This window comes from Aplidium turbinatum, chromosome 3 (assembly GCF_918807975.1).
Source record: "Aplidium turbinatum chromosome 3, kaAplTurb1.1, whole genome shotgun sequence".
NCBI lineage: Eukaryota > Metazoa > Chordata > Ascidiacea > Aplousobranchia > Polyclinidae > Aplidium > Aplidium turbinatum.
Window position 1 is genome coordinate 2,030,046 of NC_137474.1, and position 52,666 is coordinate 2,082,711.

Here is a 52,666-nt window from a genome sequence, read left to right on the forward strand (position 1 = left end):
TGATAAGTTTTTTAGCCTACTTGGAACCTCTGACCAGAGCATTGGTCCCAATACCTGCATGGACTTCTTGCCAAATTCTGTGTTTGATCTGTTTATAAAATAATTGTTGCCTGTTTGATATCTTGTGTTATGCTGATGAATAGATGAAGCATTTGTAAATAAATCACAATACGTAGACGGATACTCATTCATATGAACTTTGTACATATGTTTTTTTATTTCAATGTTATGTATGTCTTTTAGTTTCAAGATGTTCATTTTGAAAAATAAAAAATTAGTGTGAGCATAGTAATTTTGTTTCGTAATTATTCTTATAACCTTTTTTTGTAATTTTATTAATGGATCCAGTGCACTGTCACAGGCCTTTCCCCAGCTTGAAATACAATATTGCAAATGACAGTAAATCAAAGCGTGATACACATCTTTTAAAGTGTCTGTGTTGACATAATTTCTGAGTTTAAGCAACGCCCATGAACCTTTTGCTACTTTTCCGCAAATTTTATCTATGTGATATTTCCATGTTAATTTGTTATCTATGTAAACGCCAAGGTATTTTATTTGATCTTTTTGTTGAATGCTTGTGTTACCAATGTTAATGTTAAAATTTTTTATGTGTTTTTTATTTGTTATTAGCATGTATTCAGTTTTTGATAAATTTAATGATAATCTATTAAGCTTCAACCAGTTGTAAACTTTTTGCATTTCGGCATTCACATTGTTCTGCAAATTTATTTCACATTTGTCGCTCATCGTAAGATTGGTGTCGTCAGCAAATAGTTTAACATTCATGTTTGTTGAATTTGGTAAGTCATTTATATACAGTAAGAAAAGAAGGGGTCCCAATGTCGATCCTTGGGGCACACCGCAGGTAACCTGTCTTGAGTTTGAAGAGATTCCATTGACGACCGTGTGCTGTAGACGATTGCTGATATAGCTTTTTAACAATTGTAATGGAAGGCCCCGAAAACCGTATGTTTGCAGTTTCTGTATGAGAATAGTGTGATCAACTGTGTCGAAGGCTTTAGCTAAATCAAGAAATACAGAGCAAGTTGTATTTTTATTATCTAGGTTAGTTAAGATGTTATCACAAACGTTTGACACAGCTAACGAAGTGGAATATTGTGGTCTAAATCCATACTGATGTGGTGTGATCAGGTCTTTTTTTGTTAGATAATTGTACATTTGTTCATACAGGCATTTTTCGAATATTTTGGTGAAGGGGGACAATAGTGATATGGGCCTATAGTTGGAACAATTTTTCCTGGAGCCACTTTTGAAGATTGGGGTAACTTGAGCGACCTTTAGTACATCAGGATATACACCTTTATCGTTACACTCATTGAATAAGTTGGTGAGGAAAGGGGCGATTATTGGTGAGGATAGTTTGACAAATCTTATAGGTATTCCATCATGTCCTGTACTTTTAGAGACAGAAAGATTATTAAGATGTTTTAATACTTCTTCTTGATTGACGGGTTTTAGGAAAAAGGAGAATGGGACACTTTGCAATTTCAATAATGAGCCAGGAGACGGTAGAGGGATTTTAGATGCCATGGAAGGACCAATTTCTGTGAAATAATCATTAAAACAGTTACTTATTTGTGCAGGGTCAGAGATTTTTTCATTGTCAGTGCTAATTATTTCTTCTGGTATGTGAGCTGTGTGCTTATGTTTGTACTTGATGATGTCATTTATGGTTTTCCATATTTTTCCAGTGTTGTGCTTGCTTTGCGTAATAAGAAAACTGTAATGCATTTTTTTTGCTTGCTCTTTGGTATGAGTAAGTACATTTCTGTACTTTTTGTATGTTGCTTGTGCAGAAGTGTTTGTTGGGTCTTTTATTTTTAAGTGATATAGTCTGTTTTTAGTTTTGATGGAGTTCAAAATTCCTTTTGTTAGCCATGGTTTGGTCTTGAGTTTTCTTTCTCTTCGAGACAACAATCGTAAAGGTGCATGCTTGTTTAAAGTGTCATTAAAAGTGTCGATGAAATGATTAAATTTGCTATGAACTGAATCATTCCTTTCTGTGTATTGGTTGGTCAAGCTATTTTCCAGATCACAAACGAATTCATCAGCAACAAAGTTTTTCATATTCCTTACTTTTTGTGTATATTTTTCTTGTTTTGGTTTTACAGAGTTTATCACAACTACAATAGGAAAGTGGTCAGAAACATCGTGAATAAGAACATGGCATTGAATTTTATTTGATTGGTCGTTGCTGTATACATGATCGATTAAAGTTGAACTTGTGGAAGTTACACGGGTTGGGGATTGTACTAATTGATTGCAGCCTAAAGAGAGAAACGCATCACAGTAATTTTTTACAGCAGAATTTTTTGTCTTTGCAAACATATCAATATTAAAATCACCACAAATGTAATATTGTTTTTTGAAATTATTTAACGAATCAATGCACTCACAGAATTTGGTTTGAAACTCAATTAACTTATTTTTGGGATGCCTGTATACTACACCAACTGTGCACTGTCTATTGTTTGATAAAGTAATATCCACCCAGAGATCTTCACATTCCTGTAAGTTTAGACTTAAATTATTAATTTGATTATACTTTATTGAACTGCTTACGTATAGCCCGACACCACCTGCTTGTATTTTAGCATCAGTTTGTTTGTTATTAAAGTGGACAAAATTATAGCCTTGCAAGCTAACAAAATGCAATCGATTTTCATTCAGCCAGGTTTCTGACACAGCAATAAGGTCCGGTGCTTTTTGCATTTCGACAAGCAGTGATTCTAATTTTTCAAAGTTGCCAACTAGGCTTCTCATGTTTACATGTAAAATCGATAGCTGGTTCCTATTAATATTGTTAGTTAAAGAGAAGGAGTTTTTTGAATAAAAATTTTTACAATCCGCAGACATTGCCACAAACAAAGTATGACCAACAGATGAATACAAAACCAATAACGCAGGACACGAAAGATTACAAAATGACTTTGCAACAAAACAGATTAAAAGCAAAATCACCAACACCTGCATTTATAACTTGTAGTCAGGATAATCAAAGAATTCACTTATGTGTGACGTGACGAAATAGGACGGTGACCAACAAGCACCGAAAAAGAACAAATAACAAGTCTGGTTTAAGTGGTGTAAGAAACACTTTAGAAAATAAACAAACACTATTATTGCGTTATGAAATATTTAATTTAGCAAGGATTTTGGAAATTGACTAAGTAATAATTTTAATTTGAAACTAAGAACTAAATTAAATTACGGTACTTTAGTTGATGAGAGGTAACTCAGGGCAAAATTCCGTCAAGCAGTGATATAGAATCAAATGAATTGTGTTAAAATGACCTGATTAAAATATGCAGCTTAAAAAGAGAATTAAGACTGGCGAGGATAATGGATATACTTACGTAGACGTAGCCTAAGTTAGTCGGTTTATGATATCGATCAATGTCGGAATACGAATTGTAAAATACAGTACGAGAAAAAAAAAAAAAAAAAAAAAAAAAAAAAAACGAGTTCGGAAGGTGAAGATTTCAAAAATATTATTATTACGTCACAAAGGATGAAACTTAGGAGAAAAATATTAGTCAGTCTTGACCTAGCTGAATCTGATTACTGTACTTCAAAATTGTGTAGAACTACAAATTAATAGAATAATAAACTAAAATTAAACAAAAAATGGAGTGGTAGCGTACAATAAACTGTCCAGATTTGATCTTTTTTTCTTCTGAAATTTGATTTGTTTCCAATAAATTAACCTCTTTGGTGTTGATGGTTGAGCTTGTGCTGAAATTGGTCTTGGTTGGGTTGAAGGTTATTAGTAACGGTTGGGTGAAAATAATGGCTGGGTTTAGAAAATGTAAGAAAGTCAAAAATGAGTCCTTTCAACTTACTTTGTCTTCTAAACTTGAGGATTTTACTGGCAGCTGTGATTATCTTCGTAAATGCAAAAAAAACAAACAAACAATGACTGCTGTAGAACCTTATAGAGAACCTTATATTTTACTGATCTCGGGGGCTGACGTAAACCTTAAAAGTCATGTCGACATATTTTTGATGCCCCCCTTATCGAAAATTGTTCTTTGTAATACCGCTTTGAAGGAGGATTACTACGACTATGAACAAAAGAATAAATTTTAAACTTCTTTTTGAATTGAAAAGACATGACGTAATGTCTTCCAACCTTAGTTATATATTTTTTCATTACGTAACGTCTTGTAGGAATAAATTGAAAATCAGTATGATCACTCAAAATGATAGCAATGGGACTACGAATCCTCACTAAACCACAATGGTCTTGTTGCACCGAAGATGACAACCTTATATTTTACTGATCTCCGGAGCTGACGTAAACCTTAAGGCATAGATCTGTTGACTCAATGCAAACCCTTTGAAGGTTGGGGGGGTGGCCTGTCAATTCAACTTTTTTGTATCAACAGTTGTAGCCTATTTCTAAAACCACTGAGGTTGCGCCTACAAGATTTCTTGACTTTTCCTAACTTTTATTCACCTCTATTGAGCTGAAATTTTGCGAATAAAGGTTATAAATTGAAAGATATAAGGCATTTCTCAGCACATCCTCTGAAATACTTCATATTCTATTGTGAAAGATTTTCCCATCAGCTAGATGAAAGCAGTGCCGGTCTTTGGGGTGTGCAAACCGTGCGATCGCACAGGGCCCGCAAATTAGGGGGCCCGCAATTTACTCAGAAAATGCAGTAATTTTTATCATTTCCAATGAAAAAATTCAACAAGTGAATTCAACGAAGGAATTATCAACAAGAAAACATGGAAAAACAACCTATTTTGTCCCCTGAACATTTCGTACCCTGAAAAGATTAAGAAAAAAAACAACTTTTAGCCGAAGTCGCTGATCGGAGCTGCCGCAAACATTTCAAAATTTCTCTCGATCTTTTCAGGGGACGAAATAGGCCGAAATTCAATTTTGTTGACAGCGGACAAACGTGTCCAGTCTGAGCAGCTATCTCGGCGGTCAAATTAAGTCTCACGACCAGGGTTGCCAGACTGAAATTTGTAAAAAAGGCCAAACTCACCAAGAAAAAAGGCCAACTTAAGGCCAAATAAGTAGAAAAAAGGCCAAAAATAAGCTAAACTCAAACAAGATAAAATAAGCATTGTAATCACGGTTGTAAGACTATGAAAAGGTTTTAATGCAAAAATAATACAAAAAAAGGCCAAAACAAGGAAAATATTAAATAAAAAAGGCCAAATGAATAGGGTATTTACCTGTTTATATTAAAAATAATGAAATTTACATAATTACATACATTTAACAAATTTACTTATCTTTTATTGGATTGTTGAAGAATTTCTTCTAAATAGTTGGTTTATTCATTTTCTGATGAAATATACAAATTCTCATTGTTGCAGGCCCGTAGCCAGCCGGAGGCCAGGGGGGCTTGACCCCCTTGAAAAAAATTTCCCCCCCCTGGCAAAATCCCAACGTTTTCGAGAAACAGCTAAAATTATAATGATTTTGCCGATCTTAACGGTTTTTTCTTTTTTCGGCCCCCCCTAAAAAAATGTTGGCCCCTCTTGCTCTGCGTTCTGGCTACGGCCCTGCACTATTGTGTAATTCAATCATATTTGGGGTGCACTTGAAGTCTTTGCAACACATTTTGTGGTCCAACAGGTGAGAACGAATTCTTATGACAACTTCCAATAGTTGAATTTGTGTTCTGTTTCTAGGCTTTGTTTTTACAGCAGTAACTAGTGAAAATATTACCATGATAATGATACTTCACCATATCACCAATGTGATTGAGCGAATAGATCCATGGCACGCTATGGTTAAACTTAGATCAATTTCTGCTATTTTTTCGGAACCAGTGACTTCATGGACAAATTTAGCGAGAGAACTTTAAGAGGAGTTTGGTATTTTATTTAGGTGTTTCTTGGTTTTTTCATCTGTAGAAATGTTGCTTAGCTTTGGCAATATATTCACCTTGCACATTACACAGTACTCGGTTGGCAAGCCGGCGGTTGTGTTAGACTACCGATCGATTGAAACGTGAGCACGTTACGTTTCTGTATAGGCTAGGCTACCTACTTTTGAGCGTTGACGTTATAATTCCAAAATAATATCTATAATATTCATATTTATCGATATTTTATGACTTGTACCGGATTTCAGTGATGACATCTGGCACCACTGGAGAGCTCAGTCTGACTCGGCGCCGGCGTCACATTACGACTATTAAACAAGCATAGAACATGTATTGAACAATGGTGAATACGGTTTCATCTGGTAAGGTTACGATATATGAGAAATATTGATTATTATGCATTTTGAAGAGTAAATTTTAAAAAAGGCCAAATTTAAGGCCAAATCTAAATAAAGGCCAAACGTATAATTTCTAAGGCCAACAGACTTTAAAAAAGGCCAATCTGGCCACCCTGCTCACGACAGACACACGAGATTTAACTTCGATCGTCATGCTTAATCACTTTATGTTGATAATTCTTCACTCTGAAAGGCCTTCATCAGACCAGATTATTGAAGAGTCAAAGCGCCCTGTAGCTGCCCAATACACAACATAACTGATTAACTTCCACCGAACGAGGTCGTGTGGCTTCTTGCATCTCAATGCTCTGGGCAGGAGTCGGAAAACTTCTGCACTAACGTTACTGTTTTCTGCTGTGCAAAGTTTCACTAGGCTTTTATATTTAGGTTTATTTTTGCATGTCATGTGAGCGAAAGTGATTGAGAGCAAGTACTGTAGGCTCATTGTATTCATTCTCACTTAGGTATAGAATTTTTCCTGGGCCTTTTCTTTCTTACTGTAATACCAAAACTTAGCCTACTCGTATAATTTAATTTTGTAACCAACCTTGTCTCATCAATATTACTTGGAGATCAAAGCCAAACATTGTGATATAACACTTGAACTAAATTGTGCTGATTAGTGTAGAAGTAGGTAGCCTATTCCCATCCATTCTTAGCGAAGAATTCGCCGTTATTATGCTGATTCAATGTCATCAAACGTTGAAGCAACCTAAATCCAAAGCTTTTCTGCTTAAATGGAAGCTAAGGGATACAGTACCGTATTAACATTTTCTAGATGCGCCCTAGAATGTGCTGGAAATTATATTTTCTCAACAATTGTTCGTGCTATGCAATCACGTCAGGGTTAGAAATGTTTAAGGATTCAACCTATTTCGTACCAGGGTTAGGGTACGAAATCGGGGTGCGAATTGTTCAGGGGACGAAATAAGTTGCATTCAGACTCAACATAGAGATATAGCTTTATTTCTAAAAAATGCTAAAGAAAACATGATCTTATCCTTTTGCTATGCCATCGGACAGCACCACTTAACAGTAATATTCATACCCAAATTTTTGTTGAACATGCTCTCAGAATGCCCCAAATTTAAGGTAATTTTTCAAAAATTTCTGGGGGAGGCCCTCCAGACCGTCCGCCGCTAAGTTTCGCCTTCGGAGAACACACTGCCAGGCTTTTCCTGCCGACCGTCAAACCACTCCCATCTCCTTTCAAAATACCTAGCTACGCTACTGAATTGGATCATTGTCATTGGGCTCGCAAAGCATATTCCGCAAGCATATTCCGCACAGGGCCCGAAATACCCTAAGACCGGCACTGATGAAAGTAATTAATTTGGCCCATGTCTTGTTAATCCTAACTGTTTCACAGCGTGAGGGGCATTGGCTGTATGTAAAATAATGTAAAAAAATTAATCACAACATTACTATGCACGTTCTTCATTACTCTACCAAAAAATAATGTGTAAACTCACACTACAAATTACACTCATAAGTGACCTCAACATTACAACGTATATGAGCAGTTCTAAAATTCACATAGTTTTAATTTTCGGATATGCTCAATCGCTCAGCGTGAATAATTTTACAAAGTGAATCCCAAATTTTGAAACCGTGCCAAAATAACAGAGATATCACTCCTAAAGCATAAGAAGAATCGACCGCCCCCTCCCCCAAACTGAGCAAGACTCCAGGAGCCCAACCTTCTAAGGGTTAAAAGTCATGTCGACTTATTCTTGATGCCCCCCTTATCGAAAATTGTTCTTTGTAATACGCTTTGAAGGTGGATTACGACTATGAACAAAAGAATAAATTTTAAACTTCAATTTGTATTGAAAATACATGACGTAATGTCTTCCAACTTTATCACATTTTTTTCATTACGTAATATTTACCACCACCAAACCACTTTTGACGATCGAATTTGTTAATTTGTTATTCGGTAAAATGTTTAGATGATGTCACGTCATAACGCCGATTTGAGATACGGCATAATTTCATTTATGACGTTGTATGGATGAAAAACTTTTAGAAGTTTTATACTCTGCTGAGATTAAAGAAGAAACATAAATGATAAATATTGGAGAAATTGACTCTTCTTTACAACTTAAGAATTGAACAACTCAAAACTGCTAAAACAAAACGTTTTGTTTAAGTGAAAGAATCACTGCAAGCAACCAATGCCAAAATGCGCGCGGAAGAAGTCATGGGAGTGTGAGGTATCAAAAATTCAACAGGTTGTTATTTTTCTACATCAATGTGACGTTAGTTAAAACTTTAAAATGTTTACATCTTTGCTTCTGTAGAAAATCTTTTTATCTACTGTACAATTTAGTCATCAAGGTTTTCCATACTTTTTTTTAAAGAGAGAGCTTTTACTCCCCCCCCTTGCAACTTGAGTTGACTTACTTGAGGTTGGGATCCAAATATTAAAAAATAATATTAATATGTATTAATAAAAAAAAAATATTAAAAAGATGATGCCCAAAACATTGGGGGGGCAGCTGCCCCGCCTGCCCCCCCCCCCTGCCGGCGCCACTGTTTATAGATGAAATAACCTAGGCTACGTTGAGTTGTCAACGTCTATGCCAGTTTGTATTTCGCCGTTTGAGCTAATTAACAATATTGCTCTGGTAAAATGACTGTTGGATACTTGCTATGAAAGTTTTTCACATGTAGAAAACAGCCTAGTTTCCGACTAGACGTTCAGAAATACAGATAAAAAAAGCCGCTATTTTTATGGAAAGGAACATTTTGAACACTGCGGGAAAATGCTTTGATCGAAGTTCTAACGCCTGGCATCAAATATTTCGCCACACACGTTTCATGCTATTCGACACAGTGGGTTTCTAACTTTCTTCGAAGTAGGCTACTTTTACTTGTCAACGTCTATGCAAGTTTGTATTTATGTCTGACTTATGCACTTGTTGTTCCAAGAATGGAGAACTTTTTGCAATGTGAATAAAGAATAGTAGACAGATAAACACGGTTGCAACTCGACTTCCTTCCACTAAAAGGGTTTCTGTGATTACGTATTGGGCGATTTTGCACTTGCATTCACAAAAGCACACAACCTAGCTAGCAAAACCCGTCGTTTTTACTTTGATTCAACGTCTGCAGACGTTGAATCGAAAAAACGAGAAGTGAAAAATATACTAGAGTAGTCTATCACGACCGCACTGTTTGATTTGTTGTGATGTAATAACCAAAAGTAGCGATACGCAGTACGCACGCTGTTACGTTAATTCACCTTAAATAACTCAGGGAGGAAAAGTAAGTTAATTTTGGGTTACCTTTAAAGTAAGTTAACAGCACAAATCGATTTAAATTTCCTGGAGGGTTATATTGCGTAGGCTACCCAGACAGCAAAATGCATCATTTTACATTGATTCAACGTCTACAGACGTGAAGTCAATGCAAAAATAACGAATTTTGATGCCTGTGTATCAATGCCCAAGAAGAAATTTACGTTTGTTTTACATTAATTTGACATCTGGCGTAGGGTTACCATATTTGAAAAAGCAAAATTCCGGACAGTGCATGACTATTTTCATGAGACCGAAATGCTAAAGCTGCAAGCGTTGTACGATACTCATGCTAAAGCGCCAGCTACCGAAATGAAAAGTATTGTCTTCTGCCACGAGCAGAATCTCACACCAGGCAGTGTTGCCAGATTTAAAAAAAAAAAAGAGCCCAAAAATGCGCCAAAGCAACTTAAAAGTAGCCCAATTTGCCGTCGCGTAGTCGACGGTTGAGCAACGAAGGCGCAGGCTTTCTAGGGGGGTTTTTGGGCATGCCCCCAAGAGTCATGGACAAAGCAACATCTTTGTCTATCATGCTGATTGTGTAGATACAAAATACATATTATACATTAATACAACATACAATAAGTACAATGTTCAATATTGAATCAAGCATTGTTCAATAGAAAAAAACTTAGACGAGCCAATGCTATACAGACTTCATACAAATTCTTATTTTCAAATTCAAGATACAAATGGTTCCATAGTAGATGCTAATGCATAGCATAAGCCCATCAACTCAGATGAACTACCAAGAACCAACACCCAACAAAATTCTATCATCAACTGCTGAAGCTTCATTTTCATATATAGAGCTGTCATGCTTCCGCATTGATGACCGGGGATCAAACAGCATTTTTCCAATTGTTGCAGCAAAGTTCTGATCCTCACAATCGCTGACAAAAGTTGAAGTCCAATACGATTTCGCAGTTTGGTTTTGATTGCAGAAACTCTCGAAAAGACTCGCTCAACTACCGTAATGCATTGCTGATTGGTATAGGCTACATTGTTAGTGCCAATTGAGCAACTTCTCTAAGTTTATACTCCCCTGCAGCATTTCTAAACTCGTACACCTTGGTACAAAAAATACAAGAATCTATCATTGTTTTTTAATCATACAAGGAAGACCAGTTTACATTCAGTAAGTTTCTCCACTGACATTCAATTTTTCCCACTTTAATTTATAGCTTAGACACCAATAAAAGCTTCAAAAATTATGGTACGGTACTAAACCAAGATCATAACTACCCTATAATTTCCGATATTCGATACAAGTGCAATTTCGCTGTCGCCACTCGCCAGTCAGTCCTTCCATTCTCCCGGATGACAATGAATACAGCATTGCTGTAACAACAGTCAAAGCTGCTAATGGTCAGCAGTAAAACCAATCTTCATGCCAAATCAAAAAAATAACGTCATTTTTTCCGTAATAAGCCGAAAGTTTAGCAACATTTTCAAAGGCTGGTGGGATTCTACCAATTATTCAGTTCTGCCAACTCAAAATTCACTGTCAAACAACTTAAAATTCTGCCAAATTTAAGCGCCGTCTCGCGCCAAATCAGAGACTAAAAGTAGCCCAAAAAAGCGCAAGTCGCAAACCAACATTTTTTCGCGCCAAGCCCAACTAAAAGTAGCCCAATTGCAGATAAATCGCCCAATCTGACAACACTGACACCAGGCAGGGTAAGCAGTAAGCACTTTCTAAATATAGCTACGGACCGTCACTGAAAAAAATCTCAACTTCAGAGTGAAAAATAATAATGAGAATTAGGTTGCGCCGAAAAAGGAAGAACAGCAATTACATGCTTAAAACAAATTAAAGACACGCTTGTAAGTCAAGTCACTACAAATTTACTCTTCTGACCATGTATATTTTTCTGAAGATCTAATTCTCTTCAATAGGGCCTTGTGTGATTTCAAAAATGAGAAAATTCACTACAGCACATATCTTTGAAATTATATTGAAGAGTCAATATGCCTTTCATAGTTGCAACGCTCAACTTGATAAAGCTTAGATGAAGCTAAAAAAAAAGACCAGAATAAACCAAATTGAAGCAGAAATACATTAAAAAATAAACCAACATACAATACTGATAAATCGCATTACGACACATGAAGCTAAACAAAAAAGACCAGAATAAGCTAAATTGAAGCAGAAATAAACCAAAAAATTTGTTCGAGTGAAATAATCACTGCAACGAACCAAATACCTGACGTAAAGTATGTTAAAAAAGCAAATTATGAACCAAAAAATAAAAAATAAAAAAAGTAAACCAAATCGAAAAATAATAAACGAAACGGTTGCAAAATAAACCAGATTTGGTTTTAAAAAGACTAAAATGGTAACACTGACTTCTAAGCGGTAACCATCATTGATAAGGAAAACGCTCTGTTACATCATAATTATGTACAACCTCGTAGTAAAAAAATGCACATGGTACGAAATAACAATGTTCTGGATTGGCAGTGTGCACAGTACGATTGCAGATGCAGTAAAATGAGCTGGCTGAGCGAATTTTCTAGGACACCCCTAATTTACAGGATTATTCCCGCAATTTTAATTCCCCTAAAACGCCCATCATAAAATTCCGGACATTTGAGCATTTTTTTAAATTCTTCCCGGACGCAAAATTTAACCCTCGTCGTCGCTCGTATGAAGCAGAAAGTTTGTGGTCAGCCGAATGGAAGGACTTGGAGCCAACTTTTCGTCAAGTCATCTAGTGTACGGAGGCCTGTTATTCCATTGGGAGGGGAATAGATGGGACACCCAAAGATGATGTGGTTAGCTGTTTGCTCCGTCGCACCGCACTGACAAGCAGCAGAGTCCCTTATGCCCCAGCGTGTCAAGCAAGCATTGAAGCGGCCAACTCCCGTTCTTATTCGGTTCAGTGTCACCCACTCCCTTCTCTGAAGCTCAGAACCAAGTGGGAGTGAAGAGGCAGGAGAGACATCGAATAGAACGAGGCGAGACTTTATTTTTGGCACAGTGCTCAATTCCTCGGACCAGGCATCTGACGTGCTGAAATCAGCGAGCTGGAGTTTTGCAGCATGCCTTACAAAAGGGCGCCGTGATGGTAGGCGTTGTATGATTGGGACATTGAGAGTGGATACGCAATCGTGTAGTATGTGGTTCGGATCAGCACAGGCTTTATTTACCAACGAAGACACCATCGCTTCTCTGCGTACATTAGCGGGTAGGATACCTGACAGCACTGGAAGGTATTGCTGTGGTGTTGGTTTTAAGTATCCAGTAATAATGCGCATAATTTAACCCTAAATTCCGGACATGTCCGGAATTTTCCGGACGGTATGGCAACTCTAATCTAGCGACGTTGAATTGAATTGTCATAAAATAACGTTAATTGTTCAACCAGGTACCGGACCGGTAACAAAATAATAGCTCACTGCGAGATAATTGCCTCAATTTACGTTTACACTAACATAATTTCGGCACAATTGGGATACTGCGAGCAAACACGAGTCTGTTTGATAAAGAACTAGCTGTCAGAATCGGAATTATCAGATGCTGTATCGGAGGATGAGGTTGTCGCGTCGTCACTAGAATACTTGAAGACGCAAAACTGCCCGTTTATGAACGCGCGATGCCATATGATCGGAAGCATTACTTTACTGCACAAGAACCATTTATCGAATTTCGTACTACTTTTTTAACTTGACCCCGTAGCTTTTCTAATTCCAATTTGTTTCCGTCATAAAGTTCTTTACAAATTTTGCAAAATACCACACTAACTTTTCCTTCTGTTTGATAATTTATAGCAGGTAAATTCTACTTTTTAACTGTATCTTCTTTCACCATAATTTATATTCGCAATGACATCGGTAAACAATAAGCATTCGATGAAAAAATAACTTTTGCGTAACAATAAGCCAGTATTTATAAGGTTGCAAACTTTTTACAGTTCACAAGAACATTGTCAGCGCATAAAATAGCTTGCGTGATGCTCTGGGCTACCGCCGTGTGACACGCGATGAAGAAACACATAAAATGTTGTTTGATTAAACATTAAAGCATACGGCAATTGCCGCCGTAATCCAAGGTTTGTTGATTTGGCGACGGCAATGTTTTTGCCGTCAAAGATACAAGCTAATTTCGAGGGCTGTATACATGTCCGGTAGGTATCGTACATAACTTAGCGCTTGATACTCCTTTGCAATCACTCAACCAGCGTGCGATTAAAAGCTTAAGTAAGTGACTCTGATACCACACAACTTGTGCGGTAACTCGCGGCCAAACGCTTATAATCTGACTCTTGTGACGTCATATTACTATTTGACAAACAAACGCAGAAATTTTGGTCGTTTGACAAGAAAGAAAAAATCGCAGCCCTGGTCGTGCACAACTACGTTCAAAACCCTGACACAAGATTTTGTGTCTTTTACAATTTGAGTAACTCTAGATTGCTGCAGTAGCTTAGCAGTCCAGAAGTGACTGTGAGGCCAGAAGAAACCAAGGATGCCTTGCACTAGCAATGGTAGCAATCAAACAACAACGATCTTTAAATTAGATTTTAAAAGTCCATTTTTTCAAAGCTGCATACACTTATTGCAAATTAATTTGTAAAATGTTGCTGCATTTTGTTGTGTCTTGGTTTGGTTTGCTTATGGCAAAACAGAGCAACCTCTCACTCAAAATTGTATTTATTTAAATTTCTAACCTGATAAATTTCATTAACATAGTGTTTGTAGAGCTCAGTTGAACAGGGAGATGTATAGGTGCCTGTTGGTTTGTCTTATTGTTTATGCAGTGGAAGGTTTTTATTTGCCAGGAATTGCCCCAATCAGTTATTGTGAAGTTGACGATGATCAATGCAAGGTATGTTTTCTTTTCTAAGTTGAACACTATCAGTAATAGATCTGTGCAAAAATTTCTTGGAATAATAACAATTATTATATTATCATGATTATATAGAAATTATTAGTATATTCATTACATTATGGACATATTTCAAAATTGTGTGACAGAGTAAGAAAAAATAAAATTGTAACGCAGTTAAGTCTGAGTAGGTTCAAATGTTAGGGTAAAGTCTCTACAGCAAATATTTAACTTTACTTTGTTTTTATCATTACAGACAAACTTTTTCTTAATTTCTGAAATCTCCACCTGCTTACAAGCAAATTTTCATTAAAATTTAGCTTAGAATGGTACAGGGTGTAAATGACTTTTGTTTTATTCTATTCGTCTAATTTCTATGTATCTGGAGAACTCATATATATATGAAACATTATAAAAAAATTAGCTCTGTGTTTGATGCATAGTTTAGAAAATAGGTATGCAAGTTTGGTAAGCCACACATGTCTGTCCGTTACCAAAAAATCTCAAAAAAGTTTTTTTTACAAACAACTATATGTTTTTTTAACTTCTAACATATATTGACTATCTCACATTTGGCAGCACATATCAACCCTATACAAATATTTTTCCTCCAATTTAAATCATTTGATTTATGGAAGTTTAATATTGTGTCTGTCCGTTACCATCTTTTTGATGAATTTGCATTGTAAATAGGGCTTGAAACTCCAAGACTATCAAAGATGACTGGGTATGTAGTCAGAAAGGGAAGGTGGAAAGTAGTCCTGGCGCATTAGACCCCCCTTTATAGATTAAAAAAAAATTTTTTGTTTTTTATTAAAAAAAATTTCCATTATATTTGTGATTCGTTAATGAAGATCATGTATGGAGTCTGGGAAATATCAAAGATGTTTGTAATAACAATTGTTGGTTACTTGCTGAAAATGTCATTGACAAGTTTTGGTTGCAAGGGAGGAGAGAGTAACTGTCAAATGTTATTCCAAAGCCAACATATCAGGATCAACGTGGAGATGGCCAAAGGATGAGGACTTCCATGACTACCCTATAAGGGATGTTGTGCAGGCTATAGCCACGTCACGCCTTATTCCTGGAGGAGAGAGAAATGTTTCTTTTTACATGCCAGAACTTCATCACATTTTGGGATACCATGACTCAAATTGTGTGAACTGACTTGAAAAAGTCGTAAATTTCCATGAATTAAAGATAATTTTAAGAATTTATATCCAATAAATAAACTGCTTTTATCTTCCACTAGTGAAAAGTGACCGCTATGATGATGCAAATATTGATAAGAATATAAAAATATAGTAAGGAATGAAAGAAGAAGGGTAGAAAAACACTTCAGCAGGGTTGAAAAAGCAGGGTAGCACCACTATTTGGAAATGCATGACAACAAATTCAGAAATGTATGTATATTATGTACAGGCCTCGAAATTCGTTTTTGTTGACGGCGGACAAACGTGTCCGGTCTGAGCAGCTATCTCGGCGGACAAATTAAGTCTCACGGCGGACACACCAGTTTTAACGTCGATCGTCATACTTAATCCCTTTATCTTGATAAATCTTCGCCATTTGAGAATCATAGCTACGGTTTAGGCTTTTTAAAATTTCAGCAAAGTTACTCTGAAAGGCTTTCATCAGACCAACAACGTGCGCTTGACGCCGTGTAGCTACTAAATATGATGATGATGATTGTTAAAAATTTGAATTCTATGGACTTTTTGTGTCTGATGCAAATAAATAATAAAAAAATAATACGCCGCATAACTGATTAACTTCCGCCGAACGAGGTCGTGTGGCTTCTTGCGTCACAATGCTCTGGGCACGAGTCGGAAAACTCTAACGCGTAACGCTACTATTTTCTGATGTGCAAAGTTTCACTATAGGCTTTTTTCTTTAGGTTTATTTTTACATGTTATGTGAGCGAAAGTGACGAAAAGAATAAACAAAACATTAGAAAAAGCACAATTATTTTTCCCCTCTCCATGATGCGGTCGCCTTTTCAAAATAGTATTAGTATTCCACGAGACCACGGCTGGCTCGGAGTTATAATCAGCGCAATCAAGGCCATCCAAACATATGCTTATGATGAGAGCTTCAATAGCATCGATCTTCAAAGACGTGCGCCAATCTCCACGAGATCAGTGCTTGTCGTTAAGATACGTGATACCGAGATCTATTCCGTGTCTTTTCTCCAGACCGGCTAGTTGAGGGAAAAACGTAAATGCGAGCTCTTCTTTAGCGATGAAATATGCGATTTCAAACAACCTCTTTTGATTTTTTTCGTTGTCACTCATATTGTTGATGGCCTTGATGATCGGAAATTGATGGCTTGGGGTAAACGATATGTTGTGATCTTGGACAAAGCTAATCCTTACATTCGTTGTTCATTTAATATATGCGTCTATCACCACTAAATTTCCTAGTAGTAGGTTCATCGCCCTCATTCTCACTTTCAGAATTTTCCCTGGGCCTTTTACCAAAACTTAAGTTTTGCTGCATCTTGCTGTAGTAGCCTACTCTTATAATCTAACTTTGTAACCAACCTTGCCTTATCAATATTACTCGGAGATCAAAGCCAGACATTGTGACGTGAGACTTGAACTAAGTTGCGCGTGATTAGTGTAGAAGTACCGGTACTCCCATCGATTCTTAGCAAAAAATTCACCTTTGTTACGCTGATTCAATGTCATCAATCGTTAAAGCAAAGTAAAATTCGAAAGTTTTTCTGCTTGAATGGAAGCTAAAAGATACAGTATTAACTTTTTCTAGATGCGCGCTTGGAATGCGATAATTTCGCATTCCCAGCGCAAATTATATTCTTGCAACAGTTGTTCGTGCTATGCAATGACGATTTGTATCGCTAGTTTCTGCGATATTTCTCGGCGGACAAATATGACCGATCTAGAGGGTACTTCCCGCGGACATCACATGCTGTGACGGCGGACATGTCCGCCGTGTCCGCCGTGAATTTCGAGGCCTGATGTATATAATTGTAATGGTAGCCTATGAGTATTAAAACAATTTTTTTGTAAAAAAACAAACTTTTTTTCAACCAAAATTGTCCGAAATTGCAATCCATAATTTTTCCTATTCGAAAATAAACATTTTTTCCATCACCTTGGTTCAGGGTAGCAAAAAACTTCAGAAATGAGACAGTGTCTGTCCGTTACTTTTTTTTAATGTCTGTCCGTTACTTTATATCAAGGTTTTAAACTAATTGTGCAAATACTGCATCAGGGATTCGCAAAAAATATTACTTTTAAGATGGTGGGTAGATCTCAAATTAAAAAAAACATTGATCTATTGGGTTTGGGAGCTGAATTTAGATAGAAAGTGCATGTGAAGGCTGACTAGTGATTTTTCCCAATTCTATCTATCTGTCTGTCCGTTACTTTATTTCAATAGTCCGTAAAATTGGTAATACTGAAACCAGACCCAAATTTTTTTTCCTACACAAACCATCATACTTAGTAGTTTTAACACGCTGAATATTGTGGAGCTGGGGCTCTTGTGGTCTTCAAATTTAAAGATTTTCGCATCAATGTCTGCTCGTTACCAAATTTTATTTTTGAAATATCGCATATCTTTCTGTATGTCAGAAATTTACACATGGTAGTTTGATGGTAGTTTTTGTTAGAAATAAAAATGTAAATGGTTGCTCTGATGATTAGAAACAAAACCAAACTAAATTGATAGTGTTAAGGGGCAAGCGCTACCAATCAATAACAGTAATACGCCACTCAGGCTAAAGTAGCTTGCACTACCGCTGCTTCTCCCATTACTTTTCTCCTAATGAACAAAACGCTTCGTGATTTCAAAATAACCTTGATAATAAACGATATCATTTGTTTACACTGCCATTTCAACGTTGCTATAAAAAACACATTGTAGGGAGAATTTATTGTTAAACATCTTTCAAAAATACAAGCATTTTAAAATGTGAGTTGCTGAGTGCTGTCCGCTTTGGCTCTGGCACATCTTTTCCAATGGACAAAAGTCTCTCCACTGCAGTAGGCTACTGGAAGAAATAGTGAATGGGGATGTTATATTTAATGAACAGACGCATTGGCAGACAAATCAATGGACAGACAAATTAATGAACAGACAAATTGGCCCTGGGAAAGCTCAAGGACTTGCTTCTGTTTGAAAAAAGGCTTCCACAATTGATGTTTTTTTTTTTATCTATTGACATGTCATGTGATGGACCAACACACCAAAAAATTTATTCTGAGAGTTGTGACTGGTGTTGGTGTCACTTTTGTCAGTTTTAACGCGGCTTGTTGTTTCCGCAATAATAGAAACACCAAGCCGCGTTACTACCTTGATTTTTTCACGCATTGTTGCCACAAAAATCTCCAAAATTGCGTCATTTTTTTGGCTTGAAATTCGAAAGTAGTGGCAGTACAACTGAAAAAAATGTAGCGGCTCTCTGCTACCGCTACATTGAAAAAAAAGTAGCGCCGTCACTCCAACTAAAATGTAGCGCTGCTCACCTCTGGAATGGGCATAATTTTATTTTTAGCCCCCAATGTTATAAATATGCAGTTTTAAAAATGTTATTTGGTATTACGGGTCTGCTACTATTCGGTGGGTCCGATTCGGTGAGTCCGGTTCGGTGAGTTCCTAACCTCTAACCCCAAACCCCTAACCCTGAAACGGCAATGATAATTAGGCTACGGTACCCGATAATTTGAAAAAAAAAAGAAAAAATCCCCCGTTAAGGGATCGGACTCACCGAATCGGACTCACCGAAACGGCCATTTCGTGGTACTACAGTAGTTGTAGATTGTATGAGGATAGTATTTTTTCATAAAAAATGACACTTTTGTATCTTACCTGCATTTGCTTTTTGCCATATATTCTCACAGTGCATGTGAAATCAAATGATCAATTCAAACAAATTTGATGTGGTTTTTGTTTTGAGCATTTGTTTGAGCATTTACTCACAAGTACTGATTTATCCAGTTGCCTGTGTTACTGTTAGTTTAGCACTGAAAGTTATCAATTAACCTTTATATACCTGGTACATGTTTGTTTAGCCAGTGTTGTACGGCAGCGGTGGAGTGAAAAAGACTTTTTTTTTTAATTTCAAAAAAAGGTAGTGCTTTTTTTGAAATTAAAAAAAAAGTCTTTTTCACTCCACCCTATAATGTACGCGTCAATGAAATAAATTGACGGCGTCAGCGCCTAAAAACTTTACGGCGTAAAGTACTGTGACAGCTCTTAGAGAAATTGACGACGTTAGCGCTATTCTAGCCAGGGTCTCACAAAACGGAAGTATTGTAACCAAGTTTAGGCATACAATGGCTATAAATAAAGAGCAGGTTTTATGTTTTGAGACTGTATTGTAATTAGCTGCTTAGCTTATTAGTTATTTACTTGTAGAAACACAATTAGCATTTCAAAACGTTTGTCTGACAATCTGCTGCGTTTGGGACGCATAATGTCCTTTTCAAGTGAAAACAGGCATTCCACAGCACCGCTGAATGGTATTGGAGTGCAGGGATGGATCCAGCCTCTAATTTTTAGGGGGGTGCTGCTGAAATCTATTTTCGTTCAAGGAGGTCTGCTGAGATCTATTTTCATTCAAGGAGGTCGTTCAACTCTTATGCTTTAACACTTACATCTATGACCTGCCTGACACCATCTCCAGGAAGTATGCTTATGCAGACGATCTGGCTCTCCTGCATCCAGCCGGAGATTGGCAGTCAATGGAGAGGAACCTAAGCCAGGACATGTCAACTATATCAACATATCTCCAGAAATGGAAGCTACAGCTCAGCAAGGCAAAGACAGTGTCGGCGGCCTTCCACCTAAACAACAAGGAAGCAAAACGTGAGATCAACATTACCACCGATGACGAACACCTCCCCTACTGCGCCGAACCCACCTACCTCGGCGTAACCCTGGACAGGTCACTCACGTACCGACGACACCTGGAGCCACTGCGCAAAAAACTATCTGCGCGCGTTGCACTTTTGAGGCGGCTGGCGGGTTCCGGTTGGGGAGCTGATGCGAAAACCCTTCGCACAGCTACCTTGGCCCTTGTCCATTCTACCGCTGAGTACTGCGCACCAGTGTGGTGCCGCAGCTCTCACACCCGCCACATTGACACCGCCATCAATGACGCACTACGCACTGTGACTGGATGCCTGCGTCCCACTCCAACGGACTGCCTTCCCATCCTTGCAGGCATCCAACCTGCTGAGCTTCGCCGTAAAGGAGCCATGATTTCCCTTGCTCGTCGCGCACTGGACCCCGACCACCTCCTCCACAGTACATTCCAGCGCCTACCTGGAGGACAGCAGCAACTGAAATCAAGACGCCCATTTGTGCCCGCCGCACGACAGCTTTTGAACAACGTTGAAGATCTTGGAATAAGTGCGGCACACTGGACGAACTACACATGGAACATGGAGTGGCAAAACAACACCTCCCGACTCCGTGATTTCCTACCCGACGTCGATCCCCACCCTCCGGGAATGTCCCTCGCAAGACTTGCGTGGGTCCGGCTTAACCGCCTACGAACCGGCGTCGGTCGCTTTCGTTCAGACATGTGCAAATGGGGCCTGGCTCCCTCACCGGAATGCGAGTGTGGCGCCACAGACCAGACAGTAGATCATGTCGTCCATGACTGCCCAATCCATCAACCACCACATGGAGCGCCTGGACTGAAAGCCCTGGATGACGAGACTGTCGAGTGGCTGATGACATCATGCCCAAACATATAGTCCAGAAGAACAGCTCATACGACGAAGAACTCTTATGCTAGAAAAGAACGCATTTCGTACCCAGTATTCAGCGTTACATGTTGTTAATACTTATCTTAGAATACCTCAGCAACAAAATTAAACGCTACTGCCAGGCCATGCTCCTTTAACAACATTTTTGACTTCTTTAACAATGCCTAATAAATGGGGTCTGCTACTATTCGGTGAGTCCTAACCCTAAAACGGGGGTCCACGTCTTTTAGGCGCAGACAGATAGGCGCCCACAGTCCACACTGTGGCATCTGGATATTTAGGTGCGGAGCACTGTGGCGCCCGTTCATTTAGGTGCTATTCCTAGTAAAGTCTGCAGATTGTATCAGCTTGGCAGGTAGGGCAATGCTTTTCACACAAAATGTTATATTGAACAGAAAAATATGTTGTTTTATCAATGCGCGTGTGGAGATGAGGTGCGAGAGAATGCTCTACTACTCTTGATATTAGCACATCTCCACAGGACATTTGCTATGCATCCTGAACACAGGTTGCAGCCAGATAGAACTTTACTTAATCTGTTATCTTTCGTAATTACTTCTACTCGGGATGGATTGGTCGTGTGGCGACTTCGTATGAGACAACGCTCTACTACATGAATTCATTTCTATTTGCATTTTGCAAGATGAACCCTGGCTACACGTTGCAAGCATAATGGTGCGACTTTGCTCCATTATTAAACCTAGTCTGGGTTTTGACGGAAAACTAAGTTACTCTTCACTCTAGCCTACCACCCGCTTGAATATAGGGTTATAGGCTACGGTATATTTTTTACTGATGTTTAGTGTAGTTATTATTTGACTCACTACAAGTGATCTCAGTCATGTTCAGAAACTGGAATAATTTATTGATAAATCTGGACTAACAAAAAATAAATGCCGAACACACGCATTACAATACAATGTATTTTTCTGTTCAATATAATTAAGCAGCTTCACTAACGGAAGCCATGACATATTTTTCTGTTCAATATAACATTTTGTGTGAAAAGCATTGCCCTACCTGCCAAGCTGATACAATCTGCAGACTTTACTAGGGATAGCACCTAAATGAACGGGCGCCACAGTGCTCCACACCTAAATATCTAGACGCCACAGTGTGCGCACCTATTTGACCGGCGCCTAACTGTCTGCGCCTAAAAGACTTGCTCCCTAAAATAGCAATGATAATTAGGCTACGATACCCAATAATTAAAAAAAAAAAATTCAAAAAATCACTTAATAGGGATCGGACTCACCAAATCGGACTCACCGAAACGGGCCATTTCGTAATAAACAAGGCCACTTGTTTTGCACACTTATAGCGAGGTGAGCGGTTTCGTCAGAATATTCATCGCCAAGCAAGAGTATGGTGTTGTCACTTTGCTTCACAAAAGATATCTTGCAATTAACAGTTTTAGTAAACAAGGAAATGCTTGACACATCGCAATACAGGCAACAATAGTAACCTGCAAACATATCAGCAAAAAATAGGCTCCAATAACAGGGAGAAACATACCAGGCGGCAGGCACCATGAAACAAATGCTTGTGGAAATCACCGAAAAAAACGTTTCTATCGTAACTCATAAACAGTGTTCCTTCTAAAAAAGCAATAAATTGGTATTTCATTCTTTTTTGTTAGAGTCTCTAAAACCGTCTTTATTTGATTAATTGTTAGACAACTGTCACTTGCGGTGCTTATCAGCATGACAAGAATTGTTGATTAACAATATTTTGCAGTACTTTGAAGCTAAATATTTTTGTATTATTACAACCAGAAAAAAGTCTTTAAATTTATATTTATTTATATATAATATTTTGCCAATTTATTATAAATTGAGTTGGCACACCGACCTATTTTGCCAACAAAAACTTACATAAAGGAAACACTGCTCATGAAACACAATAACGGTGAAATGCACAATAGTGTTTACATGAAATTTACAAACTTAAAAGAAGCAACCCTATGCTCACACACAATTTCGAAATTCAAAAACAAACGTTTTAATCAACCACTGGGACAGTGTGGTTGGACATCGCATTGGAATAACTTTAAGCGACCCTCACCTAGAACTACCATCTGATTGGTTGGTCGGTGGAATCGTATGCAAAGCAAAAATATGCTTTCCGGAAAGTATTTTTTGCCTTCATGCTCTTTAACTCCTCAAGAAAAGTATTTTTGGTTATACTTGTACGCTGATACCTTTTGCGGCCGCACATAACAGCGTGGCGGCCGCCAGTTGGTGACCCCTGAGCTAGAACTTTTGTGAAAACTGTGATACCGGCATATTTGATTCTGTTAATGACTGTTCTATTTTAAGGAAAGATTTGTTAGGTTTCACCAAATGTTTGGTAGATGAGAGCAGCTCCTTTAATCTATTATTATTGTTATTGTAACTGTCTCCGCCGCCAGTGTAGCCAAATCGTTTGGCATCCGCTGGCTTCGATCAGTCTTTCAACAAGGTTGATAGGATCTCCATTCTGTTTTGTCCTTTGCGATGTTTTGCAATCGATGGAGATGTGGTGTGCTGAGCAAGGATCCCAGGCCAGCTTTTCTGATGTCAGATCTCAGCAGTTGTAATAAATTGGTACGGTGACGTCCGGTTCGGCCTTGGTACTTTTTGCTGCCAATTATTGCAAATTCAAGGGCTTTCTGAGGAGGTGAGTCCTGGTGAAGTCTCAGAATGTGTCCAAACATGTTCCATCTCATGGTGGAGATCTTGCAAGACAATGGTTCACTGTTGCATATTTTGTAGAGATTTTTGTTCGAGATAAGACTGTTTGGCCAAGTATGACCAGTTATGACACGTAAATGTCTTCGATGACAGGCATCCAATCTTTCAAGACTTGCTTTGGTAACAGACCAGCTATTACAGTTGTAGATCATAATTGGGATGCAGTACGCGTTGTACAATCTTAGTCGCAACTGTAATGGGATTCTCGATCTCTTGCTCCATAGTTTCCAGTGTGATCTGAAAGCGACATTGCCTAAATTGCAGCGGGATTTGACATCGGCAGTGCTGCACAATAATGATCCCAAAAGTTTGTGTGTACGCCATTTTTCGTTTCCTCGAATCGGTAGGCTATCAGTATCAGTTTCATTTGTGTCTGCAAGAAATATGTGGGTGAATTCAGTTTTAGTCTCATTCATGAAAAGATTGTAGTTTTTCAGGTTCTTTGTAGCAATAGATTGTAGCATATCAAGTGGCTGTTTTTCCTCATCCAGAAACTCAACATCGTCTGCATACTCCATTTCCAAAGGCATGCATGTGTCAGATATAGGGGGGTTTGGTCTGGAGGACTGCTCTCGCACTGAGCTCAATGCTGCAGATAGGTAGCAGGTGAAGAGTATTGGGGAGAGGCTGTCTCCTTGAGGGGAACCGATGGTAGTCTCAAAGTTTGCGGATATTTCGTTGTTAATGCGCACATACAGTTTCGTGCCAGCTAGCAGGGCGCGGGTTAGTCGCAGTTCATCTTCATCACAGCCAGCTTGGTCTAAAATTTGAAGGATTTTTTTGCGTTTGATGGTGTCAAAGGCTTTGGACATATCTATTCCCATTTTGTGGAAGTCCCATTTTCTGCCATTACCACTGAAACGAGCATACGTTGTGCCCAGACAATGTCAGCACAGCTTCTGCCACGTTTGAAACCGCTTTGGAAGGGTCCAGTGAAGCTGTCAATTTTGTCTCTAATCCGATGCAAAATGATGATGGAGAGGATTTTTCTGATGCTATTGAGGAGCACAATGGGTCGAAGATTAGCTGGTGGTCCTTTTGGTTTCTTGGGTTTTGGTATAGCAATTAGTATGCCTTCGCCGATGGTGTCTACTGGTTTGTGTTGTTTGAAAGATTCATTAATAGTCTGTGATATTAAACCGGAGGTTATGTCTTTGGAGAATTTGAAGAGTTCGTTGTTGACGTTATCAGGGCCAGCAGCACGACGGTTTTTCAAAGAAGAAATTGCTGCAGACACTTCCTCAGTGGTTATTGGTGTTTGCAAGGGTCTTGCTTCTCCGGTGAATGGTTGTATTGGTTCATCATCTGAATCTGTAAATTGTTGCTGAAACCATTTTCTTACAATCTCTACTTTGCTTTTGTCTGAGAGCACAAAACTGCCATTGACATCTTGAATCATGATGGGGGTAGGAGGCTTTCTCGCTTTAAGTAGTTTTGCTGCTTGGAACATTTTACTGCTGTCTTCAGATGCGGATATTTCTTCTGCCAAAGAGTTGGCTTTTTCTATTGCAACCTCCTTTAATCTTTTAGATATGCTGTGTAGGATGTTTGTACGTTTCTTTCGGAGGTTAGAGCGTTCCATGTTGTTTGTGCTTTGATAAATTTGTAGCCTTAAGGCTTTTTGTTGTTTGGACAGATCTGCTACTTGTTGATCAAACGTATGTTGTGGTGGGTTGCTTCTTGTGATGCCGGCAGCTTTTATGGCTGAAACTTTCATGCAGTCAAGTAGATGGTTTATAGTTGTGTTTGGATCATCGTTGCGGTCTAATTCGCTCAACATATTCTTCAGAATTTTCCTATATGATTGCTGGGTCTTTCGATCATCTCTCAGACGATGGATGTTGATTCTCTGTTGCTTGGATTTCTTTGGATGGCGTTTGTGAATTAAATGAATTTTATCAATTCTTAGTTTCGTGGAAACAAGCTTGTGGTCAGAGTTTAGGTCCGTGCCTGCAAAAGACCTTGCGTTTTGTAGTAGAGGGCGTGCTTTCTGTTGACAGATGACGTAGTCAATTTGGTTGTAAATAGGCTTACTTAAGTTGGGGTTGTTTGGATCTTTAATAAATCCCGTCCAGGTAGTGCGGTGTCTGCTTGGGTGTTGAAAGGCAGTGTTGCTAGCAAAGTAACCATTGGCAGAAAGGAAATCCATGAGTGCATTACCGTTCAGATTGCGTTGGCCAGTGCCGTAACTGCCCAGGCATGCGTTTAGGCCCGTGTCAATGTCATCTTGGGTAAGCTTTCCGAGTTTGGAGTTCATGTCGCCACATATAAAAGTAAGCCAGTTAGCGGGGGTGGAGCTAGCAGTGTGAAGTTCTGCATAGAAATTTTCAAGATTTTCTGGTGTTTCTGCTGCTCTTTCAGAGGTTGGTCCATAGGCGTTGATCAGTCGCATTTTTGTTAGACTACCATTTCGAGTTGGAATAGCGAGGTCCATAGTTGCAATTCTGTCGCTAACGTACTTATAGTTCACAACGTGGTTGATCAGTCTTTGGCCAATAATAAATCCCAAGCCATAATGAACTGATTTGTTTTGTTGCAGCAGGACAAGTTTGTGCCCTGTTTGTAAGTTGACTTCTTGGTGGTCCTTGATTTTGGTTTCTTGAATGCATAAGAGGTCAATATTGTAGCTTTGGCAGTCTTTGCCCAGAGTTTGCTTTTTGGTTTCAGCATTAAGGCCTCGTACATTCCATGTGCCGATGGTGATTTCCCATGGTATAGTGTTGGGCCTTGAAGGTGCTTGTTGAAAGTTAGACATCTTTCCGAGGTTGGGCCGAGGGTTTATCCTTTTACCACCCACTCGGTGTTTATGCGGCTGTCAGCCCGCAAGCCTAGACGATGATTAGCTTCCTGAAAAATCAGTACTGACAGGGTGAACCGCGAGAAGGTTATCGTCTTTTCCCACCCCGTCTTTTCCTTTAATCTATGCAGTACATTAATGAGCTGCAACCACAGTGTTCAATATTGGATGTTCTGTAACTTCTTTGAAACGTCTAGTAGTTTCCCTAACATTGAGATATTTCACTCTCTGATAAAATATTGTGTTATCAAATGGCAAAATAGTGCTTTTTGTAAACAAGGCCCATTTAATGATGTTGATAGGCCTAATGAAAAGATGCAATATTGCAACATTATTGTTATCAGTATCACAATAATTACTGCAGTATATATTATTGAGCCTTGAATTGTATAAATATAAAAAGCATAAAAATGCCTGAAATGTGTTGATTCTAATCATGAAATTTTATTGTTTGCACTGTATAATGGTTGTTCATATTAAGGTCCATTTTCTTTGTAATGGTCGTACAATGCGATGTTATCAATAGGTGCAACGTATCATGATTTCCTGTCTATTTCTGTGAGAATTGTGGGATTTAGCTCAGGCTTGTGCGGCAGACAGCTTAATTGCAGATCAATAGTATTCATACAATTTGTGCATTTTAATCCCCCCGGTGGAGTCCAATTTCCCATTCTGCAAACAAATGCATATCTTAAAATATATGATGAATGTTTGTCAATTAGTTTTTTTGTTTTTGCTGTCAGTGGACTTTAATGCCTGTAGCTTTTAAAAATATATTTTCAATACATCCAGTCATCCACCCAGGTAGACATCCATCCAGTCTTGAAAATACCACCTAACAATAAACAACGTCTGTATTTGCAGTCGGATATTCCTATTTATGTGAATCGGTTAGTCTCACAAGAGTCTGTTATTCCGTACGAGTACAATGCTTTTGACTTTTGCGAACCAAAAGAAAAACTATCTTCTCCCACTGAAAACCTTGGCCAAGTGTTGTTTGGAGAGAGAATTCGGCCTTCGCCATACCAGGTTTGAATCTACAGTAGAGACATTTCCAAATATTGACTAGATTGTAGTATTGTCGTAGAAGTAATGTCTCATTGCTGGCGAATTTCATTAGCAGTTTGCGCTTTTCTAACCACCTGAACAAATGTAAACATCGTTTACCATAACCATTAACCAACATATGATGTACTTCTGTGCTTTCTTGTGTTGCCCGTTGCTATATTAGTAGTTGATGATAGGCATGCAGCTTGAAGCGATTTATACTTGCTCCCATCTAGAGAACATGTTATTGCCAGTAGCTATTCCATCCTCCAAGCTTTAGTTTAAACATAATCAGACATATATGGTTTAAAAAAGTTACCTCTCTACCCAAATTGTATTAGTTTAAACAGTCTACAAATGATTATTGTCATGTTACATCTAAGCTTAAACCATCATTTCCTGCTATTGGCATTTTAAATCATATTAATCATATTATTTGTGGTGTTTCGTGGATTAGTCACTCATCTCTGTTGTTACTGCTCCAGGTAAAATTCCTTGCTAATCAGGATTGCACCAAAGTTTGCACCAAAACATACGAAAAAGACAGCGATTCACTGAAGTTTTTAAAACATGGAATGCACTACAGCTATGAAAATAGATGGTGAGTGAAGCAACCCAGACGTTTGGAAGTATGATACACTGTTTAACAATGCCGATAATATGATTGTTTGTGACGTTTGTCACAAATGGCTGGAAGAGCACACCCACAAGGTCATTAATTGGTCGTGGTCATGTGAGAACCACGTTTCACCTAAATTGGCATGTCTGATCATGTGCTCATTATTTGAACCTTTTTTACCGTTCAAGTAGATGTGGTTTGCTATGTGCTCCCACCGGCACAGTGGAGTACGAGACAGATTGAGAAGGGATTGTAGTGTCCATGTAGATTCATGGCCAAGTGATGAGAGAAACTGTCCTACGTTCAAATGGGTACTGGTTCAATACGGTACCTGTCAAGGGCAAGAGGTTATGTGTCGGCAAGATGCGACAAGATTGGCATAGTTTTCCCCCACATTCCAGAATTCTTCATTCACCAAGCATTACTCTTCATAGAGCAAACGGGCATGTCTACTGACATTGACGTTACTGATCAGCAACATTATCTCTGCATTCGCTATAGTTACTGAATGCACTGGCGCCGACTTACGGGGTTACGGGGTGGCCACGCCACCCCGTAACGGCTGTGGCGGGGTGGCAGCCACCCCGTTTAGATTACATTACTTACTGCAAATAAATGTAATTTGAACGGACGTTTAAATCTTTTTTTGGTCATTAGTTTTCGCTTCAAGTCAACGTAAAGCAAGAGGTGAACCAATACAGTATTGCGAAGAAAATGATTGTTTTTGTCACAAGCATGATACTCGCGTAACATCAAGCAAGCTACGTGAAGATTACGCAGCACGTGACTACGAGTTTTTTCCTTGTTGTTGTTGCGATCGTTTTATTTGTTACTTGTCATAAGTCATTGTTTACAATGAGATTTATTAATCAATAAAATACGATCTTTCCCTTGCCTCCCTCAAAAATCTTTTTTGAAAATTTTTAAACTGCTCGTAATATCGCTATAAATTATGCCAGCTATAAAATACTTGGAAATAAAATTATCTCGATGATTGATAGCTCCACCCCCTAAATGAATATCTATTTTCAAGTTTCATTAAAAAAATGCAATTTTTGAAACTTTTTGAGTTTTATTTAAAAAGTGCACTTAGTAAAGTATATAGCAGTTTTAACGTTCTGCAAATTTACACGTTTACATGATTCTATTCGGGGAAAGCTACACCCCCTGCCAATTCCCAATAATAAAAGCAACCTTTTTCAGTTACTCAAGATTTTGCATTTTGAATTATTTTCCGATTTCAGTTGGAGTGTACTGTACTGTGATATACTTCATGCAGTAATATTACGTGTCAATGCGTGACAAACTGTGAGGCGGGAATTTATTGGTCTGACATAGGAGTTGCTTGTTACATCATAGAAAAAATTACGAAAAGTCGTCCTATAAAAGTCTGAGGCGGGAATTTATTGGTCTGACATAGGAGTTGCTTGTTACATCACAGAAAAAATTACGAAAAGTCGTCCAGTAAAAGTTTTGCCGACATTCCAGTTTTATTCAGCTTAAAGATGCCACCGAAAAAGCGTTCAAAGTTGCAGCCCTCCATTGAGTCATTTTTTGTTGCGTCTAGTCAGGATTTCAGCCAGCATGAAAGTGATCAAACGCCTGAACGAAACGAAAGTGTGCCCGTGCCAAAAGGCAGCACGAGCAGGATAATCGCTGTTGAAGGGAGAAGCTATCAAAAATCATGGGAGAACGAATTCCCGTGGCTAGAATACGATAGATGCATACGATAGATTCTGTCAGTTCTGTCCAAATGTTAAGTGTCAGAGCAGCAACGTAACAATAAAATTCACGACATACCTTCTGTGCTTTGTTTTAAAGTTGCTTTGTAAATTATCGAGCTACAAATCAGGTGTGAAAAGACAATTTCATCTACGAAACACGCTTAGTAAAAATCAAACAAAAACATGCAGTTTGAAAGTTTTTAGGTTGCCATATTGTGCTATCCGCCACCCCGTGCAAAAATAAAAGTCGGCGCCTATGACTGAATGTATTGTATATTTTGTTGCTGGTATGTTCTTAACTTGTTGGCACGACACCCAACGACTACTTGTGACAGACATATACAGAAAAATGCATGTGTCAGCGTAACTAAACATTTTCTGCACATCAGAGGTTCTTGTATAAAACTGGATGTTTTAGAGCTTTGCTTGCTTGTACTTGTACAATAATTGTATGTATAATTGTATATATATCAAAGGGATACGCTTTGATGCAATACAGTGCAATAGTTGTAGCAATGTGACTGCGCATTTTGAGAGCGCATTGGATTTTTAGACTGATTTCATGATAAAAAAAGTATATACTCCATAGTCCATATCACATTCAGATTTTTAGTAAAATCACGTTTTACAGGCTGTTGCTGTCTTGCATTAGCCGACGTTATTGCAAAATGGAAGGCATGTGTCTTAAAGTTGAAAAAGTATAATCGTCAGTTGCCATTTAATACCTGGCTAGTTACTTTCGTTTTGAGTGAATCTACTGAAGTGGTTTGGGCACGTTTACTATCGAAGAGTATTTTCGCTAGCCGGTGTTGAACAAGAATGCCTGAGGCTAGCTGAACCTTGCCAGGCTTGTTTGTGGCGCAACTGCGCATGAACGTTGGAGATATCCGTTATAATAGTGCCACTACGGATGGTTGCATCTGCTATGCTACTGTGGTAATTATTAGACATTAGTGTTGCCAATGGAAGGGCGCTGTACTGCATGGAAGGAAGCAGATGTACGTCGCAATAATAAGCTTCAATCAGCTCCATCCATAGTATGTTGTCATCATGTCATTGTAACGTCAGCCCAAACCAGACTCATGTCCCAAACCTGGTAGTGAGGAAGCTTAACTTTTGTATTTGTATAAAACAGTAATACCTGTCGCGGTTCACACCATGCGGTGTAGTTCTCCAAAGCGCAGAACGATTAAAAATCATTTGGCTTGCTTTAAAAATCAAAACAAAACCGATTCAATTGGTGTGTGGCAGTGGCATTCCTGTTGCTTGCGGATGGCCTAGCTTGCTAAGCCTCGCATGGGCTGTCGTTAATTGGAAACACTGAATAAGAAAAAGGAAGACAAATACAGCATAGCCCAACTTTCTGGATGACATGTCGCTATTTGCCATTACTGGTTGATGAAATTCACAACAAATTGGCTGATAGATTGAGTAATTCCTGTGCAGTGTGGTTCTTGAGCAAAACGTCAAAACAAAATGCGACAGTACTTAGTAAGTAGTGGTTTTGCTAATTCAAAGATGGGGCGTTACTACATTGTGAATGTGCAATAGCCCGTGTCGATCGGAGAAGAAGCATTGGGCGTAAAAAAATTACAGTTTTAATGCTGTCAGTGATGTTTGTTACAGGATATCTACATTCTACATCGCTGTATAAAAACACAGTGGCTTCCTTTAAGAGATGGATTGAAGTAGGTCGTGAAAAATCATTATTGTCTTCAAGGTGAAACCGTAGCCTTTCATCACATCCCATTGCTAACCTTGAGTAAAGCACACTTTTATCATCATCCAAGCAGTTAGACATCAACATACTTTGTTGCGCATAAACTCAAACGAGCTTCATTTGCTTGGGATCAAATAACATTTCAACTTTCTTGTTACAGGATTATGGATAACATGCCGATTGCGTGGTGCTACGACACACAAAGCAACGACAGGTTTTGCAGTCCCGGCTTCCCGATAGGTTGCTACATGGACCCCGAAGGACAACCGCGCGACGCCTGCATCATCAGCGTGAGTTGCGCGGGCCGTCCATGACGTAATCATCGCCGCAATGATCTGCGCCAATCAGAAGGCTATATTAAGTGACTGCACATAAATAAACGCTTCAAAATTTGATGGTATAGATTGCCCCCAGACGTCTTTGAACAAAGTAGCATATCATAAGACTTGGTTACTTCCATCTACTTAGTTTCGTAGTTTCATTATGTGGTTTAGCGAGGTAGCTCAATTGTAAAGATCGCAACAAAAGAAGTGACGTATCTTCAGGATTCTTTTCCGTGGATTGGCATCAAATGGCGGAGAACCATCAACAGCAAAATTTGAATTAACGTGGTCCGACTGTTTCGGGAGCTTTTAGAACTTATTATCACTGACTATGTTTTAATTCGGCGTCGTTTTGTTGATGTCTTGTTTTATCTCATCTTGAGTGTCGGGTGTGTAGTCGAACGATGGCACTCGGAGTCGGAAGGGCGCCGGTTCGACACCGTTCAAGAGCATGCGGCATTGCGGCTGTTTTTTTGGCAAGACACTTAAAGGCACGTCAGAAGGTGGACATGAAAATAGGCCATCTTACCTTCCTGTCTACACAACATAAATCTTCAATTACGGAGTTCTATTTGAATAAGATACTGAAGAAGTTGCCTTTACGGTGACGAAAGCTTTATCAATAAATTATACAGTTTCCGCACCTGACTGATTTTGTTTACTTATTATTATTGCGGAGCTGGAACCTGGATATTTCCACTGTGAGTGTAAAATGCAACAACTATGTTGCAGAAACTATTCCAAGGGAAGGACAAATATTTTATCTTCAACCATGTTGATATAACCATCAAGTTCCATCGGAACAAAGATGGACCCGGGGTCCGCCTGGTGCAAGCTACTCTCGAGCCCAGAAGGTGAGAGCCATCTCTGTTGGGTTACTTCCCGACTTGCTGTCTTCACTATGTCTTCTCTTATTGTTTACAATATAGCTTGAAGGACTCTTTGTAGCGAAAAAATATTTCTCACCAAGTGTGGATAAATTGCTGCAAAGGTTTCAAAGTTTAAATTAAATATGCAGAGTTGCTGCCTAATATTATTGCACTGATTCCATGCAGAAATGAAATTTAATGGCGCTTTACTAATTCGTGTGAATTCAGTTAACTTTATACAACTGCAACGTTCCACATGTTTTAGCAAACCCTCCAGGTGCCGTGGAATCTACATCTGCATGTGTTGGAAACATACATTAGTGTCATAAACATCAGTGGTACAACGTATGAAGACGTTGAGTCTACGCAAAGAGTACTGATTTTCCGGCTGGGTAGTTGTAGCCGGTTGGCAGCAATAATATACAGAGTTAAGCAATAGATTGAGATTCGCTTTTAGCGGCATGATCGTTGCTTACTTCACAAGTGTAGATCTTAACGACCTGTTCTAGCCTGATGCTGCGGGTTCGCTGTGGTAATAGCGGTTTGCACTAGCTTTCGGAACACAGTTCCTTTGTCGTGCGCTATACGAATAGTGTTGGAGTCAATGTGTCTTTGTTTTATGCGATTCTTTTCTTCGGCTTGAGGCTGCTGTTTTGATGGCGGTCTGTTGAGTTTATGGGGTCTGTTACTATTCGGTGAATCCGATTCCGTGAGTCCGATTCGGTGAGTCCGATTCGGTTAGACCGATTCGGTGAGTTCCTAACCTCTAACCCCTAACCCTAATCCTTAACCCCTAACCCTAAAACGGCAATGATAATTAGGCTACGGTACACGATAATTCAAAAAAAAAATTGAAAAAATCCCCCGTTAAGGGGTCGGACTCACTGAATCGGACTCACCGAAACGGGCCATTCCGGAGTTTATGTGTTATCAGGCGTCATTGCACATGATCAGTGAACTGTGTTCTGAAAGCTCATTACAAACCGCTATTACCACAGCGAACCCGCAGCATCAGGCTGAAACAAGTCGTTGGTATCTACATTGTGAAGTAATACAGAGTTCATTTCATGCACACCACAACCATGCTTTATGTTTCACATTCTCTATATTTTTATTTACTTAGTTTGTCGAACGGTAACTGCAAAGACGATGCTCCTCTTGGCATTCCTGAAAAGTTCGACAAGAAAATCACCATAGACTACACTTACTCCGTCCATTTCGTGGTCAGTTCGATCGTTATTGATACTTATGATAATTTTATACTGTTGAAATAATCTTCTTCTTCTTGCTTATGAGGCCGCAGTTCAGGCAACATCTCCCAATTGTTGTAACAAGAGTAATGTCTCTGTTGAAATATTTATTGGCATCTACAACACGTTGGCATCACTTTGCCATTTTGAGAGAAGTTTGTACTTTATTAAACAGATGACTTTTGCGGTATCGCAGTGTATTTTATTTGTATTATTTTATTTATATTATTTAGTTGAATGGAAACCGTCACATTAACAAATAGATTTAATGTTTACACAGCAGTATGAAACACTCTTGCTAAAACGTCAGTCATAGCTAGACGGAGATGGCGAAAAAAAACATTCGTCTTTGACTTTGCCTTCCTTGTACCAGAGTTGGATCTATTACATAGTTTTCAGATCAATCATATTTCAATTACGTCATCAAAATTTGTACTTACATTATAATTCCACTGTTTTGAAATTTTCAAATTACAATTACTTTCAAGTATAATTTAATTTAACGTTTCAATTACAAAAATTAAACGTATCGATATTTATGTTTATCGATGGTTTCTTACAATTTGATTTTATCAAAACCAAGTAGAATATTGCACTGATAGAGATTAGGTTGCAATGTAGAAGTCCATTTTGTTCTCCAACTAGTGGCTCAACAAGGATATCATGCGTGCAACCTATCAAATGTAATTGTAATTTGGGCCAACATTTTTTGAAATTACAATTACACAACAAAAAGTCTCAGCTACATGAAAATGTATAATTAGTATTACATTACATTTACAACTCTGCTTCGTACGCACAGTCACGGTATTACAACAAGGTCATCATTCAAACCATCAGTTTATGCCAAAAAGTTTTGTTTTGCTGTTTTGATGGTCTACCGGTGTTCTCTGGACAAAAGAAACGCACACTGTTTGAGTAACAAAACAGCAACGAACAGACATTTATGGATTTCAGAGATAAAATGCAACAGTTGCAAGTAAAGTGCTCTATGCTGCAAGCCGGAATGGCCCGTTTCGGTGAGTCCGATTCGGTGAGTCCGATTCGGTTAGTCCGATTCGGTGAGTCCGATCCCTTAACGGGGGATTTTTTCAATTTTTTTTTTAAATTATCGGGTACCGTAGCCTAATTATCATTGCCGTTTTAGGGTTAGGGGTTTGGGGTTAAGGTTAGTGGTTAGAAGTTAGGAACTCACCGAATCAGACTCACCGAATCGGACTCACCGAATCGGACTCACCGAATAGTAGCAGACCCGCTGCAAGCAGTGCCAAACCGTTCACCTGTGGCGGCAAAAACTGACTCGGACGAGTCATGCGCTACTTAAGGTTTCACGTTACAGAAGATAACGATCTTCAGGTGCAAAACTTATTCAAATAAAATTTTATTCATATACAGCTTCTATTTGAATAAATTTTGCAACTGATGGTTGTTATTGTGGCATAACACCTTAGATAGCGCAGAAATTTGCCATGTTAGTTTTTGGTGTAGTATATACTTTACGGCAGCGGTGGGATGGCGCAGCGGATAAGGCGCTCGCTTTCCAATCATGCAACCTGATTCGACTTCCGGCTTAATCTGGTTGTTGAAAACACCACTCACTTCTACCCAGGGTGTAATAAACTGGGTGGGCGTAGTTGCTGAAGGAAAGGCGGCCGAGAGAAAGGAACTGGCCACCCTAGGGTACTCTCGTTAGTGGCGAAGGCTTAGTATAATGAGAACCTTATTTTCTCATCCCCCCGATGCTTGGATTCAAGTATGGGACTCTCCTTTACCTTTTATATATATACTTTACGACTTTATGTACGGCACATGTGTGCTGCGAATTCTAATTATCGAGTAACGGTCCACTTAATCTTCTGAACTCTGGGCTTAAGATTGGATGAGACAAAAGTCTTGGACATGTCGCCACGGTTTGTTTATTGTGTCCTCAGGAGGATCATGACATTGAGTGGGCGTCAAGATGGGATTACATCCTCGACTCTCTTCCTCACACTCGCATTCAATGGTTCTCCATCATGAACTCTCTGGTCATTGTTCTCTTCCTCTCTGGGATGGTGGCCATGATTACAGTGAGGAGTTTGCACAAGGACATCGCCAGATACAACCAGATAGACTCTGCGGTAAATCAAGTTTACTTTCATGTAATCGAAAAATATTAAAATCGACAAGAAAAGCAATTATTTATTTTCCAATTCATTCTCACCAATGTTTTTCTCCCATTGTGACGTAACAGGAAGAAGCTCAAGAGGAGTTTGGATGGAAGTTGGTCCATGGAGACGTGTTCCGGTCCCCGAAAGGTGCGATGTTGCTCTCTGTGTTCACTGGTGTGGGATCTCAGGTGGGTAATGACTTTTTGAATGTGAAATAGTTTTTAATCGCTCCCTGGGGTCTCTGCTTCTGTAGCAACAAGTAGCACCTCTGTAGCAATAGTGACCTTGTTCTTTTGCGAAAACATGCAATACAATGCAGTGTAACCACAAATGCAACGCAACAGGAAGCTGCAAAGGGACATATAGTCTTTAAGTTATCTTCTACTACTTTCGCTTACCATTAAGTGTCTTTGCCAAGACACAAGCCGCGTGCTCTGGAGCGGTGTCAAACCCACCGTGCAGACGTTCTCACCACTCGGCTATGCAGCCGAATGAGCATCCCTGCAAGCCGACTGGGGGTTACCTGTTCATGGCGTGATGCTGCACTGTAGTTTTTGTTTTATTGGGGTTGGAGGTGAATATTTTCAATCCGCCACCACAACCCGTCGATCAGTTGGCGGCAACACCAGATTCCAAAAATGGGTTCCATCTAACTGTGTTACATCACACTCGAAGGTCATCGCGATGACGTTTGCAACTCTCGCCTTTGCCTGCTTTGGGTTCCTCTCCCCAGCCAACCGAGGGGCGCTTGGAACAGCGGTCGTCGCCCTCTTCGTTTGTCTTGGTGTGGTGGCTGGATACTTTTCAGCTCGGCTCTACAAATGTGAGTGCTCTTCTGACGTCATAGAATAACCTAATCCACCCAATTCACATTTGTAGCATTCTTATCCATCTGTTGGCAATAACTTCAGTTTAAACCATGGAATTTGATTTTAAAAGCTGGAGAATATGATATCTCGTTTTTCTTATATGTCCCTTGCTATTTGGGTAAGAGCAAGATTCGTTTATAATTATCACTTTTCATGAATTGGTTCTGCTTAGAGCTAAGATTTCACCTCGAGGCTATTTCAATATGACGTCATTGGACCAACAGACGCTGCCCGCTCCAAACGCGCTTCAACGACAATCGAGCAATCTGCCCTGTGGCTTGGTTACTTTTGTTGTTCTGTTTGGAGCAGGTTATCGTTTTAACCGATGTTTGACCAAACTAGACGCTGAACAGACGATAAACAGTAGTTTTTCTTGCTCAGCTCTTGGAGGCGAAAAGTGGAAGACCAACGTCATCATGACGTCGTTCTTGATATCCGGGTAAGACCTCGTATAAATTGACAACTTGGATCTCGCTCTTGTTTGTTAGGCTGCAAATCAGTTCTTTTACATTGCTGCAACATCTGTAGACAGAGTAAAAATGTATATTGATAAGGTACTGGTGATGAAAAAAGTGTTAACAACCTAAAAAGGACGGATTTGCAAATTAGGCGTTGGCATTTATGTTGAAATGACAGCGTTAGTCGTTGCATTGATATCATAAAGCCACGGATTAATCCAACATACGTATCTAACACGTGGCAAGCCATCGGATACGCTTATGTTTCCTGCAGCAAACCTATTGTGCAAGCCTTAAAGCAGCCGGCGGCCAAGTAGTGCTTGAATGACCGCCAGTACTACTTCTTCAGTCGGCCAAATTGGCCGTCTGTTTCTTCTAGCCAATTATTTAATTTTGCAATAGAATGATGGTGGATTAACTGTCGAAAATATCTAGTATCACAGAGTGACGCAGAATTAGGTCAGCACGTCATAATCACCACTGTTGTGTTGTGCGGAACATTTGCTATTGTATGGAAAATATCCAGCTGCGATCACCAGCTATAAGTCTTGTTTGTAATTCCCGACGTTTATTTTAACCAAGTGTTAATCCAAAGTGCTAATTTACATCGGCTGGCAATATTGTCGTGTTTATGTAGATTCAATGTTGTCGGACATTGAATCATTGTTACAAAGGAGAACTACCCAGACAACAAAATTCGTCATTTTTACCCTAATTTATACACTGCAAACGTAGAATCAATGTAAAAATGAGGGATTTGTTGTCTAAGTAGGTTAGTTGACATCCGAGGGGAAAACACGTGTCTTCAGAGTTGAGAAATGTTTCTGTTCTGGGTTAGTGACTTCACAGTTCGCACCCTAAATGGTGACATTATAACAGTATAAATGGTCAGGTTTTATAAAAGGCGGTATGCAGTTGAAACAATTTACTGAGCAGCGAGCAGTTGAAACAATTTAGTGTCGTTAGATGGTCCCGCAATACCGGATTACAATCCCGATGAAGCAGTTATTGCGTGGTACAACGATTCTATAGCAGGACGTCGCCCAGACTTCAACAACGCAAAGTGATCATTTTAACATTGTTGCAAGTTTAATGCTATATACTTGTGCTATCGTTATTGTATTTTGGCCTCCAAGCACGCAGATTTGGCCGACGAGAAGGAGCTCTCGGTAGGCCATGATGGCTGCCGGAAACAAACACGAGTTTTAAGGCTTGTTGTGTATGCTCAATCCAGCCACAATGCTCTATGCGTCACCACTGTGAAGGAACAATAGCGCTTGTGCACATCATCTGATACCTATTTGTCTCGCTTGTTAGATGTTGCACAATCCCAACACTTCGCGTCGAATCTGGATTTATTAATATTCAATTGAACACTGAGAATATGTCCTTATAATGTTTGTAATGTATTGTATTGAGTTTAAATTTAACCGTTGTTATTGCGTTCATAAACGTAGTTGCACTGATGAGAATTTAATATTCGAAAACGCGTTCTGCAACACTGTTTTTTTTGCACTCTGCAATGCTTTGATGCAGATTTATCTGTAGATTTCCATCACGCATTGAAGCGGTGATCTGATAATGAAATTTTCTACGGTTTGAGAAAAAGTTTTCTCTGCCTATAAAACGTTGAATGGTAGTTTAATTAATTAAATCTAGTAGTCTTGATGCTTTTTAGCGCCATGAGTGTTGTTATTCTAACGTCATTATTGCATTGTTACATCATAGACTCGTGTTTGCCATTTTCTTTGTGATGAATCTCATCTTATGGGGGGAGGGAAGCTCAGCAGCCATCCCGTTCTCTACCCTGATTGCTATGCTGGCTCTCTGGTTCGGGATATCTGTCCCACTGACATTCCTCGGAGCATACTTCGGCTACAAACGACAAGTAGGTTTCCAGATTTTTGTTTGTGCGCGTTTGAGCTTGGAGACTGTGGGGGTTGGGCTAAAATCAGCCTGAATTTGTGATCCATTTTTTTTCAAGTTATGTTAAGTCGTAGGATTTGCGAAACGTTTTATTTTGTTTATATCGGTTTCCTGACTAATGGAGAAAGATATGTCTCACCGCATACCACCAATCATGCACCTGAGCTGTTTTCAACTTTAGTTTAAATACGAAATGGAAATTCTCTTTGTATTGAAAATCACATCAACGTGATCATCATCATCATCTATTTTGCCTCAAAGAAGTCTGGTCTTCATCCCAAAACATCGGGGTCGACCAGTTATTTAAATGTAATAAGCGAAATATTCCACTTCACTTTAAAAAAGTAATATATCAATGAATAAAATGAACTAAATAAATGTCTCTATTATGACGTATCCCGTTGTCTTTTTATTGTTTTCATTTTCTTGTGTCAAGCTTTCGTGGCTTCCGCAAGCCCCAGTTATGTGCAATGACGAATACATAGCACATAACTGGGAACATAACATACATAACACATAACTGTAAACTACTATTACCACAGTAAACCGCAGCATCAGGCTAAAACAGGTCGTTTGTGTTTATATTGTGAAGTAAACAATGATCATGCTGCTAAAAGCGAAACTCAATCTATTCATAACTTCGTTGTTCTTTCCAGCCTTTCCCATACCCAGTGCGTACCAACCAAATACCTCGGCAGATCCCGGAACAGATCTCCTACACGAAGCCATTCCCTTGCATAGTGATGGGAGGCATCTTACCATTCGGATGCATCTTCATCCAATTGTTCTTCATTCTCAACTCGATCTGGTAAGATCATGTTCTCAATTGAAACTATCTTTGGAAAGATTGGATCAAGAATTGTAAATCAAGTTCTTACTCAGAGGATCTTTTTTTACAATCTTTTTCAAAATCAACTGACAGTTGCCACAGTTTTTAGCAATTTACTAATTTCCATAGTTTCTTTTCCTGATTCCAATTTGTCTGTTGTTCTGAACAGAGTATCACGAAATTGCAACTAATTTATTTACCGTGACGTCATTGTCACGTTATTGGCTCCAGCATCTCACTATGAGTTAGGTAAGTTTCCATCAGATTAAAACGCTGCTTTCATATGTAAGACTATGTTGCGTTTGTTTTGGTCAATTGTAAGTCTTGTTGCCGAAGATCTAATTGCATGTTCTGTCGTAGGTTCATAGCTACTCCATGCTTCACCATTGCTCTTTATCTTGAACTCCCTGTCTTCCTCCAGGTCCCACCAGCTCTACTACATGTTCGGATTCATCTTCTTAGTGGCCGTCATCCTTGTGATCACTTGCAGTGAGACAACCATCCTCCTCTGTTACTTCCATCTCGCCTCCGAGGTTAGTGTCATTCATAGCTTGTCACGATAATTTTGTGACTTGAAAAAAACAGGCGCGTTTGATGGTCGTCGAACCCGCAGCCTTTGGATGGTCGGTCAGTTGCTCCCACAACTTGTCTGGCGAGTTGATTTTATGAGACTTAACCATTATTTTACTGGCAACAGGACTACCGGTGGTGGTGGCGCTCTTTCCTCACATCTGGCTTCACTGCCGTGTACTTCTTCATCTACGCCATCCACTTCTACTTCACCAAGTTATCGATGGATGGAATGGCATCGACCATGCTTTACTTCGGCTACACAGCCATCATGGCTCTGCTCATGTTCCTGTTCACAGGTTAGACTTGTCACAACTTTTCGTACAACCCAACCAGCGAAATTTGTCTTTACGCTAAAGCAATCTGTGCTGACGTTGAATCGATGTAAAAATGACTGGTTTTGCCAGCTGGACGCCTGCACTCAAAATTCTTTAGTCGCGCTAAGCTCCACGTTCAAACTTGCGGTCGGCAACTACATGTTTCAATAGTTGCCACTTCAAGTGAGTCTAAGTATACCCCAGATTATGACGTGTCATTATGATTATGACGTTAATAATCCAAGGTTATGACGTTTTATTTCCAGGCACTGTCGGATTCAATGCTTGCTTCTGGTTTGTCACCAAGATCTACAGCGTCGTCAAGGTTGATTGATTGTCAAGGTTGAGTGATCACAAAGGAAAGTGCACAACATTAGTTAAACACAATCTCTTTGTATTTAGTTAGTCAGAGATATTTTTTGGGGAAAAAAGAGTGTTTTTCTGCTCGATTTCAATTGGCCAAGTTCAAAACACCCTTAAGTCTAATCAAAAAATAAAGAGCCCAAAATGTAGATACCAAACTCATGTTCAGCAAACAAACGTTTCGAAAACTATACTATCTTCATCTTCAGTGGTATATAATATACCATATATACCACTGAATAATATAATATACCACTGAAGATGGAGACAGTATAGTTTTCGAAACGTTTGTTTGCTGAACATGAGTTTGGTCTCTACGTTTTGGGCTCTTTATTTTTTGATTAGATTAACCAGGCGTTCCAACCATTTTACCCTTAAGTCAGTTATTTCTTTTCTATTCCCTTATGCATAGCTGGTGCTTTTGTAGAGTAACCTCTTCATTCCAGTTACCACCGAGTTTTGGTGCCTTTGTTTTCAAGTGATCATATTTATTGGTAGCTCACTGAGTTACCTGATAGTTGTCGCCAGTCAGTTTCGCCTATATCGAAAAACCTGTTTATTTTGCCAATGTGAAAAGTTGTTTTTCTGAAGAAAAGAGTTTGATAACATTTTAACGTCACAAAGCTAATTGTTTCAACATAAAGTTTCCAACTGTAAGATTAAAAACACACTCGTGTAATTCTGTAATGTGTAAATTATAACCGTGCTCTGACACTAAGGGACAAGCTCTACTGGTGTAAAGGTTATTTCAATTTATTTAACCATCTGTGTCATTATTTATTAAAAAATAGAAGAAACGTTTACACTTTGATGGCGTCCATCCCAATGCTGTGTAGCGGATCCTGGGAGCAACTATCACCAGGCCAATGAGGTTTGGTGCTCTGTGGTTCGGAAATAATTTCACGTCGCTCACTTCTTGCTAAAGGGCTGCTCAAACATTGTTTGGCGGCCACGAGGTGGCGTTATAACCGTCCTGTTGTGTTGCTTCTGTTGGCGAGATGCCTCTTATATGACGTCACACTTGACGCGATACGAAGAGGGGAACAACCAAGAAACTTTCATCATATGATATTTGAGCCGCCTCGGATGCCATCTACCCTTCTCCAACTTGTAACTCATTTATTTCACGTTACCTTACGCTATTTAAACGTAATGGCAGCGATTTTCCCAGCGCCATCTTCCTCCAAATGTAAGCACCGTCCGGTATTTCAATCCGATGTATGGCCGAAAGAATCACTTCCCGCCGGAAGTTGAAATGTTAATGACAAGTGTCAATAGGCTTCATGCTTATCCCGCACATTGTGAGTTGTTACATTGATTTTCTGTGATTGTTGTTGATTTTATGTGGAGGTCTGTGCAGATTAGATTGGTGAAGATTACCACCTGAGATTGTTAATACCAGGGCTGTGGGGTCAGAAAGATCTCGGCGGAGTCCTTAAAAAAAATTTCCGACTCCGCCTTAATATAAAACGATGAACAATAAAATTTTTGTGTGCAATATTTTTTCAAAATATTGTTTCTTGTTTTCCGAATTGCGCTCTTAAACTTTTCCAGAAAGTAGAAATGTTTTTGTTAGTTTTTGGAAAAATCACCGTTTCAATTTCGATCGAAACTTAGTGAAGTTAAATATTAAAAAATACGACAAAAACCTAAAAAATCTGGCAACACTGGAGTCGTAGTCGTATAATTTTCGCCCGACTCCACAGCCCTGATTTGTCAAATTTTGCAGATTTTGATTATCGCTACTGCTAGTGTTTGACCGATATTTTCTGAGATGTTTTTACTTTTTGCTGTCTCTTAATGATATATAAGCTTTTTGTTGCTTTGGGGAAGCAGTAGCAAATGAGAAAAAATAAGTTGAAAAACGCTAAATCAGACTGTTATTGAAAAATTAACAGTCTGACTAAAATCTTCGAAATCAAATTGTCTTTGTTTTTCAACATCTGCGGATGTTAAAACCTATTGTGTCATCTGGGGAAAACAGTAAAGAAAGCGTAAAAATATAATTTTAAAAAAAATTTATTTAAACCTTCGCCCAAAGTTAGCGAAATTTGGAAATTTTTGCAAAATGTGACAAATCAGGCCGTATCTTTAGGTAGCCATAGAACCCCCCATGGAGCAGGGATGAATTTAGATAATAACATTAGTGGATATGGCGGTAATAATATTAAAAGCTAAATGTTTATTTTTGATCAGCGAAACACTAAAACGGCGTTGATACTGTAAGAAAGATAAGATGTAACAAGCATGCTTTCATCTGCTTAACCTTACAGGCTTTACAAATGCTCGGTCAATGAAATGACTTAAGATTTTTATCAGGGGCGATCCCTTTGTCCGCCTTTGCTCTTGTAAACTTATATCACCGAAAGCATTGTGAATCATAATTGCACGAAAACATGTGAAAACGCCAAAAGTTATTAAAATTTATTGTGAATTGTTTGTAGCCGCTGAAGCGTATCCGCCCACTTTATTTGACCATTGATTGGTCAAACAAACATTACGTGTTGTGTGCAGTGAAGTGTGTAGTTGAAACATTTAACAGAAGCGTTTATTGTGTTCTTTGAGGAAGCCAAGGTGTTCCAGTCCGCACCCCCTGCCACGTTCGGCTCGTGGAGCAGCCCCTGTCACCGTTATGATGCGTGGTGGCTTACTGGCCGTGTGGGTCCTGCGCATATGTGGTCTATGTCAGTATCACGTTGCGCATATGCAAAACTTTTACCTTGTTTCTACGTATCCCATTGGAAGTTCTCAACAGCTTGAGGTTGACTTCTTGCAGTTAAATTGTTCACTTCGAAAGGCGAGGGTGCTGCGGGTTAAACATGAAGTTTTTAACCTGCAACAGTGCTCGTGTAAATGTTCCTTTTAAAAGTTGTCTTCTAGTGTAAACCACTTTAGTTCGTACCCAGTCAGCTAGTCAGTCGTTTTTGACATGTGATATAATGTGATGATGTGATATACGACTGATTTGCTGACTGGGATGATTGATGATTGTATGAGGCGGCCTTGATGTACGAGCTTGTTACCAAACAACACAAGTTGCGCATTGTTATGTTGGCAACCCTGAGTAACAACCTGATCTTTGAACGAAGCTGATGGCCCAACATATGATGTGAAAGTTATGTTCATTGTTCTAGTGACAGTGTTCGAAACCCTCATGCGACATTTTTTTTCTAACTTCTCCAGACAGCAAAATCCGTCATATTTACATGGATGCATCGTCTGCAGACGTTGCATCAATGTAAAAATGACAAATTTTGCTGTTGAGTCATAACACTCTTTCTGTGAATTTTTGTATCCCCGAACGTTAGGTTGTTTGTTGGCTGTTTGTAATACACCTGGTACTGTGGTACGATACTTGCAAGCTTGTTGTCAGTGACGTGCTGTGCTGTGACCAGTTTTTTGGCTGTTCACGTTTTATATCATGCTTTAAACACACATTAGGTTTGCAGTTTGTTCAATGTACAACACTCACGTTTTGTCGCTTCTACCTTTCTATAAACCTCTGCTATGTTTGGCGTATAAATTGTTTTTCGTTGTGATGGTTAGAAATAAAAACAAACTGAACTAAGATTAAGAGCCACTGTGCAAATCAAACGTGTTTGAAACTTTCTAAAACAAAGTGAACACCCAAAAAAATAGTCACGGTGCTCCATTGCTTGTGGTGCCCCTACTTGGTGCTTCAGTCAAACTGATGTTGTAGCGTTGACAGTAAGTGTCTAGGGGATAGTTTTGGACCCGGGCCCTGGATGAGTTTAGGAGCCCCTAATCTTTTCGAGGGGCCCCTTAAACTTGAAGAAACCACCACATATTCTTTAGATATGGTGCATTTTTATTAGAAGTGTGTTGACTTGGGGCCCGAATCTCTCTTTGGTACCGGGCCCAAAATGTCCTCTCAGCGGCCCTGATGTGTGCCGCAAAATTTCACTGGGTATTCCATTGTCTGGGTGAGGCATTCCAAAGTCACGTTGGCGTCTGTAATATATCACGTCAGTAGGCTGCCTGTGTGGAAGCAATTTGTAGCCTCTCCAAATAGTAAAGTATTTAACGGATGTATTTATATGCTGTAAAGATTGTACATTGGTGCGAAATAAAGTTTGTTTCATGTTTCATTTCATAATTTGTGTGCTGTTGCGACCAAACTAAGTTTCGCTTTTGGCAGCACGATTGTTGTTTCGCACACATAGATACTAACGACCTGGTTTAGGCTGGTCAATGGTCATTTGTATCTTTTTGAATGGCAGGGCCACTTGGCCATTGGTCTGGCGAAGAAAGGGTGGGTTCAAAGAAAAATAATTATTTTACTTTATTTTGATTTATTCAAGAAAAACAAAGTAACCTTAGCGGGTTTAACATGCAGGAATGTATTACACGCAAAACATTGTCTATGGTTCAAAAAAGCAAACTCTCTACCAAAGCTTTAATTTATTCGTTGTCCAGTTTTGTCTGATCCTTCAAACGTGCAAGAGATCCGTTATATAATATGGGGCAGTTGCTGCGGCCACATTTCACTTGACCCATGCGAAAGCAATATAATGCGTTTTTACATAGTGCTGCATCCATCGCAGATATGCGATGCTCTTTAACCTTTCAAAAAGCAGTCAGTGCAGTCATATGAGGCGCAGCCGAGTAGGCCTATACAGTTTTATTACCTTGAGCACGTTACTTTGCTGGGTGCCACTCAGAGAAAAGGTTTAGTTCTAGTTAGCTCAGTGGTTGCGCGCCCGACTCAAGATCACGCTGCGCTGGTTTGACTCTCGGGGTGTGCACTTAAGCAACGCATTTCAGGACTGCTCTCCATTCAGCGGCACCTAATAAATGGAATAATTTCCCGGAAACTTCACTCTGCCAATCTCGGTAACCGGCCCTGCGTCAAAAGGTTCTACAAGTAGGCTATGCAAAACTACCAGGAATAACCTATCAAGGCGTTGTCAGTCCGAGGATAAAGATTAAAAACTAACTGATGATAAGGATAACGATGACGTCATCTTGATGTCCCATCAGCATCACTGTTCTAAATCTTGGCTGTCAAATGTTTCCACAAGTCTTCTGCTCTTTTATTTGATTCTCCGGTACTCAGAGAGTCACCTCGTTGGAATGCCCTAAACGCTGATGGTATTTTATCAACACCTTTTTCCTTCCAAGAGCTGTATGTAGCCTAACATCCATTTATTGAGTTTTAAAAAACTAAGAAACGAAGTACGCCTGCAAAACACAAACCATAAATATAAAGCAAACAAAGTAGATCTGTTAAGTAACAAAACGTCCCTATAACCGAACATTGTAAGAAAAGTTCTTATGAAAACTAGACTGAGTGAGCTGGGAACGCGAACTGAGAAAACAATCAACGTAAAGCGCTCCAAGCAAAGAAACCAGAACGTAGGAACATATCGAGGGCTAAATGACAGAACGAGCTAAGTCCATTTTTGCATTTTTTGTGTTTAGATACTGGAAAGTGTTTCTCAAGCCCCGTATTTTTACTGACAGAAAGAGCTAAGTTCTAGCCTGAACAGGTTTCTCAGAACTGACTGCTCATTTTAAACTAAGTCCAGAGGGCTATACGACACAATGAGCTATTGCTACATAGCTCATTGTGCCGCTTCTGCATCTATACCATCTCTATTGACAAAATGAGCTAATGTGACATAGCTCATTTTGTCATCATTGCCGACTTGCCGTCACAGGTCCAAAATATAGTCACACAGTAAAAAAGAGTGGTTTGACTTCAAATTTAAAATTAAAATTTTTAAATTTTAAAATGCCATTTTCTCAAAACTACTTTTGGGTGACTTGGCTCGTTCTGTCATTTAACCCTCGATATGTAGACTAAACGTAATTTTACAACATATTTTACAACACTGTATACGGCTGTCAAACATCTAAAATGTGGCAAAGCATAAGGACTTGATTCCCACCCCATCCCACCAGAGTTTTTAACACATTGCGGCCCTACATACCTTTTGTGGCTCAAGGACTTTTATTCAATTGTCTCAACAGCAATATAATATCTCAATGCTGTGCATCATCTCCTCAGGCTCTTCTTTTCTTCAATGTCTTTCCTTCCACCATACGGTACCCAAGATGCTTGACGCCAAGCTCATAACTAGAATTAGGTGAATAATATTTAAATGCATAACTGATAATAAACGAATCGACAAGACCCCGACCTGGAAACGAACCAGAGTCCATCAGAATCAGTGTTAAAAGCTAGAACCAGTCAGCCACTGTATAACGCTTTCAATTGATCTGAGTTCACTGCCAGGATAATGGTTTGAACATCTCGCGTTGTGTTCTTTCAATTGTTTTGATTGCAGGCGATCTCAGGCAGAACTCGCAAAAGATCTCTGACGTGCAGAAACAATCAGCGCTGCAAGAGAACGCGTCCGATCATCGAGGTATGTTTCTTATTCGGCCACACAAGGCAGTTAGTGACAAGTTGTTTGTATCATCTAAGTGCAAAGAAATCTATTTGGTTTATCAGATTGAGGTCAGGGCAAGCAGGGAAAATTATAGCAACTTTGAAGGAGAAAATAAGGTAAAATGAAGTTTATTTTTGTAAACTATTTGAACTACAAAGCAGAAATTTTGGCTATTGCTGGACCTAACCACCAGGGGTAGTTCAGTTTTGGAAATCTAATTGTAGAAATGAAACCTAATGGGCGAAACACGCGTCTATCGCAGTCAATTTTTGTTACTATACAATCGGTTCAGTTCAGTTGTTCTTATTTCTGACAATTACAGCAAAAAAGAACAGACGTTAACATAGCAGAGGTCTAAAAAAAAAGTAGAAGCGACGAAACGAAAACGTGCTTAAGACCACAATAAGCTATAGCCTAAGTTAAATTAATTGGCACGGCTGCAACGCCTTTAGAAAAATTTAAAATGAAAACATGACGAGAAACAAGGTTGGTTGGTTTGAATCTTTATCGTAGGACTGACAAAACCTTTAATAGGTTATTCCTGGTAGTTTTGCATACTTGGGAGCTTTGAACCACCGACATAGCGCCGGTTACCGAGATGGATAGAGTGAAGTTTGGAAGCTATTTCATCCGCTCGTCGTCGTCGTGTGAGCCTCTGGGACCGAGGGTCTATCCGCTTACTACCTGAGATTCACGATGTTCCCGGACTACATTGGATAGAGACTCTTCCATCCACTAGTTCCGCTGAATGGAGAGCAGTCCTAAAATGCGTTGCTCAAGCGCACACCTCGAGACATAGGTGTTTAACATGTAGGGGAGAGTGTCCAACAGTGCCCCGCTTTTTGGAAAATTGAGGTTTAGACAATTAGACATCAAAAAAAAAATTTTTTTCAATTTTTTTTTTTCTATTATGAAAATTCCTCCTTTTCTTTAGTATTTCCACATAAAAAAAAGTTTAAAAGTTTTACACAAACTTCATAATCAGGCGTTAAAAATCACCTGTCAAAGTGGGGCACTGTTGGATATGGTATCCAACAGTGCCCCGGGTAGGATCCAACAGTGCCCCTATCAAAGTAATTGGTGTCTTTAGTTGCAATGTTGAGCCACTCTTTTTGCAATGATTACCCTAGGTATGAAACTTGTGTTAGTACCGGTATTGTTTTACATGATGGATGTCACTGAGCTGGTCAGGTCAAGACAAAACCTAAGTGGTACATATGCTACACAATTATCACAGACACAAAATATAACAGCAACAATTATCATAACATGTAGGACACGCTATCTGCCCGTCGTGGTGACTGTGCTTAAACGAAATAATGCGAATAGGTTCCAAGGAACCATGCGAACACACTGAGCTGTAGTTTATAGAACAGCCCAAGTTGCTGTAATTACTTTTTTAAAACCTTTGGTGTTATGACCTAACCCTAACTACCGATTACAATAAGGAAGGTGTTTATTCAACAGTCAATCAGTGAAAGAACATGCAATAATAGCCCCGATAGCTCAATTGGTTAGCGCGTCACTTCTGGAACGAAGAAGCTTCAAGATCAAGCGGCGCTGGTTCGACTCTCGGAGTGTGCGCTTGAGCAACGCACGTTAAGGACTGCTCTCCATTCAGCGGCATCTAATGGGTGGAATAGTTCACCGGCTACAAGACTTCAACAATCGGAAACTTCACTCTGTCAATCTCGGTGACCGGGCCGCGAAATTTTTTTTCCTACGAGATTTTTGTCTCATTTATTTTAGTCACTTTAAAAGTAAGATTTTCCGAAAGTGTTTGAGAGATTGGTTGATTCAGATTGCGAAATAACTATTTGCCAATAAAATTCTGCAATGATAATAAAATATAAGCTTTCCCTAACCCTACTTTTTTGAAAAGCTCTTGTGCACCGCAAAAATTAATTTAAAGAAAAAAAAAAAGTTTGACTTCGACGGGCGTCGAACCCTCGTTCTCACGATTACTAGGCGGAGGATGATACCACTGAACCAACCGTGCCAACGAGAAACTGTTGCATTCCACACGGTTTTAATACAAACTTTTACCAAAATATGTAAATGAGACAAAAATCTCGTAGGAAAAAATATTTCGCGACCGGGCCTGCGTCAGTGATTCAAAGCCTCTACAAGTATGCGAAACTGCCAGGATTAAGCTCTGCAAGAAGCTTTCCCAGTCCGAGGATAAAAATTCAATCAATCAATCAATGCAGGAGATTAAAGACATCATTGATTTGGCCACATGGAAGGTATGATTAACACAAGATACAGACACAACACACTTTGGTAGGCCTATATTGGCATGTGGTTCACAAGAAATGGCTTGGTTTATGGAGCAAAATAACCAAATTTGACAGACAAAATTACTAAACAATAGGCCCACATATAGTTCAGGCACGAAGCTTCTTCCACAGCCGAAACTTAGAAACACAGGCTACCAAAAACTCCCCAACACCTATAATATTGTTGATATGACATAAAATGTTGATAATCATTTTGGCACTGCATATTGATTAATAAAATCTCATGGCTTCCAACAGTGCTCCACCGAGGCACTGTAGGAGACCTCAGGGTGGGGCACTGTTGGAACCACGGGCCTACAAGATAAGATGGCGTCAGTTTTTTTTTACCGAGGCCTACGATCTGAAACGTTATTAGGGGAGAACCTCCATCATTGGGACGATTCTACAATGGGACACTTGGTCTCCCACGCTTGGTTGATCAAGCAAGCACAACGTATATGACGAAGTCCAATTCGCCATGTAGTCTTTCGCTTGTACCAACAGTGGGATCCTTCAATTTGCATGCATGGCTGGTTTGTTAAAGAAAGTGTGTTTTTTGATACCCAAAGTAAAAAAAGATAGGTCACTTGTTTTGCAGATATTTTTGTACATACTTGGCGAAGCAGGTTGAAAAAGCATGGTAGTATGGTCTATATGTCTGGCAGTTCTTAGGACAAAACGTTGTTGTTAGTGAAGTAGTCTTTAAGAAATTAGCTGATTTTTTTTGCATTTGCGGATGGCATCTTACAATGGGACAGCAGGTCTTGCCCATCAATGGGACACTGTAAATCAACTCGACTTATTCGTAAAAAGGGAAACACAGATCCTTTAACTATGAAAACTGCTGTTGAAAAAGCAATACAAACCGGAAAAAATAGACCTGTAGCAAGAGAATTTGACATACCAAGCCAAACATTGAAAAGCTGGTTTGACACATACAAAAGAGCCCAAGCAAATAATGATCTTAAAAGCAATCTAAGTTTTCAACCTCATTATGGTGTCAAAAAGATTTTGAATGATGAAGTTGAGAAAAATTTAGAAAACTTTAATAATGCACTACAGTAAATATAATCAATAACAAAGTGAATATCAAGTTTATAATGCGCATTTACACAGATAATAAATTGTGTCCCATTGTTAGAAATTGCCTGTCCCAATGGTGGAGCCAGATTCAACAATGGGACATTTTAAGTAACCTTAAAAAACTGCGCGTTATTTCTAAACCACTGGAGATAATAAAATCAAACCAAGTGTTATTTGAAAAGAAATGCATTGGCATTAGTGTTGTAAAAAAAAATCACTGCATTTCGTTACAAAATTTAAAAAAATTAGCAAAACGCAAAATTTGTCCCATTGATGGAGGTTCTCCCCTACTGAAACCTAGTCTAGTGACTGACCAAGCATGAAAAACTTGTGAAGCATCCCTGACGCCACCGTAAAAACTGCAACAAAAAAAGTTATAAAGTTCTGAAAATTTACTTTTTACCCCCTAAAACAAACTTTCATTTCTGCCAACAACAAGCAATGACTTATTTCTGCCTAACTTAGTTTCAGCAGCTTCTACGGACCACGTGACCATGGTAATGCACAGTTGAGTGAATAATTTGTCATGGATTGCGAAAAACGATGGGAGGGGCACTGTAGGCACCCGGGGCACTGTTGGGCACTCTCCCCTACCATGTTTTTAACTAACAAATTTATATTTTAACATTTAACCGAAACTTATCAGAATTGCAAAATGCATTTCAACGCTGCAAATTCAAAACCCAAACGTTCTCACGGAATCTAGGCCAAGCTTTCCCAGAAATGCCACTCTCACAGAATTAGCTCACCACAAATGTATTTCTGAAGCGATATAATTGTGTAACTGGGTTCACTTAATAATTCTCACGATAGGCTATTACTGATAAAAAGGCACCATATTATGAGAGAAGCGGGAAATTGGAAAATGCTGATAACACATATCATCATCATTTTGTTCCTTTCTCGTATGGAGGGTTGGATACAATGCGCCATTGTTCTCGACCATGAGCTGTGCGTACTGCACATTCATAAGTTAATTTTGTCCATTTTGTGATGTTTGTTGTCCAAATCATTCTTGGTCTGCCTTTACTTCTTTTACCGTTTATCTTCCCTTCTATTAATGATCTTTGTAAGGAATTTTGCCTTATTGTGTGTCCGAAATACTTCAATTTTCTTCTTTTGATTGTTTGTAAGAGCATTTTGCTTGAATTGAATTTGGAGAGTACTTCATC

The 52,666-nt window shown here is 39.1% G+C and overlaps 1 protein-coding gene across 1 annotated transcript; it reads left to right on the plus strand.

Moving 5' to 3' along the window:
- The first annotated feature begins 14,281 nt into the window (after positions 1 to 14,281).
- LOC145766052 (transmembrane 9 superfamily member 2-like) lies at positions 14,282 to 45,827 on the plus strand. The gene is made up of 15 exons (XM_082577706.1): positions 14,282 to 14,410; positions 27,547 to 27,711; positions 28,215 to 28,330; positions 31,953 to 32,082; positions 32,848 to 32,969; positions 34,108 to 34,207; positions 36,166 to 36,354; positions 36,468 to 36,572; positions 37,060 to 37,207; positions 37,635 to 37,692; positions 39,440 to 39,599; positions 40,294 to 40,445; positions 40,888 to 40,999; positions 41,164 to 41,335; positions 41,620 to 45,827. Exons 1-15 carry the CDS (start codon positions 14,303 to 14,305, stop codon positions 41,685 to 41,687), a joined length of 1,905 nt encoding a protein of 634 aa, XP_082433832.1. The 5' UTR covers positions 14,282 to 14,302; the 3' UTR covers positions 41,688 to 45,827.
- The last annotated feature ends 6,839 nt before the right edge of the window (positions 45,828 to 52,666 follow it).

What these genes read in the sequence shown, in the direction of transcription:
- LOC145766052 (XM_082577706.1), top strand. Translation starts at nt 14,303, where the DNA reads ATGTATAGGTGCCTGTTGGTTTGTCTTATTGTTTATGCAGTGGAAGGT. An exon ending in TTGACGATGATCAATGCAAG is followed by an intron (nt 14,411 to 27,546) that starts GTATGTTTTCTT and finishes CTGTATTTGCAG; the next exon opens with TCGGATATTCCTATTTATGT. An exon ending in TTCATTCTCAACTCGATCTG is followed by an intron (nt 40,446 to 40,887) that starts GTAAGATCATGT and finishes GTCTTCCTCCAG; the next exon opens with GTCCCACCAGCTCTACTACA.